General features: G+C 39.6%; 1 protein-coding gene across 1 annotated transcript; it reads right to left on the reverse strand.

Annotated features, from left to right (window-relative positions):
- Nucleotides 1-20,688: 20,688 nt before the first annotated feature.
- Nucleotides 20,689-29,563, reverse strand: amy2a (amylase alpha 2A). Its single transcript, XM_041802363.1, has 9 exons — nucleotides 29,372-29,563; nucleotides 25,655-25,801; nucleotides 25,005-25,202; nucleotides 24,623-24,853; nucleotides 22,591-22,724; nucleotides 22,182-22,404; nucleotides 21,266-21,387; nucleotides 21,036-21,161; nucleotides 20,689-20,916 (listed from the first exon to the last, which is right to left on the reverse strand). Exons 1-9 carry the CDS (start codon nucleotides 29,537-29,539, stop codon nucleotides 20,727-20,729), a joined length of 1,539 nt encoding a protein of 512 aa, XP_041658297.1. The 5' UTR covers nucleotides 29,540-29,563; the 3' UTR covers nucleotides 20,689-20,726.
- Between the last annotated feature and the right edge of the window lie 35,991 nt (nucleotides 29,564-65,554).

Genomic DNA, 65,554 nt, shown 5'->3' on the forward strand with positions numbered 1-65,554 from the left:
GGTCAACTAACCTTCCTCCCCTTGGCTGCAGAATTGGAGATAAGTAATGCATGCAACATCAACTTATAATGAGTGCGACTTTGTGCCCAGGACACAGATCCTGCTTTGGTTATGCAGGGACCTGATGGATCACCCTGGGACTCCACATTACCGCAGTACCTCCCACATGACCCCCGCCATGGGATGCAATTGTAAGCCTTCTAAGAGTTCACAAAACACATGTAGAATAAATGAGCAAACCCCAATGCTCCCTCAAGAAGCCCTGCAATGGTAAAGAGCTGATCCACTGTCCTATGACCAGGACGGAATCTGCATTTAATCCCCCTGTATCTGAGGTTTGACAATCATCCGAAGTCTCATTCCAGCACCCTAGAGTAAACTTTCCCTGGGAAGCTGAGTCGTGTGATACCCCAATATTGAAGCATACCCTCTGGTCTCCCTTTATTAAAATGGGAACCACCATACCTGTCTGCCACTCCACAGGTACTGCCAAGACTTCCATGTGACATTGAAAAGGTGTGTCAGCCACAACAGCCTTACTGTGTCCAAAGCCTTTGGCATCTTAGGGTGAATCTCATTAATGCCTTCTCCTTGGAGGGCATGTTGGTTGGGTTCAGGAGTTCCTCAAAGTGCTCCCTCCACCGGTCAACAATATCCCAAGTCTGCTTATATGCAGTACATATACATCAGGTATGAAAGTTGTGATGGTTCAAGTCCAATCTGACAGGTGCCACACCCGGTCTAAAAGAGGCAATTGCAGGAATTGTCTCCATGTCTACCAATTATTCTCCATGAGCTCTTGAGAGTTTTGTTTTCATGTTTAGGCCACTTGGCACAGCTGTAATCAGCACTGACCTTTGTCATTTTGATTGTTTTTGTCTATGCTGAAATCACCTCCTGCCCCACATCTGGAGCTCTGTAGGTGATATAGTGCTGCACAGGAACATGGCTGCCATAGGGAAATGGTCCATACTGTATTTGTAGTCAATAATTTTTTATCCTGTTTTCATCTTTTTGGTGCAGCAGCACATTTTGCATACAAGACAGAAGAACCTACCCTGACCAGTGCAATCAGTTTAATTGTCAATGACTTCTGTGGCTTAATGTTTCCTCCAAAAACAACACCCTAAATCTCTTCTATAAAAGTTGTCTCTGAGTCCTTGCCCACCAAACCCCTCTTGTTATCTCTGAAGGTCAAGCGAGCGCTCTGGAAAAAGAGTGTTGGTGCAGCGGAGGAGAACTGCTGCATGTGTTCGGTGCCGGCTCTGTCTGGGTGACCACGGAGCTGCCCATCTCCCCCCGTAGCTTTGCTCCCCTCAGCCTGGGTATGTCAGCTTTCTGGGGCACAGCGGCCTGGCTCCCCAGAGAGTGAAGACAGAGGGGTGGAGGAGGAGGGAGAGTAAGGCATAAATAAAATAACACTTGTGTTTCACCTTGGAGAGGCCTGTTGCCTGTTGTTGTTTTCCTCTATGCAGATTTAAATCCAGAAAAGCTCATGAATATCCTGGGAAATGTGACATCTTCCCTTGGGTTTTACATGTCATCAGCCCTCTGTTTGGTCATTGTTTGGCAGTGCTGCATTGTGAGTGACAACTTATCAACACCTTGCAATAACTACACTGGCAGGGAAGCTTGCTAATTAAATTTAATGACAAGCATATACAAAGTGTAATCTTATAGTAACAAGCAGTCAGAACAAATATGTACACAACATGCTGCACCTGCATACTAAAAACTGAGAAAACAAACAGTGCTTTGGGTTTATTAGATGGTGAATAATACAGAAGGTGAAATGTGGTGGGAGCCTGTGCTTATTTAAGCAGTCCTTCACAATTTTGGAAAATGCACTTTGCTGATTTTTTTGTGCCAAGAGTTATAAATAAGAGGGGAAATAGTAAATACTGAACCACAGCTAGGGAAAATTTGCCTCCCCTTTCCTGACTCTGTTTTAAAGCTCATAATAGCATGTTTTTTAATCAGTAAATAGCATTTTAATTTGTTAATTCCACACAGAAACTCAGTGTTAGCAGGGCTTTGGGTAAGCTGATGCTAGCTACTAGCAAGCATCTTTGCCACTTTGAGCTAAAATGCTAAATTCAGAATGCTAAAATGCTCATGTTTCATAGATATAAAGTACAATGTATGGACTAAAGTATTCTGCTGCCTGACCATTACACCAACAGAGACTGTGATGATATTGTATTTAAGTATATGCGCTCTATTATGGAGTTTCCTCCCCTTTAGCTGTAGCACTTTCTATGCTTATTGGAAGGCTTTCCACAAAATGTTTGAGTGTTTCTGTGGGAATTTATGCCCATTCATTCTGTAGATTATTTATGAGGTCAAACACTAACACTGGACAAGAAGGCCTGGTGTAAGAGTGTAAAAAAGTTCACCTGTAATTATTGTCAAATTCCTCTTAACTGGGACTGCAACCATAGTTTTACCGTTGTGTATCTTATTTTGAAAATCCACAGCGGAAGTTTGCCTTGCATTAAATGCTGTGCACTTTAGCCATCTCTCAGTAGCAAACGATGTTATGCTGTGGGTAAGTTGCCGCTCTGTTCGCTCAGACATAAATTCTGTTTAAAATGTAAATTCTGAGGATATAACGCATAAAATGCTGGAATGCTGGAAGAAACAGTAGTTTTATTGCCTTGTTAGCAACTTCTGATTCAGTCTGTAAGAGCTAGTAACATTAGCTAGCTACCGCTGGCTCTAAAGAGTGAATGTGGCCGATACGTATTTTAACATGGAACTTTTCTTTGTAGTCTGAGCGGGAACAGAGTTTAATGTGTTTCTAATAAATGTTTGCTGTGGCATGTTTTCACCACTAGATGGTGCTATTGATTTAATTTTAGTCCTACAATGCTAAAAGGAGCTTTGGTCTGTGAACATTGTGTTTTTATGTCTGTAAACTGGTAATGTGATACAAGATACTGGGAAAATATTGTTAGTATAACAATTGTGTATATATATTGAATGCATCCCACTCTTACGAAGCCTCCAAAATATTTTAGTTTTGTAAGATATATTTGTATTACCTTTGTGTGTTTCATTTATTTAACATTTACCTTTATCTGGACAAATTTTACCACTATATGATCACTGTACAGTAACAAACAATGTTGTGCTGTGGTCTGAGCGGGAACAGACGTCTGAACGACTTGCTGTTAATTCTTCACAACTGTGGTTGTGTGTGTGCTGTCCCATGTTTTCCAGAATAAACCGGACCAAGTACTCCATTTATCCTGCCTCTGATCCACTATATCATAGCAGCAACAGAGCAAGATAGGAAAGGTGACACTGGCATAGGACCAATCCCATTTCTACCACCTCCTCTTCCCCTCGAAACAGAGTGGTAAGGGGTAGGGGTAAAAACCTTCCCTTAAGAAATGAGACGCCACTTGATTGCTGTTTAACATCACACATTACCGATAAACAGTGCATCATCGGAGATGAAAATAAAGTTTTGACCATCTCGTTCTCACTATATGGATCTCCATGTTGAGCTTCTCCATATATTTATACAGTTAATAGCCTCCTTTACACAAGTATATACTGAAAACACAATTAACTCCCGTCCCTTGTACCTGAAGATTGAATATACTGTATAAGAAAACACAACTGTTGTATTTTCTGAAATCATTTATTAATGCTGAAAATATTTAAATTTACACATCTCCTTCATAGTCCATTGGGCCATTTCACAAGTAAACGCAGTGCATGGTGGGAAATTCATTATTCATGAAGTCTGTCACCATAGCTCATGGTTTCAAGTGTGGTCCTGAAAAGTCTTTGTTTCCAGGGTTATGTAGCCCTAGCCCTCAATTAAAAATAGAATTGGGATACCCCTTTACCTGATGTGAACACCTAAATCTAAGATCCAGTTCATCCCATAGGTGCTTGAAGGGTTGAGGTCAGGACTCTGTGCTGGCCAGTCAAGTACTTCCACACTGAACTCACCAAACCATGTCTTCATAGCCCTTGCTTTGTGCACTGGGTCACAGTCATGTTGGAATAGAAAAGGGCCTTCCCCAAATTACTACCACAAAGTTGGAGGCATAGCATTGTCCAAAATATCTTGGTTTGCAGAAGCATTAAGGTCATTTTCACACCTTATAGTCCAGGGACTTGGTTTGGTTCAGGGCTGAAATTCCAACATTGTTGCACTTTCATGTAGTTCACTTTGAATTCACATTGCACTTGGCTGAACAAACTAAACCATCTGGATAATGTCAAGCAGTTATAAGTTTGTGGTGCTGTGGTCCCAAACAGAGAGAAAAGAAAAGAAGACATAGAAGATGATGAAATCCATCTCCTGATGACGTACTACATAACCAATGAAACAAAACCAAATTTATGCTGTCTTGGGATTTGTGTTTTTTCCTTGGGGCATTATGAGCAGACAGCGAGGAAGCACGCCATCCAGCATGTTGTTCTTTACATGAGACAAATGAATCAATACCGAAGAAGAAGGTGAGGAAAAATGAGTGCAAGAGACAACATGTTGCTGTGGTTACATAGATACTGAGTAAGGTACTGACACGTTTCTTTTACGCACTGTTTCACATGGTCTTCCACTTCAGGGCTGAGTTGCTGTTGTTCCCACACTTCCACTTTCTAATAACATCACTTACAGTTGACTGTGGAATATCCAGCAGGGAGAAATTTCACATTGTTACTGTAAAGGTGGCATCAGAGCACTGTTCTCACGCTGGCCAAGGCAGATCCATTGGTAGCCAGGGCTGACTAGGGCCTCACTAAAATTGGAATATAGAAAGTCGTTTTTCCGTTGAGCATATTGAAATTGCTAAGCATTTTTAACCAACATGGGAATAGTTTGATGAACTTCAATACATGAGGCATATCAAAGTTGCTCCAGCATCCTTTCATCCTAGTGTTGAAAATTAAAGACTTTCTATGAGTTACATTGGAAACACAGTCAATAGTATGGTTCTTAGCAGTGGCTGACTTTGATATGCTCTATCTAATCCAAGCTATACAACTTTAACGTCATGTGTTGCCCTGGGCTGCCATTTATAATTCAACTGTTTCTGTGGGCTTCCCCCCTGCAAAGCCTGGCAGACAGTGAGGGAATTAGGTGTAAAAAGTGTTTCTGAGTCACCCACAGAGAAATGAGTTAAACCATAGTCATGATAAAGAGACTACACCAACAATATGTGAGGTGAGTAATAACCCTGCTTTTTCTTCTATGTGCCAGACGCTGGGGCGAATCTTATGAGATACTAGAGATTTCAGGAAGTCGACTCCTCTTCGAAAGTCTCACTTCCTTCATTACAGCTCATGAAGTCTGTCAGTGTCACAGTAATGACCTTCATGATTCTGCCACTCTGCAAAACCCAGCGATGATGGGGCCATTCCCCCACATCAATTATGAGAAGCGTTTGTTGAGGTAATGTGCAGCACGCAAGGCAATGGGCGGGGGTGGATGGGACCTGCTGCACTATTCATGTAACCATCTGCTCCCTTTCAGAAAGTCTTACTCCACAGGCCTGTGGGCTCTGGAATCAGGCTGTGTGGGCTGCGTCCCCGGTCCAGTTCCTCCAGCAGCGCTCCGAGGCACTGCACAAACATATGATTTCGACCGACCACCGCTGCTGCTCCCCCTGTTTCGGTTTCAAGCTATACCGCCACGCGCAATACAAACAGGCAGGGAGAGCGTCCGTGCAATAGAATCTGAGCTCGAAAGGGGGTTGAGAAAATGTGAGGGAGCAAACACAAGCAGCAGGGGACTTCCACAGCAATAACAGGGATCAATAAAGAAAGCACAAGGGCGACAGCTGAAAGGGGTCATCACATAAGAGCCCAAAGCCAGCACATGAAATATAAATGCTGCTGAAATAGGCAGGATTTCTTTTTCAGAACAGATTTCCACAGACTGAATGTGCCTTGTGTTTCTCTTCGATCCATGTTAAAGCCTGTATTTAGCTCCCTTTTATTGGCAGCATGACTCAGGAAGTTGTTGACCCGGTGCCCAATTTGCCTTTGAGGTGATTAAGACCTGACAGAGGCCTAATTGAAAGCCTTAGTTTGCACTTCTCTGAGTGTGTTTGTGGAGTAAATCCATGCTCTGATTAAATGTAATATCCACAGTGAATATGTGGGAGAGGGGGGCTCTGTATCCTGATGGAGGCATCTTATCAGTATGCAAATTGAACAGCTCACTTTGCTCATTATATTAAATGAGCCGCGACTGAATGAGTTTGTCTCAATTATTTCAAAGTTGCACCAGGCGCCTGTTCCACATAGCGGTATTTTAGCCTCATATTACAGTCTTGGTATAAGATTCAGGGCTAAGCAGAGCTTGTCATTCCCTACATTTAGGAATGCCTGGGGCACATACCACACATACTCTCGCACACATGCACACCATAGACTAAATGTTGGCCACCCTGTGGGGTGTCAGCTTTAAAAGATGACTTAGCCAGGCAACGATATCATTAAAGACTAAAGCAGAGAAATGTATGAGGACACAAAAGGCCAACCTTCACGTAGCTCTGTGTGCCGCTGTATAATCTGTTGGTGGGGGGTATGAATAAGCTCAGTGCAAGGACAGCAGAGGTGTAGGAAAAGGGTAACTGTGACACAGACCAATGAGCTAATGTATCAGTATAATTTCATGCTATTTTCTTTCTCTAAGGTTTAAATGCAAAAGTGTACTGCTGAGGAGAATTTTCTATTTTGACTCAGCTGATTCTATTAATTTTGTATATTACATACTGCCAAAGTTTCAGACATGATAATAAAGGTGTAAGTGGCAGAACTAGGCTCCTTATATATGTTAAATGTATGTTTATGGGCTGATAAGCTGAAATAATTCAAAGGGGACAAAAAACAGGCCAAAAAATGAGGCGCAAATTTAGCTTGGTACATTTTCTCTCAGATTTGCTTTAAGTAACAGTGAATTTCTCCCTGTTAATTGAAAAGATTGCCTTCAATATCCAGCAGTTGGGTTGACAGCCATTCTATTGTTTGGAAGGCTGTGTGCAATGAGGAAACATACTATGAGATATGATACAGGACAACAAGATACATAAAGATATGAAACAACATTGATATGATATGATATGATATGATATAATGTGATGAAAAGGTATGATATAATATGATATGAAATGATACGATATGATATAAAATGAAATTATATGATTTGATATGATTATATGGTATGATATGATATGATATGAAATGAAATTGTATGATATGAAATAATGATATGGTATGATATGATAAATGACATTATATAGTACATGATATATGATATGATATATAATGAATTTATATAATATGATATGATGACATGTTATGATATGATAAATGATAGGATATGATATGATATGAAATTATATGACATAATGAAATGGTATGATATGATAAATAACATGATATGATATATGATATGATACAATATGATATAAAATGAATTATATGATATATGATGATATGTTATGATATGATATGATATGATATGATATGATATGAAATATTACTATTACATGATATGATATGATATGATACATGTTATAATATGATGACATGGTATGAAATGATATGATCTGATATGAAATAAAATTAAATATGATAAATGATATGATATGTTATATGATATGATATAAAATGAATTTATGTGATATAATATTGTGATATGATATGATAAATGATATGATATGATTTGATATGATATGATATGATGATATAATATGGTTTTATATGATGTGATATGATATGATATAATATGATATGATATGATATAAAATGAAATTATATGATTTGATATGATATATGATAAATAAAATTACAGGACATGATATACTATTGCATGTTTAGTGATGTCTAATTCCTGTTTATATTGTAAAATTGTATCAGGCCAATGTGAAAATATCTGAATGCATGCTGAATGTGTTTACATTTGTAGTTACATTTGTAGTACATTTTTAGTTGGACCCCTTGAAAAAGAGATTATTAAACTCAAGAGATAGCCAGGGGTGGTATTAGTCATTTGGAGGCCCCAGGCAGAGAAACAATACAAGATCCTTTACTGTTGAACTAAAATGATCATAGCTCTGAAAACAAAGCAGGATCTGAAATTGAAATATCCAAAAATGTGTCTCTAAGAAAAGCATTAGAACTTAAACAGACCAAATCTAGTATTAAAAATACTTACTTAAGGTACCATATCCATCCATCCACTGCATGCCATTTTTCCATGCTATAATCCAACAATACACTGTTTTAATTTGTAAAAAGTCAAAAGTTTTAACATCAAAATGCTTGACATAAAGATTTTTTTTTTCTTTTTTTGGCTTTTTAAGGTGCTCAGACCCTGCTGTTTGGGACAGGGGTCCTCCCCAGGGACGTGGGGAAAATCAAAATCTATTTTAATCACTCAAATTACAATTCTTGTCATTGGAAGTGATTCCAGATGGATGCCTTATGTGCTGCATATCTATACTATATCTAGAGGCTCCTAAGAGCTTAAGGCCCCAGACAATTGCCAGCCTTTATTGTCTTAAAGTAAATGGAGATTGCTATCAGTATATCAGAATGTCTGTTAAAATGTAATGGATTATAGTAAATATATATTATAAACTTCATAGACTGGTACTAGAAACAATACTTTAGCTATTTTTCAGTTTATTCCCACACCTACTGCAGCAAAGTGCAGCTGTAATAAAAAACTGTGATGTCTTTGGGACATTCTTATAACACTGAGCAACACAAAGTTTTCTGTACTATGTTCCAAATATTGTTGGCTATTTTGATACAAATATGCTTCTTTTGACTCATTATTTCCTATTTTAGTATCCTATCTAATGATCAAATGTACCGTACAAACATGCAAAGTCATTGAGATAAAACCCTCCTTCAATGGAGGGAGACCTTGCCAAAAGCACAGCATGAAAACCTCCTAATGACTGTTAAAAATACAATACAAACAACTATAATAAGCTAACTCAGTACACACTCACTAAAAATACAGTGAAGATGAACACACAGGTAAAAAGTTTAAAACTTTTTGGTGAAAATAGCTCCAGACTTTATATTCAATATGGATTTTTTTAATTCAGAGAGCATGATAGTAAATAGAAGCTTGTTCTTACAATAAGCAAAACTGAATTTTGGTTGTGTTTCATTTTTTTGACGTCTGTTCACAAAACAACAACTAAACAGCATCTGGCTGCTTAATATGTTTTATCATGCGTAGACGGGAAAATCAATCCACTGGGGATATGAAGCTGTATCACACAAAAAGATACAACAAAGAGAATTCTAAATAAGATTGTCACACTGGTGTGTTTGAAGAATCTTAAAGCATTTTTCAGTGTTGAAAATACATAAAATATGAATTTCTTTTCTAGTGTTGGTGTGGACAGCCTGCTGTGGCTGACTCCAACAACTACAACCAGTAATACCAGCCTTAAATCTTTTTATTATTTTTGATGCTATAGTGAATCTGAGAACAGCTCACATTAAATTGTTTTAAGCACCTCCTATTTTCATCATCATTACTGATGCTAATGTAATACTATTATGATCAGTCTACCAAATATACTGGTAGACGGTTAATTGTTATAGCTGCGCTTGTTTGTCTGTACTCTTTCTATCTCAGCCACAGCACTGCCTCAGTCGATGGTTGTTCAGCATGTGTCTGGTTCAAATTGAGGTTTCTGCCCATTAAAGAGAGGTTTTCTTTATGCTGTAACTGTGCTAAATGTTGCTCGTTGCAGGGTCTATGGTAGATTAATGTTGCTTGGCTGATTGGTTGATTTTTTTATTGATTTACTTGCAGAATTTAGCAGCTTTTCCAATGTCAATTTGATAACAAAAAAGAATAATAATTATAGTTCCTTTGAAAATACTTTAGCTAACTATTTAACCAAGAAAAACTTGATGCACCCCCCTGCTTTGCAGCAGGAACAGAGAACATTCCTGGTGGGTGCAGACTGGGTGACTGCTCTCAATCCAATCAAAGAAATGTTTACATTTTCTGGAAATCAGAAGATTAAATAGCAACAACCATATAGCCTCATATATGTATTTTTTCACTACAAATCTAATGCCATCACCTGTGAGTCTACAGTTTTGGAGATAAAATAGACCTGCATGTGGGGGTTCATGAGGGAGACAATGAGCAGTGGAAAAGTAGTGGTAGTAAAGTCACATTTTCCTTTGTTATTTTTGGTTAAATTACTGAAAACACCATTAAGTAAAACGAAATGGTGAGGCCACCTGAAATGGTGATTATGATGCTATTACAAATGGTATTGCATTATAGGAAATACTTTATAATTTTTGTATGTCATGTACACCACAGAGCCAGGTCCAGGATCCTCTTCAAGTTTGTCAGAGAGGAGAGTGGAAGTGGAAGAAGAGATGGAAGAGGGTACAGAGGTTATTTTGTATTTAGGTTTTGTATTTTCGGGTAATTAATCTCAAGAGAATTTTATGTTCAAGTATTTGAAGAAAGTTGGGTTTTGGAATATAGAGTATCAGTCTTACAGCAAATAATTTAATCTAAATGAATTTCACTGTATTTTCAGTGCTTCCCCTACCAAGTAACTGTCATGTTGTTATTTTCACTAATATGGGAATGATAGTCAAAAATATCATTAAAATGCATAGTTTTATGTAAAACAGGAACAAAATTTTCCGCTGGCCTAATGGCCGGCTGTGGGCGGGTCCAGTAAGACTTCTTTCATGGGGCCCAAAATCCCTGGTGGCACCCCTGCACACAAGGGCAATCATACAAAGAAAACATAATACAGGATATAAAATCAAATGCAAGCAAATTTAATCCTCTGATATTTGCCAAAGTCTACCACATTTGTATCTCAGTGAGATAGAGCTTAAAAGTGTCCAACAAGACAAGGTTGTTAAGTTTCAGGTCTTTTTGCAATTCATTTCAAGCACAGGGCGCAGCAAACTAATAATCCTTTTTTCCCCAGTTTATTCTAACCTTTAGAACAGATGGTCAGAAAAGATCCTAGGATTGAAAGTTATGAGTTCCTGTGCTCTTCTGACTGATGTAGGTCAGAAGGTGGGAGGGAAGAAGCCCAAAGATAGCCTTGTTGATGAGAATACACTAGTGTGTTAGTCAACATGTGGACAAGGAAGATCATTCAGCACATTCATACAACAAACAGTGACGAGGGAGGGCTTTAGGATTAGTAATGAGCCTTAGCACTACATGATACATTGTCCAGTGAATTTAAGCCCTGATATGAGTCATGCATGTACAAAACCTCTCCATATTCCAACACTATGGATGCTATGGTCCAGGCTTGGCAGGTCTGACTTGGCATTTCAAAACAGCGTGACTTCTTTGTTTACTTTAAAACAAGTTTTAAATCAAATAAATTTTGCTGAACAGTGTTAAAAGCAAGTTCTAACTGAGTAAGGGCTTGATCCGGAGTGGATCCTGAGCAGTACATGACCGTGTCATCAGCATAAAAATGAAATTTTGCAGTATCAATACTTTGATACAGTATACAGAGCAGTGTTAAAAGCAAGTTTTAACTAGGTAAGAGTTTTGGACTGTTGTGGATCCTGAATGGTACATGACAGGGTCATCAGCATAAGAATTAAGTTTTTCAGCATTTTCATCTTTTATCTGACTTAAAAATGACTTTCCTTCCTGATACATGAAAGTGGGCTCATTTTGAATTTACTCGATTGTAGAATTGAACCATGTTTTATTGTTGATTTGATATAGCTACATTTATCAAGGTGCTAAGCAAACTTTAGCTCACTGTTGACATTTGTATTCATGACAGAATTTTGCAGCTTTCTTACTGTTGTTTGGGAATAAAATATGATTTTTTTTTTTATACAGACATTAAAAGAAAGGGACATTTTAAAGACCTTCAAAACATCTGCCGAATACCCTATATGGACAAAAGTATTTGGCCACACCCATTTACTATTTAGTTCAGTTGTTTCAATCAGACCTGTTACCACAGGTGTATAAATCAAGCACCTAGCCATGAAAAGTCCATTTTTTAAACATTTGTGATAATGAAATGGGTCACACTGAAGAGCTTAGTGACTTTAAGCATGGATGAATGCCACCATTGCCCGTTGTAATAAGATGGTTTGTGAAATTTCCTCCCTGCTGGATATTCCAGCATTCAACTGTATGTGATATTACTCGAAAGTGGAAGTGTTTAGGAACAACAGCCCAAAGAGAAAGACCATAAGGTCACAGTCAACAAGTGCTCAGGTGCATAAAAGTCACCAATACTCCCCTGATTCCATTACTGAAGAGCTCCACACTTCCACATATAGGGGTGGCATGGGCCCATGGCATAAATTACTGGGGGGGGGGTCCTGCTCCTCCCTCCAAGAATGTCTAAATAGTACAGTCCAGCATTAGCAACTCAGGGGTCCCTGAGTAAATTTCTTTCTCATGGCCAAGATCCCTGGCCACACCCCTGCTTCCACTGGCATTAATGTAAGCAGAAAACCTTTGCAGCTGGAGCTTCTTGGGCTGAGCAGCTGCATGCAAGCCTCACATCACCAACGTTGAATTGAGTGGTGTAAAGCACTAACACTGGACTGTAGAGCAGGGAGGGACTGGAGGAGGGATAATAGTATGGGTCTGTATTTCAGGGTTTGTGCTAGGCCCATTATGTCAAGTGAACGGTTATCATAAAGCTTCAGCATGCCAAGACATTCTGGATGATGCTATGCTTCCAACTGTGTGGCAGCGGTTTGGGAAAGGCCCTTTTCTATTCAGACATGACTGAGCCCAGGTGCAAAGACATGGTTTGATGAGTTCGGAGTGGAAGAACTTGACTGGCCCGCACAGAGCCCTGCCCTCAACCCAATCGAGCACCTTTGGGATGAACTGAGACATAGATTTATACCAGGTCTTCTCGTCCAACATCAGTGCTCCACCTCATATATGCCCCACAGAATGAACAGGCACAAATTCCCACAAAACACTTGTGGAAATCTTGTGGAAAGCCTTCCTCATTATCGCCCTGTTGATGTAATGGTCAGGCAGCCGAATACTTTTGTCCATATAGTGAATGTCAGCTAAAGTGCATGTGTGAAGTCTTAATTCATAATTAATCTGCACCACCTTTCAAAGTTCTTAAAGACGACCTACTTTGCAGAAGCATGTTGCCATGGCGATAGAGTCCTACAGAGATATAATGTGACAGCTATAGGGTGAGGATGCTCAAGGCTTGACAGGACTATCCAGTGACCAGAAAATTCATAAAGATTCTGTCAAGTGCTAGGGATCAATATCGCTCTGCTGTGAGGTCTTCTGCAGAGTGTAAGCAAAAAAATGTGATGTAAATTTCATGCAAAAAAACTCCTAGTGGTGCTTATATTAGTAGACACTGAAGGTATTATCTCTACCAGCTGGGAGCAAACACTGACAGCCAAACATGATGCAGTTTTGCATGAATTAAGTTTATACTAGCAGCAATACAGTCATATATCACTCACCTCTTTTATTCTGTAATTGGTGATATATATAATTCATGCTTAATTCTTGAAATTAAACATCAATCATGAATTCTTTTAAGCATCTTTAGTTTCATGCATTGAATTTCAAGCAGTCATGAAATTATTTCACAGAGAGCAGAGCGTCTCATGGACCTTTTTAACTGTGCTGTATGCTTCATTGTTCTTGCATCAACACTGCCCCCATGTGATGTGAGACAGAATGTAACACCTTGCTGGAAGGAATCATAAAATATGATTTCTGCAAGAGCTTTGAGCACAAAGTCAGCTCTCAAGCATCCTATTTTCTTTGTTCTGGCTATTTTAAACAGGGAGTTAACTTTTAAATGGCTGTGTTTGTTACCTATTTGATTCAAGTGGACAAAAAATTCAAAGAAGTGAGTGTCTTTTGATTTTCTCTGAGTGGACCAAGCCAGTAAAAAAGCTCCAAAAAACTCCTCTTCATCTTTAAGTTGATGACTGTCTCTCTTCTTGGCCGATGTGACAGGCAGGTCTGGTGCACCGTATGAAATATGAAACAGGATGGGGACGCCGTTGACAGCCATGTCACAAAGCATCAGTGAGGATGACAGGACCAAAGACCCCGGTCTGCCACACTGACATCTCTGCGGCTAATCGGAAGGTACAGGCCCCTCACAGCTGCCGGACCAAGAGATGGAGAGAGGGTCAATAATTTAGCAGTTGCAATATGTTGAGGCCAGTCCAATGTTAAGGTCTCCTTCTATCTTTCTTCCTGCACACTCCGCTGCTCTGACTTTCCATTTTTGCACATTTTTTTTCAACAAATATCACCACATTTAGGGCTTCATTTAAAATTAAATAACATTTCCCACTTTAAAAAGGCCCATAGACCTTTGATATTCAAAACTAAGGCTAACAGTATAATCTTACATATTTACAGTGTTGTGAAAAGCGTTTGCCCTCTTCCTTATTTCAAAATTTTCTGCATATTTGTCACACTTAAATGTGTCAGATCTGTATGGATCTGGACTGGGTGCTGATAAGTGAATGGAGGTGGCTGGGGTGGAGGAGGGCTGCAGCGTCCACACTGAAACAACAGGCTGACCGTGAAAGAGAGAATGACAGATTTAAAATATGACAGCATGATGAATGGTCAAACAAGGCTGTGGCAGAATCTGATTGGCTTGGTACTTAAGAGAGTGAATGCCCATGATCAGCTGATCAGCAGAGCGAGAAGTGAGATAAATGGAAGAAGGGAGTGATATGAATAAGTGGTGATGAATGAGTAGAAACAGTCTTCCTGCTTGAATTTTTGCTTAGCTCCATAAAGTAATTCCTAAGGCTTTGGGACACTACTAAACCATAATGAGAGCCATTATCAACAAGTGGAGAAAACTTTGAACAGTAAGGAAACCTCCCAGGAGTGGACGGCCTACCAAAATTTCTCCAAGAGCAAATCGATGACTCATCCAGGAGATCACAAAAGAACCCAGAACATCTAAAGACCTGCAGGCCTCACTTGATTTTAGGTGAGTATTAAAAAAGGGCATCCATTGGAGAGTTCCATGGTCAAAACCCCGTCTTACTTTCTTACTGATCTTCATTCCCAATGGGTTTGATGAAGTTTCTCCATTGTAGTTTTTCCTTTACTACACCTCTCCCAATGACAGGTTTTCCAGCTCCTGTGTAACAGTTCTGCGCCAGGTGGTTTTGGGCCTCTCAAGTTTTCTTTTGCTTGGTAGTGTCCATCTTGAGACAACTTTTATGATCTCCATTTTCAGCACATGTCCAAGCCATCTCAAATGTCTGAGTGTAAATTCCTTAGGTACCTTCTTTCTAGTGGAGTTGCTTGTTAGAGGATCGACACCTTGCCACGGTTGGAGGGGCGTCACCCAAGCTGAGATAGGTCCAAGGGTCAAGGCCTGACAAAGAGTGATCCAGCTCTTCCAGAGTTGGGGCTGGGAGTAGCACTAACAACCCCAAACTTTAAAAAAAAAAAAAAAAAAAAAAAAAAAAACTGTTACAGAAACTACAAAAACTACTGCTCATCAAAAAGAACACAAGGCTCATCTCATATTTGCCTTAAACATCTTGATGAACCCCATGACTTTTGAGAAAATATTCTGTTGACTGACAAGACAAAAGTCAAACTTTGAACTTTTGGAAGGTATGCATCCTGTTATATCATGTGAAAAAAGCAACACAGCATTTCATTAAAAGAACATCATATCAGCAGTCAAACATGGTGGTGGTAGTGTGGTTGCCTGGGGCTGCTTTGCTGCATCAGGACTCAGAGGACTAGCGACAATTGATGAAACCATGAATTCTGCTCTCTACCAGAAAATCCTGAAGGAGAATGTCCTGCTATCAGTTCATGATCTCAAGCTCAAGCGTGGCACATGGGTTTTTCAGCAGGACGATGATCCAAAACACCAGCAAGTCCACCTCTGAATGGCTTAAAAAATGTGGCCTAGTCAAGTGGTTCTTGACTGGTTGGACCCATCACCACATCATTTAGAAAAATTGTGACCTTTTTTTTTCTGTCCACTCAAATGTATCTAATGATATGCCCCAAATGGAAAAAGAACACTATTGAACAAGATACAGGACAAAACAAACATATTTTTCAAAAGCATATTATTACAGAAGGACAGTCATGCATATCTTATTTTACTCCATTTGTGGATAATGGCTCTCACCATAGTTCAGTGGAGCCCCAAAGCCTTAGAAATGGCTTTTTAACCCTTTCCAGACTGATAGATGTCAATGTCTTTGTTTCTCATCTGTTCTTGAATTTCTTATGATTAATAAGGTGGACCAGTAAGGCATATATAAGGCCAGGTAGGTTTGGATGACTTTTGTCGCTTAATAAATAGAATCATCTTTGTCTTATATTACAATTTGATTGATGATCTGAAACATTTAAGTGTGAAAATATGTAAAAGAAAAAAAAAAGATAAATCAGGAAGGGGGCGCATACTTTTTCCACAGCACTGTGCATCAACCTATACATTTGATTGACACTTTGCCCATGAGTGTAGTAAAAACAGACACATTTAGAGCTCATAATAAGACTCACTATTGATTATTACAATGACTTATTCTTTCCGTGAGTCTTTAAAGAATCTCCCAGCTTCTTTGCTCATGGCCATGTTGCTATGACAACCAAGATGAGCTGAAATGTTCTGTCAGGCATCACCTTCCCCGTCTCACCTCTAGATGCTGGCACTCCAAGTGTCACCGGTCCAGAGCTGCTGTCAAGGGCTCAGTAGGTGGGCTGGATAGGTGGACACGTGCAGGGAGAAACAAGGGTGACAGGACAGGAAGAAAGAAGAGGGAGGGGGGAGTAAGAGGGAGAGGAAGGAAGAAAGGTTGGAGGTTTGGCTCATTGGACCTCCGGGTCCCAGCGCTGCCCTAATGACGGATGCCAGCGCTGCACTCAGGTGAAACTGAAGTGGCTGCAGTGTGATGGCACAGAGTCGTCCCAGTGGAGGGGAAGAATACACAATGCAGGAAGGACATTCACAGACATCACAGGTCTCGTTCAGGACACTCTGACTATCAAAATCTGTATACAATGCTTAATAAAAAGATATCACTTAAATAAATCAGAAATTACAGTCTTATTGAATCATCTGCTGTACCAAGTGCTACATATATGAATCTGAAAAGAATGACTGTAAGTGTTTTTAACCTATACAAATGGAACACAACACAAAGTTGAAGGGAAACAGTTTATTGTGGAACTGCTCAAGTTTAAGCTGCAGTCCTTAGCATTTCTGGCCAGCTTAAACCAAACGTAGCACTGTTCACAGAAGGACAGACAAATGTCATCTGCAAAGATTACATTTTAAAGGAAAAGTTAAAAAACTCTATAACAGTTCTTACACTGCCTCTAAGTTTAGGATTTTGCATTTGTTTATGCTGGTGAGGACTAATTTACTGAGCTATCTTCTATTGCTTTTAAAGCTTAAAAAAAATCCATGGTTGAAACTTATTATTTCTATGTAACTGAAGCAAATTACAGTGCTGTGAAAAAGTATATCCCCCCTTTCTGATTCCTGATTTTATTTATTCATTTATTTATTTTTTGCATATTTATCACACTTGAATGTTTCTGATGATCAAACCAATATCAATATTTCACAAAGACAACCCAAGTAAATAGAAAATGCATTGTTTGAATCCAAACCTACCTGGCCCTATGTGAAAAAGTAAGTCACTTCCTGTGATTGATGGAACAATGAATTCTGCTGTCCACCAGAAAATCCTGAAGGTGAACATCCGGCCATCAGTTTGTGCCCTCAAGTTCAAGAGCTCTTAGGTTATGCAGCAGCACAACGACCCGGAATACACCAGCAAGTCCACCTCTGAATGGCTCAGAATAAACAAAATTAAGATTTCAGAGTGGCCAAGTCAAAGTCTGGACCTAAATCCAATTGAGATGCTGTGGTATGACCTGAAACAGGCAGTTCATGCTGGAAAACCCTCCAATATGGCTTTGTTCTACAATTCTGCAAAGAGGAGTGGGCCAAAATTCCTCCACAGTGATGCGAAAGACTCATCACCAGTTGTCGCAAACACTTGATTTCAGTTATTGCTGCCAAGGGTAGCACAACCAGTTATTAGGTTCTTTTCACCCCATTAAAATATTGGATAATAATTCAAACACTGCATGTTCTATTTACTTGGGTTGTCTTTGTAAAATATGCAAATTGGTTTGTTGATCTGAAACATTTAAGTGTGATAAATATGCAAAAAACTCAGGAATCAGAAAGGGGGCAAATACTTTTTCACGGCACTGTAAGTAGATGGCTAGTAATGATTTGAACTCTAACCCTGCTTGCATCTATTTCAAGAATGTCTCTTTGTCCATTTTCTGTCATTTCTGTTGCTAGCTTTGAAGGTTAACTGCCATATTGTACCCCACAATGCTTCAAGGGATGTAAAAGTAAACAAAACCTCATTGCTTTGTTTTCAAATGTCACAAGAAGATTATGAAAATCCATTTTTTGTGTGACATTTAAATAAGGTAGTTTTAAGGAGAAATATGTTTGCGTTCTTAGCAATACATATTTAAAACAGCTGTAAATAATCGTATTGAAACAAACAATTTAAAAAAAAACAGATCAGTAGCAGAATACGTCTGTACCACCGTAAATAAATGCCAAAGCTGACTGAATTAGTGAACAGCACTAATTCTAGGAATTTTTTTCAGATGGTGTGCTGCTTAGTCTGACTTGTCAAGACGGGCGGTCTCTGGCGAAAACCCCCACTAACCAGTGATAGCAGGCAGACTGGAGTGCACTGCCTACTGGATGTTTTAGCTTTCAGATGCACAAACCTAATCACAACCACATTCTTCTCAGCCAGAATTTTACCAACATTGATTCAAGCACATTTCTATGAGATCTCCTGTGTGATATTGTTACAACAAGCAGTAGTGTGTGTATTTATAGCAACCTGAAATCTTAAAGGTAAAGCATCAACAAACAAGACAAGGTCAGATCAGGTTTAGGAGTATATGCCAGTTTGGCACTTCGCACTTTGGTCCTGTACTGCTCCGGCCTCCTAATTGCCATCCACTAGGTCTGTGCCAGGCACATGTCCCAGCCTCCCAGCCTCTCCAAGGATCACGGTCCCCCTTGCTAGCTTGACCAGCCCACTGGGTCCTGTGGACCAAGTATGCAGTGAGCTGGATCAGGCCTGAGGAGGTGTGACATGTGCCCTTAAAAGCGCATCTGCCATTCTTGTATCAGGCAGTTGACCCTTCCCACCCTTGCTCTCCTGAGCATGTCAGGATTAGAGAAATAGTCTTGCCAACAATACCAAAGATGCACCGAAGAGCAGTTCTCACAAAGGAGTCCATTCAGCGCCTTGGCCATAAGTCAACATCCAGGCCTCAAAAAGTATAGTGAGACTGGTATGCTCAGATGTGGGGAACACCACTTTCCTCCGATATCAAGGGGGCCAGCTGACTATACCACCTGCACCCACCCTCAGTGTGGTGCCCGTTGCAGGTATGCAAGAGTCCTCCTGAGGAGAAGTCATGTTCCGGGCGGTGACCCACAAAGACTGCCTCAAGTTGAGCTGAAGCAGTTGAGAACGGGTCAGTAACACCTCAGCACCACCTGCAGCATTCAGCCTAGCTGATCAACGCTTGTGGCACAGGGCAAAGCCCTTGGGACCCTCCACATCCGCTGCCAGATAAGGAGGTCCAAAGGGCTTTGCGCTGCTGCCTTCATGTGGCGTGCAGCTCGTCTAACGGCTGCAGCATCAGGAGTACTACCCTTGAATCTTTCATTCGTGTTTACGTGTGATGTAGTTCAAGGCTGAGGGAAAACTATTTTTTAACAGTCTGTCAAACAAAACATGAGATTTATTATATTTTACCTGAAGTCTGACTCTAACACCCAGGTTTATCAGTTTAAAAGTAAATTACCGTTCTGGTTATTAGACCAGTGGAGTTCATGCAGTGACTCATTTTACCCCAGCCTCCAGTGATCAAAGTTTCTGACAGCCTATTAGCCTTTCACATACTGAGTAACCTCTCATGGTAGCAGAGCAGAAGTCATTGCAAGGACTTTAAATACTAAAGTTATTGAACAGATCAGGAGTTACTTCAGGATACAAGTCTTTGTGCCTGCTATGACCATATTTAACTGACAGATGGACAGATTTTCTGCATATGGATGGTTCATGTACTGGTGTGTTAGACTGAAATCACTGCATAAATCCACACACATGGCAGCTGCTTTGAGCTGAGGGAACACTTAATAACACAACAGTGCTTTGCAAGTTAATGAGGGTTTGTGAGGTTTATTTTTATGCTTTTTCCATGTGGATGCATTGATTGCAGATGCTAACTTTATGTATTTGTAGATCGGGGAAACATTGTTAAGTCAAGACAACCGGGAGAAAAGTATGACCCTTCTTCCCCATTGTGTTTTTTACATTTTTAAAGTGGCATCTGTTTTCTGGTTTGGTTATGGTTGTAGTAACACCCTTTTTCATGGTAAATGGACTTGAGCTTGTATAATGCTTTTCTAGTCATCTGACGCCTTATCAGTATGAGTGTAGAGATGACCCACTACCTACTGATCCACAGCTTACAGCTAGGAATAAATTATTTTTGTTTCCAGTTACTAACATGAGAAAACATCATATGAATAATATGACTCGGCATGCTCTTTTAACCTTCATCCAAAATAAGACACTCCGTCAAAGTGATTTCATTGGACTTTATTTAACTTTACAGGATGTGTTTACAGTTTGGACTCAGCGTGGATAGCAATGAAGGGGTCCTCTTCAGTATTGCTAATATAGAAGTGGGCACGGCCGTCACCGCCCACATTGATCTGCTTGCCAGTGCACCTGCCCCCCTCCTTCTGACCAGAGATGATGTCACAATAGGTGCCGCCGGGCAAGCCGGTGTTCAGGGTCATATCCAGATTCCTGAAGGAGAAGACAGAGTACATGTTGTTTTAAAAAACATTAAAACAGTGGTATTACTTGAGTTTTTTGACACAAAGCAGTACTCTGTTGTTTCCGGTAGAAGTACTTGAGGTCCTTACCAGTCATCATTATTAAAGACGATGAAACCACGGTTTCCACGTCCAAAGGCAACCTGGTTGCTCTGGTTGTCCCACCAGTTGGCATGAGGCTGTCCGCTGACGACATTACGGAAGATTACCATGTTCCTAAATGGACGATGTGACAGAGACATTTTAATAAACATAGTTTTCCCCTCTGTATGACCAAGAAAAAGCACATCATGTTCCCATCTATGGGTCAGCTTTCTTACTTGATCTGGCGCCATCTGTGCTCGCACACCCATCCGTCTCCACAAGTCTGGTCAGGGTTGATGGGAACAGGCTTGGTGGATCCATCACCATGGGAGGGAGGGCCCATCCAGTCATTCTGATCCTACAATATAAAGACAAATAAAGGTTTTTAATAGATTTAACTTCAACGAAAAGCCCAGCCCAAATTAGGTCAAGTCCTTCATACTAGCCTGCTGTTGCCGCACATTTCAACAAATAAAAGGAGGTCTAGAAGCTGATATGCCAGTACAGCAATCAATAGTAATGCTATCTGATGTTGTTCCTTTTGTACCCTCTGGTGATAGTGATAGTAGTCCTTTAGTAGTTGGAGTTGTGGTAGGGTAGGTAGAAAGGGGGATGTAGAGTATTAGACTAGTTTGACAGGGGGGAGTGCCCCAGTCTGGGTACTTGATCCTAGTTCCGCTTCCCCCACCCTTTTACAAACCTGGGTCTATCGAAGGTGTAATTATGAGTTGTGCTAGGGAAGAAGAGGGAGGTAGAGCGTCAGCCAAGTCTGACCAAAGTGCGTCGGCCCAGTGGGAGCCTCTCCATTGACAACAATCTAAAATAGGTAGGGAGACGACTCTAGGCATTGGCAGTGTGCTTGGCCAGCAAGTGGTACAGGCTATTTAAGACTCTATGAACTACAGGTGACTCAGTTCACGTCAACAGTAAAAGCAAATAACTTCAGTCTTATCTGGCTACTCTGAAAGCTGAACCTGCCATTCAAAATTCTCCGTCCTTTACCCGTTTCTGCTTGCTTGCACTGCGTCATGACGTTTACTCGTTTACAAGGTTGTGCAAACACTCAAGAGTCCTGGAAAATCCCAAACCTGGTTCAGATACACGTTACACATATGATTGTCGCATTACTCCTATTTTTGAAGCAGAATTTACCTTTCCATTGACAATGTGGCGGTTCCAACGGAAGCTAGACATCACCCTGGTGAAACCATAAGGATGGGCCAGCATGTAGCCGACGGCCATCTTGTAAAGCCTGGAGTCCCAGAAGGTAACGATGGAGGCACCACCAGCACCGTGGCCCCTCTGGTTGTCATGGTTATCAACGAAGACAAGAGCATTGCCATCGGCCATAAAGCCCCATCCCTCTCCCCAGGACCTGCACACAAAAGTAGGGTTTATTTAGAGGTAAACTTTTAAAATGGCCAAAAATAGTACAACACACCAGCTCTAGTCAATAACAGATTTTTGTCAAACCCTGTTGCACAGTAAAATCTAAGTGGAGCTCTGCAGTGGCTTAATCAAATATATCAATTTCTCACAGAGATAATAGAAAACCACATACTTGGTGTAAGACAGTTTCTCGCCGTTCCATTTTCTGAAGACAGTTCCCAGTTTGGCACCATATTTGAACTCAGTCACCCTTCCAAGATGGGTGTACTGTCCGGATGTGATGGGCTCACCTCCCAGATCAATAACCTGGAGGGGAATCAAATTCACATTACAGCTCACATCAATCATACAATCCAGAGAAATGTATGTTTCAGATTGCTGCACCAAGTCTTTGTTTTGAGGAGTGACAAATAAAACCAAGCATTTTGCACACACATCTGTTGTTTGTAATGATAAAGCATGTTTATTTTTATATTACAGGCTTTTTTGCAGCTTACAGCCATTCTTTTATTATAATAAATGGCTTTATCCTTTTACAGTATATGATAGTGTCAGTTTTACCTCTATTTATACGGCTGTTTGTGAAATAATAATGTCTTGTTGGATATTAACATCTGCTCCCAGTCTGCATGTGTTTGTGTTTGTCATCTGGATTCCTGTGCTTATTTTCCCACAGCTCTGTAGACTGCTGTTAGGCGTTATCAGTCATAAATATTTGTCATGTGGGTGTATCTTAGCCAATGAATCAGTGGCCTGCATGTAGATTTTAAGCGTTGGAAGGCCCAGTAGTATCTTTGAATGTAATAAGTATTACTTGCATCTGTGTTCACTGGCTGCATGTCTTCCTGTAAGTTTGGCCGACTAGCTAAGACAGTCTTTGTGGTGAATGGTGTAAGTTTAAGTCAATTAACATAATGACTTAAACATTTACAGCATGTGTTTTAACCCTGCAGAATCCGTATGAAGTTGGAGTTAAAGCTTTTGGGCTGATTGATATTTCTTTCTCTCAACTGTTCAACATATTTGACCCTTTCAATGATAATTTTGTAGGTATTTAACACTGGTAACACTAGGGTAACACTGGTGGACTCAGAGGGGGGCCAAGAGGGCAATCATCCCTGATGCAGAAAAGTTTGAAAAAACATGACACAAATGCCTTTTGATATTCCTTTTTGCTGCTCTAGAAATGGATAAAAAAATAAAATTTGCCATCTTTTATGCCCTCTAAATGGACTAAAGTTGATGAATGCATCCCTTGATGCCCTTAAAAAGGACAAAATTGAACAAACTGCTCTCTTAAGTGCCTTCTAAATGGACAAAGTGTGATGATTTTCCATCTAAATGGATATAATTTTCTCAACTGCCCTCTTTGGTGACTCTTAAATGGATCAAGTTTGTCCAATTGCCCTCTCAGTGGAAAAAATGTGACAAATTTCAATCTTTGGTGCCTTCTAAATGGATAAAATTTAACAAATTTCCTTTTTTAGTGCCTTCTACGTGAAAAAAAACTTAACAAATTGCCTTTGGAAAGGACCAAATATGATAAATTGTCCTCTTTGGTGCCCTCTGAATAGACAAAATTGTTGAAATTGCCCTCTTTGTTCCCTTCTAAATGGACAAAATTTGATGATTTTCCATCTAAATAGATACAATCAGCTGAATTGCCCTCTTTGATGACTTCTTGATGGACAAAATTTACCGAACTGCCCACTTTAGTTTATTTTAAATGGACAAAATATGACAATTTGTCTCTTTTGTGCTTTCTAATGGACCAACTTTGACAGACTGTCCACTTTGGTGCCCTCTTAATGGAATAAAGTCATGAACTGTGCCCTTTGATGCCCTCTGAATGGACAAAATTTAATGTTTTTCATCTAAATAGACACAGTTTGCTAAATTGCCCTCTTTCGTGATTTCTAAATGGACAAATTTTGATCAGTTGCCCTCTAAATTGACAAATTTGACAAAATACCCTCTTTGGTGCCCTCTAAAATAATTTTTAAAAAAATCCTGAATTGCTCTCTATTTGTGGAGAAAATAACTAAGTGCCATAAGTTTCCTGGTAACAAGGTAACATTAGTTAATTTTATTCCAACTGTTGCAACTTGTGTGTGCTGGTGCCACACCACATACAACAGGTAACCTTTTATCATTTTCGCCACTGCCCCTTAAACATCCTGAATCCGCCACAGGGTGTAGCTTACCTCCTGGAAGATGAAGGGTCTGGATCCACCGGGGAACCACTTGGTGTTGAGGTTGTGCAGACGGCCGTAGACGTTAGCCAAGTCGCCAGGCCACATGTGCTTGCAGGCGTCCACTCTGAATCCAGCCACACCCATGTCAATCAGCTTGTTCATGAAGTCAGCAACCTTGCCCCTGACATAATCTTTCTCCAGAGCGAGGTCCAACAGGCCAACCAAACGACAATCACGGACCTGGAACAGAAAATTTACCATGTGCACTCACAATTTATCATTGTTGTTTAAAAACTCTCTAAATGGTCGATTTGGAAGCACCAGCCCCTGTAATAGACTTCAACAATAAACTGGGAATCATTACACCCTCCTAGTAGTGTTTTATCATTACCTGGTTGGCATCGCCATAGTTCTCAATATTGCCACTTCCGGTCTTGCATTTGTAGTCATTGAAGTCCCAGTGGGTGAAGGGGATAGTGGGGAACTCCTTCTTGTTGGCACTGAACCAGCTTCCACATGAAGAGTGGGTTCCCTCTCCACCTCCAGCACCGCACATGTGGTTGATGACAGCATCCACATAGATGTTGACCTGCGGAGGGATTAAAGCAGGACTGAAGGTGCAAACACGGCTAATCAACACCTTCCTTCTATCTGTCTGCGCTTTCACAACTTTCTTTAGCACATTAGGTTCATTCAGCGGTCATCTGAATATGTCAAAGCTGCACTGGTCTACTGTGATGTTGTTCGTCTACAAATTGAAGCAGCTGTTGAACGTCCAAATCAAATTGTGGCTGATATTTCCTCAAGACACAGACCTAATAAGTTTGTTCTTTGATTAAAAAAAGTGTCTGTTATTTCAAAATGCCAGCTGCATGTTATTAGAAAGCTGTTTGAAATAATGCATAAAGCCTTATGTAATCTATCTGCCAACAATTTCTAGCCTTGTTCAAAGCAGCAGATTTATGAGCTGCTGTTACTCTTAGAGGAACATTGCTCTAAATGAATGTCCCTACATGTGTGTTGTGATGTGATGTAGTTTACCCCGACGTTGTTGCATCTGGTGATCATGTCTCTCAGCTCGTTCTCATTGCCAGATCTGGAGCAAAGGTTGTAGCCGATTGGCTGGTATCTCTGCCACCAGGGCCTCCAGGGGTTGTTGAGCACGATGTGCTCGTTAGGAGGGGAGATCTGGGAAAAACAGCGGGAATATATTTCAGTTATGATCACTTTAAACAGGAATGTTTGCAAACAGAGAATTGGAGTAGAAAAGTCAAGTGTACTATGCAAATAATAGTGGTGCTCTTAAGGAGACACTTAAAATTTGATCTAATTGTCATGAGGAGTACATGTGTTTTTAATTATTTTTGCTGATATGTGCAAATTGTATATTAACATTTTCAGAGCAGGCAGAGCCTTGCACCCTTTGATGCCCTCCTAGTGGGACCCAGACCCCAGGTTGGGAGCAAATGTGCTGGATGAGCAGTGGACAACTTGTGGCCTGGGGCAGCTCTTATTCTCACTCAATCTGGCTGGAAGTTTATTACAAATATCAAGAAATCAAAAACATGAGGAAAACAAGCTTGAATTTACCTTAAAATATGAAAACAGAAAATTCTAAAATTTTCTTTGATTACTGGTATATCTTTGGTTCTTTACAAGATATTAGCAATATAACTGGTTGCAACTGTCCCTGGAAAAATAATTTATTTGCATCTTTAATGTTTAAGTAAGAAAGACTTAGATAACCAGTAGTTTAAATTAGCTTGAGTTTTGATTGAATTAAGGATTACTATTTGTATCTGCATGATGAAAGCTATATATTTGTTTATTCTTTTTAAATACTAAGTAATTAATATTGTTAAATTCAGATTCCACCTCAGTTTTTTTTTTTTTTTTTAACAATGTGGTCCTCTTGTGGAGAGAGTAAAATAAAGTTTAGACAAATTTTAGCCATTTCAACCCTTTTTAATTTTAGTCTAATTTTAGCCGATGAAAATTCAAAACATTTCAGTCTAGTTTTAGTCCATAAAAAATCCTCACATTTTAGTCTTTACTTTTAATCCAAGCATTTATTGTCTTGCCTAAATTCGGCACCAAATCATGGTAGTGTGTTCGATGCACCATGCCAAACCTGGGGTCCCTGCTTTCTACAGCTGAGAGACAGAATAGTAGAATTGCATTGTTTTTTTACAGATTTAGCCACAGTGGAGAAATGACACAGATTTTGAATGTCAGATGAAAACTAAAGTAATTTTAGTCTAGCTTTAATCATCCTGACAAAAACTAAACTTAGTTTTTGTCAGTTTTAGTCATCACAGATCTATTTTTGTTAGTTTTAGTCTAGTTTTTGTCATGGAAAAAAAGACTGTCGGAGAATAATTTTAGCCTTGGTTTTAGTTGATTAACACTGATTTTCAGTGGTCTTCTTTGTGCTACTATTGTGCAAAATATGTATATTTGATGTATTCTAACAATAAGATTTAAAATGCAAAATATTTGGAGTACCTTTTAAAAATTCGATGATGGAAAAGCAACAGAATTCTGCAAAATATCTAAATAACATGGCAATGTCTGTGTCCTTTTTATGAATTTTATTGAATTACCACAAAAAAGCTTAGTTACGCTCTACGTTTGTAACACAAACAGACGGTGCTTTTTGTCCATTCTCTCTATCCATATTTTTCCACCTTCTCTCAGAGCTTACAGGTACGAACCCAATGGTCACGGTAATTACAGGGGCAGTGCAGCAATGTAGCCAATAGTTTAGGCAAGAGCATCAAACTTAACGAAGGAGAGGACTCAACTCACATTTTCAGAAGAAAATCTGCTGATTATTGTATGACTTTTAAGAAACTGCTAACATATGTAAGGCGTTAGCTCACCTGTGCACATAGACAGACAAGTGCATGAGAACAGCCGGGCAGAGCACGGACTGTGGCGGACCGTGTGAGACAGCAACCTCTAGCGGATGAATTTCTAACGTCCACCCAACCTTAACTACCGCGCATGAGCATGTGGGCAATGACAGTCTTAATGTTTACTAAGCTGGGCGGATCTATTTTCTTACGTAAAGAAGGCATAACTGAGTCTTTAGAGGTATTTTCTCGTTTTCATAGATTTAGTTTTATTTCTGTACGAAATTAAAAAATTTCTTTCACACATAAAACTAACGTTTTCAGTGGAATTTGAAGCAACTAACAATTTTATAGAACAAAGAAATAAGAAATCTGTCTGTTACAGGCTATACCTCTCAGATCCAAATAAGTGAACTATTTGTGACCGAAGCCAGATAAAGTTCCTGCAAGTCGGCATTCCGGTGGTTGAGAAAAATGGATACAAAGTCGTTTTCTTCAAAATGATCATTTTTCGTTTTTTTTCTCATTTTATGCAAGTCCGACATTTAAACTACTCATTCGATGAAAAAAGTAACACAAATGTGATATTTAAAAGCGCTAATTTTGTGTTTAAAAATGCCCTATTCTCACAGTTGCTGCAAGGATACTGAGGGGAGGGGAAAGCGAAACTGCGGGTTGATAATTGGCCACTCAGTTTGCCATTTTTCCCAGTTTCGCCCATTGAGATGGACAATAACAAACACCGCATGGCTCAAACGCCATCCCCTCTGTTTCGCCACCCCGGCTGTTTCTAGTTATCACCTTTATCAACAAGCCTCAAGATGAACCCTGCAGCGAAGAAAAGTAGAAGAGATGATGAGGAAGCGGCAAGCATTATCAACAGACTTCGGACAACTTCAAGATCACTCGACAGAGCAAGTTTGATGAAGGCGGATTTCCTATGGGAATATTTTGATGAGAGTCACCAGTCCGACTCAGAAGCTTGGTTTGGGTGGACTTTATGTAAGTGTGGCCCTGTTGTTCACGCCCATCACACAGCCTGCCTGAAGGTAGGAGAAGGCCTGAAACTTTAGCTGTTTTCGAATTGGCCTTCTACATACTCCTGCCAAACGCAGTATGCAGTATGTACTGCATACTACTGCGTTCGACAGTAGTATGCAGTATGAATGCCAGTCGGACGTTATTGTGTAGTATGCTTGGCCCGGTTTCCGGTACACAGAAGTACGTCATACCCTGGTCAATATTAAATGAAGCTAGTGTTTTCCATCCATTTATGTACAGAAAAAAATCTGGGAAGTGTTTTTATTTGATTTTTCGGGATTTCTATAGCTGTTGATTTTAGCTTAGCATGTAAAGTGCAGTGAAAGGACACGCTTGACAGCACCTCTCCGGTCGTTATGAGCCGTAACGGCTAAACAAAAACAACAGTGATCCTACAACATATTTTGCTATAGTACATGTTAAAAAAGGTAAAGATAAAAGGTAATGGCACTTCTTGTAACCGTCGGCCGTTCCGGTGAAAGTTACACCGCTCTCCGCTATTATGAACTCTGACCCGGCGCTTTGCATTGTGGGTAACAGTAGGCGAAGCAGACTGGTTCGATGCATACTGTGTAATTTTCCTGAATCAGTAAGTCATCCGGGTATTTTTTGGCAAACTGCAACTTTTGCATTTGTTGACATACGACGACGACTTGCAGGAGTTTTTACCAGCTTTGGTCACATTTAACTGTTTGAAGAGTATGACAGCCTCATTGATTTTGATGTCTAGTATTTTGTTTGTTTATTTTTTGTCAGTAAGACAAAATGCCCAAAGCAATTTTACATCTCGCTTGTTACCAAAATATGCAAAAACAGAGAAACGAAGGCTTATCTTTCTTTTCCTGTTTGCAGCTGTACATACCTGAACACCACCAAAGCCATTGGGACCCAAGAAGCGCTCACACTCTGCAGCGATGTCAGCCCAGCGCCACTCAAACAGGTGGACGATGGCAGTCCTGCCATGCTTGGTGTGGGGGTTGTGCTGGGCGAGGCCCAGGCCGAACAGAGCCACCAGAATGAACAGCTTCATGCTTTCCCTGAATGAGAGAGAAAACCACACTCAGCTGCTGCCCTGGCCCAGGTAGTTATACCCGAGTTCAGTCTCTTCTCCACCAATGAGAAGGCAGCTTTGTGGTTAGACAGCTGCTTCTTTCCCATGGCTTGTTACCTTGTTTCAAAACTAGCTGTGTCCTTATGAAAACACAAAGGAGGAGCTCACATATTATTCCCACACTCCTTTGCATCGTATGACAGTAACACTGATTCTTATCCTTTCGGTTGGATAAAACACATTGACACTTATGCATCACTTGGTTCTGGTTTCAAGGATTCAGCAGCAACTTTTGCCCACTAAACACAGAGATATATCCTTGTTAAGAGCTCTGTGTTGATGTTACCAATCCATAACATGTGTGGGATGTCTATTAGACAAAGTATGTCATCCTACTGTCTTTTAACGTTGAAATATGTCACTTATTAAGGCTGTCTGTGCATTATACTGTAGCTTTAATTGTCTGACATGTACTTCCAGCAGCTGTTTAAGGCTCTGTTTACATGACAGCGTTTTCAGGTGAAAACGCAAAGCTTTTGTAGCGTTTTACACGAGAACTGCATTTTGGTGCCTGAAAACGGAAGAATTTGGAAACGGGCTCAAGAGTGAAAGTTTTTTAAAGCGCCCCTGTCTCCGTGTAAACATGGAAAATGACAGTTTCTGAAAAACGGACATGCACACTTCGGCTAGGTCAGCTGTCAAGCACGAGTGTCGCAGCTTGACCCGAGCCGTCTAATGTAGTAGTTAATGGTGATTCAGCTTGTCAAGTCACAGACAGCAGGATTTAGAAAAGGGGACGCATTATTCTCGTTTGGAGGGCTATCAGTGCCACTTTCTTTAGATAAAGTCATGCTATTAATTTTAGAAATGATGACTTTTACCTTTTTAATCGATCATCATGATAATCACTGTAATCACCATTGTACATGGCAGAGAATTTCAAAGCTCATATTAACAAAAATAAAATGCTCTGCAGGTTAGTCTTGTTATGATGTAGATATAAGCAGAGAATAATTACTTTCCCACGGACAAATTCAACTCCAACAACCTTTAACTTCTCGTGGATTTTCTCATAAAGCGTGGTGCTGCTCATGAGCACAGCTTGAGCTTTTTCAGAATGATATTTCTATTTTCCTATATATCTGCTTCTCTGAATGATTACTGAAACAGGCCCCGTAGATGGAGTCTGTTTCCAGATTAAACTGTCCTGTGAGAACCAGGGGAAAGGAGTGAGACGGACAACAAGTAGTGTTTCTCTTCCCTCGCTTCTGCCAGTCTTTATTTTCTTACACAGAAATGTGGTTCTGTCAAACATAAAATGCAGCATTTGTTACTGTTTTTTTCCATTTAGCTTCCATATGCTTCTTTTCAAAGCCAAATTGCGTACAAATGTATCTAAAATTAACACATTCTCATATTTCTCTCTAATGCAAAGTTTTACAATATTACAAATAAAATCTTTAACATGTGCTAACAAATCAGATGATGGGAAACCTCATAAAAGTACTGGCAATGCTGGTAAAGCTGATCTAAACCATCTTAACACAAAATAGATACTCAATAAAGAAAACAAATGGTAAATACTGAACTTTACCAGTTTTCAAGGAATGCCAAGGGTGCCTTACAGGGTTAACAAAAACAAAAGGAGCATTAAAACAAGGCACAGCGGTCATAACGTGCTGCTCATAGCTTAAAGTAGCATGCTAGGCTAAAACTCTTCAACGTCTTGCAACATGGACATTACAGTGAACAAAATACACATACTGGCACCAAAACTAAAGTCATTACGACATTATTTAAACCATAGCATACTATGAAAGCTGTTTTGACATCATTTGTGTTTTATGATGTTAAACTAACCTGTCAGAACTAGGAGAAAGGAGTGAGACAACAAGTAGTGTTTCTCTTCCCTTGCTTCTGCCAGTCTGAAGAAGGGGGCTGCTAAGCACACTAAACCGTCTCCTAGGAGGGTTGAGCCCCCTAGTGGCATAATCTGGAACTACATCTTAAATCACCTATACAAAAATTAAGATAAAAATGCTCCCATTCACAGATTTTTGCATAAGCTTCACACATTATAAACAAAATAAATGACAAAAATGTGGTCACACATTTCTGTGTCACACACTCCCTGACAAAAACGAAAATGGCTCTTGACACCCAGTATCACCTTTCAGACAACTTTATAATATATATAATACATATAACCTTCAATACAGTAAAGGTGTGATGTATGTGTAAGGTACATGTGTGTATGAAATGTAAGGTGCAAAACTTGTGGGTGTTGGTATGTACTGAGAAGCCATCCGGGCAGAGACGTATGGTGAGGTAAGAGTGGAAACTGTGTTTTGAGGTTGAAGTGATGGTTCACCTAAAGTTTGATATGTGAACATCTGCTTTGGTTTCCTCACTCTGCCTGACCTTCTAACCTAATCGGGGGGTCTATTTCAGGTACTTGTGGAATCCTTTCATTCTCTCTGGGAACCAAAGGTTCATCACTTTCACTGTCTATTTCAGGTAGACCTGGGTCAGGTGGTAACTGGGCTCCTGGCTGGCTGGTTGACTGATTTTGGCGTTCATGTCCCTTATACCTGACAGGTACTCTAATATGTCTTTGCTCTTGTACAGGTACTTCAGCGTGACTGTTTGTTTGTATATTGACTGGATTTGTAGGATTCCTGACTGGAAGGTTCCAGGCTTCCAGGTTCTCTTTCTCTTTCAAGAACTCTCAACCAGTATCCTCCCGAGTCACTGGTGTCACTTTGTTATCTCCTCACGTTTCTGTCACAGTTACTGGTTTGTTTAGTTTGCCTCTTTGGTTAGGCAGAGCTTCGACTGGTAAGTCATCTACAAGCAGCAGTAAGTTTCGGTGGAGGACTCTTGTCTTCTGTCTGTCTCCTGTCTCATTATAAACTACATACACAGGGTTGTCTGCTACTTGTTCCTTGACTACATAAATGTTCTTTTCCCAATATGACCTAAGTTTCCCTGGGTCACCCCGCTCCCTGAAATTCCTAACAAGGACTCTGTCCCCGGGGTGTAAGGTAACCCCTTTCAGTTTCTGATCATAGTAGGATTTGCCTCGGGCACTGGACAGTTTACTGTTTTCACTTGCTATTTTGTACGCCTGTGTCATTCCTTCTGCCCACTTTTCTGCATACGTTTTATGGGATACTGTCTCTTTTTCACCTAGGAGACCAAACACCAAGTCTATCAGAGGACGGGGGTGATGTCCATAGAGCAAAAAGTAGGGAGAATACCCTGTCGATTCATGATGCATACAGTTGTAGGCATGCACAGTTTGTTGGAGGTGGTCGTTCCTTTTCTTTTTCACCGAGGGTCCTAAGCATCTGCATAAGAGTCCTGTTAAACCTTCCTGCTGGATTGCCTTGAGGATGAAAAGGTGTCGTCCTTGAGTGTCCAGTTCCAGCTTTTTCTCGCGGCATTTTGAAGAGCTCATTCTCAAACTAACGATGCTGGTTGTGATGTAACCTGCTGGGGTATCCAAAACGCTGAATGAAGTCACCAAAGATGCGCTTGGCTGCTGTCCTTCCGATTTGTTTTTGGTCATACCCTCCTCGGCTGGGCTCAAGGTGGAGGTAATCTATGCAAATAAGGTCCAATGGTGAGTTTGAGGTAATTGTGCCCATTGGGGCACGGACATGCACTGTGGGTTTCTTTTGTTTGATACAGGAACATTTTCGAGTCACATAGTCTTCAACTTCCTGTTTCATATATGGCCAGTAAAACCTCCCCCTGACCAGAGACAGCACCCTGTCAGCACCAATGTGTCCCATATCATTGTGGAGATGTTTTAACACCATAGGCTTGTACCTGGCCGGGAGGACAAGTTGTTGTCTTTCATTTGTTCGTCTGTAAAGAAGTCCACTTTCAATGTACAATTTACTCCATTCATGTAAAAGCGTCTTTGCTGCTCTACCAACTGTTTGTCGTGTGTTGCTGGTCATGACTGCATTTGTCTCTTTTAGTTTGAGAACCTCACCCACTGCTTGATTTTAGCTCTGAGCTTTGACTAACTCTTCCCTGCTGATGGTCAGAAGTGGTTCAGATGGTTCTTGGTTAGCACCTGCAGTGAGGGTGAGGGCAGCAATCCAAGCAACATCTTTTTCCGGAGCCACTTTGAATCCATTCCATGTGGCTTGCACAAATTCTTGTGACAGTTCTTCTGTGCACTCTGTCACATACTTGTCGATGTCAAGGGGCAGACGTGACAACGTGTCGGCATCTGTGTTTGGCTTCCCAGGTCTGTATTTCACCTCGAACCAAAAGTCAGACAACTCCCAGACCCAGCGGTGTCCAATGGCATTAAGCTTGGCAGTGCTCATGATGTAAGTTAAGGGGTTGTCAGTATAAATGGTAAAGTGTGGGGCATAGTAGAGATAGTCCCTGAACTTTTTGCACACTGCCCATTTAAGTGCCAAAACTCGAATTTCACACTGTGTAGACAATAGTTTTTCTCAGCTGGAGAGAGTGTTCTGGAGCCGTACCATATAACTCTCAGCTTACCACCCTGTCTTTGATAGAGTACAGCGCCCAGGCCCCGTTCTGATGCATCTGTGTGCAATACAAAAGGTAAGCTGAAGTCCAGGTATGCTAATACAGGAGGACTGGTGAGCATTGTGATGAGTTGGTCCAGTGCACACTGGTGTTCAGTTGTCCATTCAGCAGGAGTCTTAGAAGACTGCTGGGGTCCCTTTGTCTTTGCTTGATGGGTTTGGGCTGGTGACATGCCAGGTTTGACTTGGAGAAGCCCATAGACTGATTTGGCAATGCGGGCAAAGTCTTGTACATAGCTGCGGTAATAGCTGAGGAAGCCTAACAACCGCCTCACATCACCAACTGTATGGGGGGATTTTACCTTGAGAGACTGCACTGCTTCTAAATCACTTGGGTCAATGTGCACCCCTTCTGCAGATATAAGGCGACCAACATACCTCACTTGTCTGCGAAACAGCTCACATTTATAAGGTCTCAGCTCAACCCCATGCTGTTGAAGTGCTCTGAGGACTTTGCGAACACCTTCAACATGCTCTTCAAAGGTCTTTGCATAGCAAAGGATGTCATCCAAGTATGGGATGCAGCAGTCATCTCTGAGTGAGTTTAACATCTCTTCCATGCTCCTCTGGAAGGCTGCGTGTGCGTTGGAGAGGCCGAAAGGTATTCTCACCCATTCGTACAGCCCCCAGGGAGTTACAAAGGCCATGAGATGCCGGGAGCCTTCGGCCATAAACCCTTGATGGTACGTCTTTCCTTGGTTGAGGACTCTGAACCAGGAGTGGCCCCACAAGGTGTCAGTCAGAGCTTGAATCCAAGGTAGAGGGTGCCTGTCAGGAATGGTTTTCTGGTTCAGTAACCTATAATCAATACAAAGGCGTAGTGAACCATCCTTTTTATGGACACATATGACAGGAGCTGCCTAAGGAGACTTAGACTTGATGATCCATCCTTTCACCAAGAGATCTTGAATGTACTCCTTTACTTCAGCCATTAATGGTTTCAGGACAGAGGAGTAGGCTTTCTGCACAGTATGTTGTCTTTGAGGGCCAATGACATCTGCAAAGTTGGGATACAGCCAATATCGTCAGGATCTCTTGCAAAAGCTGATGACTCTTCATACAACATTTTTTCACAGCCTCTTGCTGCTCCTCTGTTAGGTGACTTACATAAACTGGAGGGTGCCACAATGAGATGGAACAGTTTGGAGCAACTGAGGAGGTGGTGGCACTCTGAGCTTTGATGTCTTTGTCAGTATGTGTGTCAGTCTCGATAATCTTTTTGATTGGTTGAATGCTACCAATTGAAGATTTTCGAGGCCGGATAATGTCATGTTTCGTGTGGTTGCCTAAGGGGATGGCTACATGAGGAATTCTGCCTGCCTGAATCTCAAGTAGACCCTCTCCTACATCTAGTTGCTGTAGCTGAACACTCTTCCTCAGGCTCAAACAGCACCAAAGGGTCAGTTGGGTCAAGTTGAGGGGGTACTCTACACTTTACCCAGGTTACACTTGCCTGCAGGAATGATTTTATCTTGCTGACCTATTCTCAGGCATCTATGAGCTGTAACAGTTTTTTTTTGGTCTGCACAAAGTGTAGGATGTTCTGTGCTGTATCTCTAGAGATGGACATGGCCCCACCCAGCAGCTGAGTTAGAGTGGGAGCTAGTCTGTCCAGTTTTCCTTGAATTACCACTTCTATTACATTAAACCCTATTAAGGGCACCTCAAGGGGGGCAGAACTCACGAGGAAGGGTGCACTGATTGATAAGCTTGGATCCTCATTCCCGGGTAGGTTCACTGTTAAGACGATCCTCCCATCAAAGGCTATGAGCTCTCCGTTCACTGCATACACTTCCAACTTTTCTTTGTCCCCTATTAGAGTGTGTAAAAATACATCTTGTACTGTGTCTGGGCTGTACTTTATCCCATTTACTGGTTGTTTAGAACCAAAAAGGATTCTTTGCTTCAGACCAATAACACACTAGAGAAACTGTTGAGGAGTTTCATGTTCATTTTGTTTCACACACATTAGCTCTTGGAGCAGTTCGGTGCTATTTCTGTCCCCTAGGTGGGACTGGAGTAACCCCTTCAACTCTGATACAGTCATGTCTTTCTTATTGACAAACATGTCTTTGAAATTCCCTGGTTTTATAATCCTTAGCACACCCCTCACTATGTCAGAATCAGTGAAATTATCCTTAACTCCTTCTTCAACCTGCCTGCACACACTTTTATAAGTAATATCTGATGAGTGATCCCAAATTTGCCCCCCCCCCCCATGAACTTTAAACTCATGGTGGTGCATGTAAGGCAGGTTTTTCAGGGACACTACTGGTTCAGGGGTGGGATGTGTGGCAGTGTCTGGGTGCATTTTTTGTTGGAGAGGAAGCGGTTGTTCAGCTGTGGGCTGTGTGGCTACTTGTGTGTTAGGAATGTTAACAAGACCACAAAGCTTTTAACCCAAAACCTCATAATCAGAGATCCTTTTCTGGACATTATCTGGTAAAACATTAGCATCGCTCAGCCCAGAATCACCAGCTGTCCTACCGACTAATAGTGGGTCAACTGAGTCAGATAGGTCTACACTGGCTGTAACAATGACACTGCATTTTCCCTTGACTCTGTTGTTACTTCAACATTACTCTGAGACTGAACAATATCATCAACAGCATCTTTCAAGGTAGTAATCCTCCCATCCCACTGTCCTCAGCTTCTAACAAGTCCTTACTTTACATGAAGGCGTTGATGTACTTGAAACATCCCTCTGCATCTCCTCTCGAAAGCTGTGCTGAGTCTTTGCCTGCCACCGGACCAATGTTAACGGCTACCTGCTGACAGAGAAAACAGGCCCTTCCTGATGTCCCACACCAGGCTCTTCCTCTCGCTGTCATCCATGGCAATGTCTTTCCCCGCCTTCCGCTACTGGTCACTCTTCGCTGCAGGTCACTCTCAGCTACAGGTCACTCTCAGCTACAGGTCGCTCTCAGCTAGAGGTCACTCTCAGCTACAGGTCGCTCTCAGCTACAGGTCTGCTCCCCATGTCACTGCTGCATGGAACCGCGTCAACAGCTCTGTCTGGTACTGGGCATAGCACCACCAGGTCTCTCGTTGCAGGTATTGTAGATTTTGGGATCAGCTCCTGACAAGGATGAAGAGCTAATCTCCATACAGGCCACCAAGAATCTGTAACAGGCCCCGTAGATGGAGTCTGTTTCCAGATTAAACTGTCCTGTGAGAACCAGGAGAAAGAAGTGAGACGGACAACAAGTAGTGTTTCTCTTCCCTCGCTTCTGCCAGTCTTTATTTTCTTACACAGAAATGTGGTTCTGTCAAACATAAAATGCAGCATTTATTACTGTTTTTTTTCCATTTAGCTTCCATATGCTTCTTTTCAAAGCCAAATTGCGTACAAATGTATCTAAAATTAACACATTCTCATATTTCTCTCTAATGCAAAGTTTTACAATATTACAAATAAAATCTTTAACATGTGCTAACAAATCAGATGATGGGAAACCCCATTAAAGGACTGGCAATGCAGGTAAAGTTGACCTAAACCATCTTGACACAAAATAGATACTCAATAAAGAAAACAAATGGTAAATACTGAACTTTACCAGTTCTCAAGGAATGTCAAGGGTGCCTTACAGGGTTAACAAAAACAAAAGGAGCATTAAAACAAGGCACAGCGGTCATAACGTGCTGCTCATAGCTTAAAGTAGCATGCTAGGCTAAAACTCTTTAGCATCTTGCAACACGGACGTTACAGTGAACAAAATACACATACTGGCACCAAAACTAAAGTCATTACGACATTATTTAAACCATAGCATACTATGAAAGCTGTTTTGACATCATTTGTGTTTTATGATGTTAAACTAACCTGTCAGAACCAGGAGAAAGGAGTGAGACAGACAACAAGTAGTGTTTCTCTTCCCTCGCTTCTGCCAGTCTGAAGACGGGGGCTGCTAAGCACACTAAGCCGTCTCCTAGGAGGGTTGAGCCCCCTAGTGGCATAATCTGGAACTACATCTTAAATCACCTATACAAAAATTAAGATAAAAATGCTCCCATTCACAGATTTTTGCATAAGCTTCACACATTATAAACAAAATAAATGACAAAAATGTGGTCACACATTTCTGTGTCACATTATGCCTTTTTTTTTCTTTCCTTTGATTCCTGTCTCCTACTCCTGCATATCAGTGCACAGCTGATGGAGAAGACATGATTGGAGCTTCTGTGTTAAGGTTAAAAGATATAGTTGCAGTCACTTCTAAGAAGCAGATAAAATTGAAAAAGGAAAAAAAGAAATATTGTTCTGAAAAGGCTCTCTTTTTTTTTGTTGTTTTTTTTTTTTTTGCCACGCTAAAAGCAGGAAGCACTGCACTTTCTGAGAAGTTCCATGAGAAAGTAAAAGCTTTAGGGGAAAATTTGTCAGAGAGGAATCAATGGTCTTGTATTGCATTTTTGTGTTTATATGTGCTGTGAAATTTGGCTGCCACGCTACGATGGTGAGGAGGATTTAGTGATGAATTACTCTCATGCACAGGTGTGTGATAAAAATGTAACATATTATCAAAAACACATGAAAACAGTGAATGTGCAGCAAGGTTGTTATAGTAAACTAAAACTAAATAAATAAAACTAAAATTCAAAAATCATTGTACTTAACTGAAATTAAATAAAAACTAAGCTTTACCAAAAAAAACTAAAACTAACCGAAACTGTATAATGCACTTACAAAACTAACTAGAATAAAATAAAAATGGAGACAAAATATCCTTCGTTTTAGTCTTTGACACAACCATATTGACTGGCATCGACATCCAAGTCTGGGGAGTGTAAAATTGCCTGATCTGATTGGTTAAGACTTCATACAGTGGTATTTTTATGTCTGGAGTTGAATTCAAACATCATCATTAAATAAATAAATGAAAAGTGAAGAGTGGCCTGTTCCAGTATGTTTTTAAAAAAGTAAGACACTCAGCCCCGACATCTATCCATAAAAAATTAAAACAAACACTAAAACTAAGGTGCTGTCCATACAGAGATGAATTCAGGAGTTTACGCAAAAGTTTTTTGTCATTTTGGAGTTTCATCCTCATGGAAACAGTGTTTTGGGTGACTGTAAACACTACTTTTTGAAAACGGGTCCCAGAGTGCACAAATCCGTAAATGACTACAGTTTCGTCTCCGTGTGGACGGCCAACCGTATCTTTCCTGAAACGATTACGTCACATATAGAGTAGCCCTCTTAAGACGCCTGTGCGGGTCCGGCCAAAACAATGATGGTTGATTATAGAGGTGGGCGATTCCAGTGTTTACAAATTCGATACGATACTGATACTTTCTGATGTAATTTTATCGATACTAATACCGATACTTTGAAGAAAGAATGAAATATTGGACTTGCACACTTTCAAAAGTCACACATTTCAGGCAGTTAAAAAGGCATATGCAGGTCATTCAGATATTTATTTAGGGAGAAACTTCAATTAAATTAAAATGTCTAAGCAGGTAAATATATATATATATATATATATATATATATATAATTATAGCACACACTTGTATATAGGATTAAAATGTCCACAACATAACCAATTCCTTTTTTTTTTTTCCTTTTTTTGATTCAGATAGAAGGGCTAGATTTGCCACCTATATTCACTAATTTTAAGCAAAAATGTAAGAAATACAAGTCATTAAAATTCAGAGAAATATTCATATTATGTTTTTTTACATCTTGGTCTTCATATATTTTATGGTATTGGCATGTGGTCTCGGTATTTTTTTATGTTTTCTTACAATTTTGAAATTTACATAGGGACCACACTGAGTGAGAAAGCCAGGTTCACATCACAGACTATAAAATGATTTAATATGCGAGCGAGTGGAGTTGCTAATGTCTGTTACTCATGATTGTTTGGTCCTCAAAGTCGCATGGTATGGCAGGATCGACATGTCTGATTGGTCCTTAAAGTCACGTGACACGGACGAGCAGTAAAGCCAAAACAGTCTGGAGGAGAGGCAGGGAGGCACTCAGCGAAGGACTGGTGGTGAGACGTATTTTATAGTACTCATTTGGTACCGATGTCTTGCTAGCGAGATCAATACCAAAAGACTACTTGATAAATATCGATATATCGATACTGTAGTATCAATACTCCCACCACTAGTTGATAACAGGACTGTGTTCGTGATGCAGAAGCTACTGAGCTTGTTATAGCTTTTGCAGCAAAATCTGATGCTCATTTACCACCACCGCAATACGCATACACCATACGAAACACATACACCGTAATGTTCTTAAATCCAATGTGGAGAACAACCAGAAGGGTAACTAGAGGAAAGGTTGTGTCAGTTTTCTGCGATCTTCTTCTCTCTTTTGGTGCATTTCCACGGCAGCAATACAGCGCCACGCACAGGCTTGGCATATGCACTACAGCATTTTCAGTCGTTTTCAGTGGTTCTGTGCTTACATGGATATTTCCTGAAACGATCCTGTCTTTACGGAAAATTTTTTTCAAAACGAAACGGCAATATATCATTTCCATCTCCGTGTGGGCGGTGCCTAATAAAAACTAAACTAAAATGAAGCATTTTTTCAAAATAAATACTAAACTTAACTAATAACCCAGACAGCAAGACGACATTGAATAAATGTTGATATTTCATCTGAACTGTCAGAATGGTTGATATCGATTTCTCAATGATAAATAAACATTGAATCATCATTGAATTGTTGATGGTACCTGATGTTGATGACTATAACATTGGAACAACATTGATTTATGATCGGCTATTGTGGTTGATTAAGCATCTATTTCTGGTTGACCTGGCGATGACACCAATGTTGATAAATAGTTGAAAAATGACTGACAGCGAAACTGCATGTTATTGAAAAGCCATCGATTTATAGTTGACCGGGAAACTGCAAGTTGCCCGGGAAATATGATCGAAAATTAGATGATGTATGGTTGACCGGGAGATCATCTTGAGGCGGACTCATCCATTTATCTCTCATCCTCAAGCGAAGCACCCAGGTAAGCACACAATCTGTTATCTATTGTTCAAAAATCTGGTATTCTTGCTTGATGATATGCAAAGGCCAAGGTGGTAACACATCCGTGAATCCTTTATTCTTTGGACGTTCCGTTTCAAAATAAAATCTGAAACCAACCAAAAAAATCTGTGTAGTTTGTAGAGGGTCCGTGCCGGTTAGCTAACCCTGCTCTAGTAGCCTATTGCAAATGAGCAGCGCTAACTCTCGCATTCACACAAATCAAATAATGATGAACAGATAACAACAGTTATAACAAGCGCTGCCTTGAGAAAAAGAAAAATCTCCGTTACTCACCGCTCATCTGTTTTTGGAAAGTAAAAATCTCCTTTTGCCCAGCATTATGCGGTCTTGTCTAGGCGTTCCAGCTAACCACTCTACGTTCTGCCTTTTTGAATGCAGTAGCAAAACCGCTGGCACAGCGGCGTAATGGCAAGTGTTTCTACAGTTAACGTCCACCGGCCCGTATTCGGGCCGTTGACGACATAATTTGCATAACACCATCTTTACAGAGAAGCAGTGACAGCAGTAGCATATCACAAGTGTGATCCTCTGTTTGAAAGCTAAGAATCTCATGTTTTCAGCCATATAACCCAATCTCAAATACAACCATAACAGCAAACACAGTCCGTCAGACCTGCAGCAAAAAAGACGGAGTAAAATAAATGGAATTACTCACCTTTGAAGCCCTGTCCTGTTCCACTGCATCAGAATATTCCCACAAAAATAGTCTCAAAATCTTCCTAAGATATCCATAAATCCAATGACACTCAGCATCTTGTCCAAAACTCATAAGAAAAGGCCATAAATCATGACTAAGTATAGTTGCATTTACAAAAAGACATCCACTCTGTAAATTTCCTCCTCCTTTTTCGTTATATCTGCATATTCCTCCCCCCGATTGTTTACATCTCTCCTCAAAATGGCCGCTGGGGTCTGACCGTTTGATTGACACCTCATTTGAGCCAATCGGAATTTGTATATCCAAACCACAGGCTCTAATGTCCAACCAGCGACCGCAGTTCAGAAAAGACCAGCCCGGACTCCTGCCCTCCAAACTTTCAGCCAATGTGAACCAGCTCCTTTTTGACTGACTAGTCGTTTAGCCAATAGACTGACCTTTCCTACGATGTATCACATGTAGGGGTTTGGATTAGATTACATGACGTAAATGCGCCATATACATCCCACTGTGTTTTGTGGCCTAAAAGGATTGTTACAATGACTGGCACAATACACACGGACTGTAGATTGCATGCAGATGTAAAATCAGTTGTAAATAGTGTAATCTAATTAGTTTGTTGTGTTATATATATATATATATATATATATATATTATTTTTACAACCAAAGCACTTGTACTGACCTCTTATTTTCTACAATTTTAGCAGCAAAAAGGGAAAAATGCACAAAATGTCCCTTTTTTCCTGCAACAAGTCACATTTTCACTCTAGGTTTCCTGCTCCTGCCCCCTCCTTTTTTTAAAAAAATTTGATTCACGGAAGTATAAACTAAGCGTAACTTTGCACTTTGTTTGTATTTTCTATTTAGATGCTCTTGTACTGCAAGGAGGGCCCGCGATGGTGACCCAATTCATGTTTTCCCAGGCAGTTCAGAAGTGGCTCCGCTACGCACCGGACAGGGCAGGGGGAGCTGGACGCCTGCACTGGTAAATGTGTTATTAGATGTAAATGTAAATGTGTTATTAAATGTAAATGGAAATGTGTTATTAAATGTAAATGTGTTATTAAATGTAAATGTAAATGTAAATGTGTTATCAAATGCTGTTATATTCTAATAAAAATTTGTTTATATGTACTTTAAAGTCATCAGGTGTGGTCATTTTTTTTGCCAACCCTAAAAGGTTTTCATCACTTTTTCACACCATGGCTTTAGATAAAGCAGGGTTTTTAGGCCTGGATATTCAGCTTATTACAGTTGAAATTGAATTGAAAACACCTTGATTTATAGTTGAGTAGAAATGTCCACGTTGTTTCAATATTCCTGATAATTGAAATACCATTGAAATTCTGTTGTTCTATGTTCAGAATTTCAATGTTGTTTCAATATTAAAAAATGGTGCAACATGATGTAGAATCAACATCATATTTCAATGTTGATTCAATGACTTAATGTTGAAAAAATAACGTTGGTTCAATAGAGTTTCAATAACTGCTTGCTGTCTGGGAAACCAGCAGTCAAAACTTATAAAAACTAAACTGAAATTGAACACAGAGGATGACAACAAAATAAAAATAGAAACTAATGAAAAATCCAAAACTATTATAACCTTGATGTGCAGCACTATCCTTGTTGTAGAGACAATTTTATTATGCAGTAAATCACCTTACTACAACATTTTTGTGTTTCCTGCATTCTCATGTAGACGGAGATTGTTTTCTCAATGTTGCCGTGTAATCATGGAACATTTTGGAAACCAAAATGGAAAATGAAGCAAAACGTCGTGTAAACAAGGCCTAAGGCATTACAAAAACACACTGCAGTAGTCAGTCTTTACCCTGATGGTCTTGTTCACTTTTGTAGGTCATAAAGAGTCATCACTTTGGATTTTAACTTGTTTGATAACCAGTTAAAAACTTCTCACCGGAGCTTTTAAACCTCACATAATAATTATAATAGCAATTAAATACATAGTAAGACATCAAAGATGAGATTCATTGCTCTTACCACTCTCAACAAGACAGCTTTGGTCTGTCCACCGCTAGTATTTGTTCACTCGGTTCAATAACCACATTAGGTCATCACAGCAGGTTTAATCTAATCCAAAACTCAGCTCTATTTTGGGCAATGCAAATACTAAAACTGAAGCTGGAAAATCCACTGTGGTGTGTGTTCGTTGATGGATTATGGAGGCACGGCTGATGCATGTGGGAAAGTTGATACAGTCAGCATTTGGTTTATTTTTTAAATGCATACCTAATCGAACACCTGAGCATTTATGTAATAAAGGGGCTGTCCATGACACAAGTTTCACAACAAGCTCTCACAAGGAGTGGATTTAGACATTGATTTTTTTCCATGCGGTCGACTTCAATGTGTGAATTCATCAAAGAGATATTCAGATGAGGACACAATTATTTGTCTCCCTATGAAAATGTCTTTTTTTTTTTAAGTATTTCCCCAGTTTTAGCACAGCTCTTCTGAACATCCTGGTTTTAATTTGGATGCTTTCACTGTATTTTACTTTGGACACTGAAACCAAATTATTTCACCACTCTGCCAGAGTCAAAATTAATACTCCCCCTGCCCTGATGCTAACAGTCAGTTTTGTCTCCTTTTTGATGAATAACAGCCTGTAGTTTTCCACAAGTCTCAAACATGTCTCCTGAGGAATCCCAGCCCATTCTTCTTTGGCCAATCACCCAAGCTCCTCCAAATTTGAAGGTCTTCTGGCATGGCCTTGGTCTTCTGGAGGGAGTTCCTCACCAGGAGCCACATATGTTTTGAGTCATTGTCTTGGAAAACAAAGCAATGACCCAGACCCAATTTCACTGCTGTCTGCTTGAGGTTTTCTTTCAAAATGGTCACATATCCATCTTTCTTAATGATTCCTTTCACCTTTACAAGATTCCGCCACTACTGTGTTTCACTGTGGGTTATACGCCTCTCCTTTCTTTCTCCAAACATAAGCAACATCTCCAAGGCCAAAGAGCTCTGGTTTGGTCTCATCTGACCAAAGGACACGCTTCCAGTAGGCATAATCTTCCTCCAGGTGTCCTTAGCATTCTTTAGTCTGGCTTGAAGGTGTCTCTTCTGCAAACTCCACTTCTGCAGAAGAGACACCTTTAAATTCGACATGCCCGAAAGACCTCCATAGGGAGGTGACCGGGAGGCATCCTGATCAGAAGCCCAAACCACCTCAACTGGCTCCTTTGATTTAAAGAGCAGTGGCTCTACTTGGAGATCCATCTTCACCCTAATCTCTAAAGCTGAGCCCAGACATCCTCCTGAGGGATCTCATTTTGGCCGCTTAAACCTGCAATCTCATTCTTTTGGTCATTACCCAGAGTTCATGACCATAGGTGAGGGTTTGAATGAAGATCAACCAGTAAATCAAAAGCTTTGCCTCAGCTCCCTCTTCACCATGATGGCCCAGTACAACGTTTGCCATACTGCTGATGCTGCACCGATCTGTCTGTCAAGCTCACAGTCCATTTTGTGAACAAAACCCTGCGATGCTTGAACTCCTTCACTTGGGGCAAAGACTCACTCCCCACTTGGAGGGAGAAATCCAGCAGAGAATCAAGGCCTCAGATTTGGAGGTGCTTTTTCTCATACCAGCTGAATTGCACTCAGCACCAAACTGTCCCAGTGTCTGCTAGGGCTGAGCAATGAATTGCAAATTAGATTAAATCGCAATATGGCCTGCTGCAATTTTCAGATTGCAGAAGTTGCAATATTTCTTTAACTTAAAATGTGTCAAAAGACCAGTTTAATAAATAAATTTTTTGCAGTGGCAGAGATTTTATGCACATAATGCAAACATTCAAGTGTCGTTTTTTCATAATGTTCACAAGAATCCTCCTTTTTGTGTTTTATGTATGTTTTTCTTAATAAAATGAGTGACATAAAAATAATAATGCCCAATAAAGCAAATGAAACCACATTTGCAATACGAGCCAAAATAGTTAGCTCATTCCATCTAAAACTGATGAAACCTAGCATCATTTCACGAAGGTCGTACCCCAGCTGCGATCAGCTGGTAGCCAGCTTCAACTCCCCCACTCCAGCGTCCTTTATAGCTTAAAGCTTGCAGATTCATGCTACTACGGAAATAATTTCATTGTTTTCAATACACATGGTCTTATTTATGGAATTATTTATTGCTTGAATTTTTTGAAAAATACACAAGATTAACCCAAGAATAATCGCATATTGAGTTGCAATATTTGGAGAAAAAAATAGCAATTAGATTACTTTTGCAAATTGTTTAGCCGTAGTGTCTGCTGTAGGTCCCCAGCCAAGGAAGTCAACAAAACCACATCGTCTGCAAACAGCAGAGATGAAATTCTTCCCTGAGAAACCGGAAACCCTCCTCCCCCCGACTTTGCCTTGATATTCTGTCCGTGATTGAAGTGAAAATACCTTTGGCCAAATATGAAGCCAATATACTATATGAAAGTTGCTCAGCCAAAAAGTAATAATAATAATAATGTTTATTGATACAGTACCTTGTGAAACAGATGTTTTCAAAGAGCTTTAACATACTGTGCCTATAAAAATTTACCACTCCGATGGATGTTTTACCTTTAATTGATTTTTATTACTCAAACATGGTCAAAACAATTGTGAATTTTTTCGAGATGTCCTCAGGTTCTAAAAAAAAAAAAAAACTGTTCAATACTGTTTCACAAATTAATTTTTGCAACGTACAAACTCATCCAAAATGTAATCACTATTCCTGAGACACACAATAAAGCATGTGTCAGTCAGTCAGGATGCTTTCAATTTTATACAATTATAATGTAAATTTAGTCTTTTTTTTTTTTTAAACCATCCTATTTCTATTTTGGTTTCACTTTATTTAAATGATTTTTCACTGATTCTTGGGAATTTGGATAAAACGTGTCCCACTAAGAAAAGTGCTAGTTCTGTTGGAAATTAAGAACATTTTCATGAATAAAAAGAATCTGTAATAAGAATATGTAAGGTTCTTTTACAGGTTTATTTTTATTTTTTATTAATTTGATGATTATATGCTGGCCCATTACCTACAAAACCTGTTGTCCTCGGAGAGGAGTATTTATTGTGTCTGACGGTGTTGACAAAAACAAAGTAATAACCAGAAAAATGCCTATTTTAAAACAAAAGTACAAAATGGGGAGGGTGCACCGGTACATTGCTGAACAGCCAAGACCTTTGTCTATAATGATATATCTTCAGATTTTGTCATTTAACTTACTTTTTATTTTTAAAATTAAAACCTGTTTTATCCAAATTCTCAAGAATCAGTCTTTTACATAGTACATTTAAGTTAATTCTGTAGTTTTAGTTAACTATAATAACACTGACTCACATTAGGTCAAAACTGTACCTAAGTACATTGAGTAAATCTATTTTTTTAGTCCACTTCTGTTCATAAGTTCTACATCATTCATTTATCACAAACTACCCCAAAAAATAATGTCAATGGAGCAGATGAGGTTACAAAACATGTGAAGTCCTTGCATAACTTGACCATGCTGCTATCCACTCTTCATCAGAGAAAACCAACACAGAGATAAGCATTCGAGTGAGGAGGGCAAGAGGTCAAACACGTCGTGTTAAATAAGTTAACTAAAGCAGTCCTGACAAAACACAAGCTTTTTCCCATGAGGGGCTTCAAATATGACCCTCTGATTAGTTAGTTAATGTAGGGGAAGGTTCAAGCTTTCATCCTTTTAAGTGTAGAGATACAACACTCTGTTATGTCCTTAACATGGCTTTAAATACCCTCTTTTTGATTCAACCAGCAACTTAAGCAGAGACATTTTAATCTGAAAGATGACTTGCTTGACTGCTTTGTGTGTGGTCTTAAACAGGGGTTCTCAACCTTTTCAGCCCGCGACCCCGCAAAATAAAGTTGCCAGAGACCGGGGACCCCCACTGTACCTGAAGGTGGTTGAACACAGCCATGCACAATCAATGACAGTCATGTGCAGACAAGGCCACCCATAAGGGGGAATAAAGGGGAAAGCTTTCTGGGGCCCAGCCAAACTGGGGGACCATGGAGGTCACCAAAATCATGCTCAGTTGTAAAGTTATGCTGTGATATCCTTCTTTTATATTTCACCTGAAAAAATAACCACTATGTCAATGAAACAAATCTCTTTTTGAAATCATTTGTGTAATATACAGCATTCTTAAAAATCTATTTTATGAAAAGAAAAGAATTAAAATGAGTTAAAAATGGAAAAAATGGTTAATAATGGCAAAAAATGATGGAAAAGGTGGCGAAGTTGGATCTTAAAAGTAGCAAAAAATTGGTTAGAAGTGGCAAATATTTTTTTGGATAGCAAAAAAAATAACCAAAAAAAAAGGCAAAAATGGGTTAGAGTGGCAAAAAAGGGCATAAAAAGTGGTAAAAAGGAATTAAAAATTGGCTGAAAAAGCTTTAAATTGGCAAAAATGGGTGGAAATCTGGTGAAATGGAAAGAAAATCATTATAAACTTGCAAAATAGTGCTAACTGAGAACAAATAAATGGGCAGATATTGGCAGAAATAGGTCAAACTGGCACAAAAGGGCATATCCATGAAATATGGTTAAAATGGGAAAAATTGGTATTAAAAGTGGTAAAATGGGGTTAATAGTGGCAATAATGGGTCAACAGAGGCAACATTTGGCTTGTGTGGCAAGAATTGGTTGAGAAGTGGCAAAAACAGGCAGAAAAAAGTAGTGGAAAGGGTTTACAAATGTGTTAAATTTTGTGGGGGAGTAAAATGATGAAAACTGGTTAAAATTTGGCAAAGTTTTTTTTAAGGTATCTGGAGACCCCCTTTTGGTGTCTCGTGACCTCCAAGGGGGTCCTGACCCCAAGGTTGAGAACCACTGTTCTAAAAGACTGTACATTTTCAGTGTTTTTTACTCAAAAATATTTTTTTTAAACATAATTTGAACAGCTGTACCCAGACTAAACCACAATGTTGTTCAGTATTCCTGTGCTTTATTTACTTCTAAATACTTAATAAATCCTTCTACATAAAATTGTCAATTGCATTTATTTAACACATCTGCCTGCTCTGCACTGTATTCTTTCAATCATCTTCATTTACTTCTGTGCACAGAAAGCCCCAAAACACATTTTTAATTTTTGTCTTAGATTTACATGTCTGTTTTATTAGTGTGGTGTGTTTGATTCCAAAAACAGCAACATTTTTGGCAAAACCTAAGAGTTAAAAATGAGATTAGGTCAGAGTCATACCTGTCCCTAAATACACATATCATCCCTCGACACTAACAGTACACCTGCCCCTCTTATATGAGGTATCTGACTGTGCAGCCTGTCACAGTGGTTATGAAGGGTCATGCTTTTATAAAACAACAGCTCCCCCAATGGTTCTAAAGAGAAACTGCTCCTTTTAAAGCACAGTACATAGTCCCTATCATGCTGCTTTCCCTCAGTTCCCCTTACAAAAGCTCTACCTCAAATAAAATATTATGTTACCATCAATCCTCCCCTTTATTGACTGCTAAACTGTTTTCAAAGGAGACCTGACCAAGACTGGCAGCAATACACTATTATAACAACAAATACCCAAACTCATACTCTACATTTACAACCACACTTCCAAAAAAAAGCTGGACGCTGTGTAAAATGCAAAAAATTTCAGAAAGCAATCATTTGCCAATTTCATAAACCCATATTTTATTCACAGTAGAACATAAACAACATATCAGATGTTCTTATTGAGACATTTTACCATTTAATGACAAAATAATTGCTCATATTGAATTTGATGACAGCGGTGCATCTCAAAAAAGTAAGGACAGGGCAACAAAAGGCTGGAAAAGTAAGTGCTACTAATGAAAAACAGCTGCAGTAGCATTCTGCAACTAATAAGGTTTGTTGGCAAAAGTTCAGTAACATGACTGGGTACAATAAGAGCATTTAAGAGGAGCAGAGTCTCTCAGAGGTAAAGCTGGGTGGAGGTTCACTAAACTGCTGAGTGGATGTGCCATAATTTTCTTCAGTTAAACTGAGAAAAAAACTGAGCTAGTTGTTTTTGGACCCAAGGATGAATTTCTAAAAATCAGCATGAAGCTCCAGTCACTTCAGTTTAAAACCTCAGACCAGGCCAGAAATCTGGGTGTTGTCATGGACTCAGACCTGAATTTTAAAGACCACATAAAAACAATTACAAAGTCAGCTTATTATCACTCAAGAATATTTCTAGGATTAAAGGACTAATGTCGCAGCAGGACCTTGAAAAACGTGTCCATGCATTTATCTTTAGTGGAGTTGACTACTCTAACAGTATCTTTACTGGTCTGCCTGAAAATTCAATCAGACTGCTGCAGCTGATTCAAAATGCTGCTGCTCGAGTCCTCACTAAGACCAACAGAGTGGACCACATCACTCCTGTTCTGAGGTCTTTACACTGGCCCCCTGTCTCTCAGAGAATAGACTTTAAGATACTCCTGTTAGCTTATAAAGCACTGAATGGTTTAGGCCCAAAATACATCAGAGACCTTCTAGTCCAGTATGAACCATCCAGACCACTCAGGTCGTCCGGTGCAGGTCAGCTCTCTGTCCCTAGAGTCAGAACCAAACATGGAGAATCAGCATTCAGTTTCTATGCTCCATATATCTGGAACAAACTCTCAGAAAACATCAGGTTTGCTGAAAGTCTGAGCTCTTTTAAATCAAGGTTGAAGACACAGCTGTTCACTGCTGCCTTTGACTAAAAAACTTTATCACTTCAAATTTTCTATTTTCTCCCCCCTCCTGCACTGTAACTTTTGCTTTAATATCTTTGTTTTTATGGGTTTTATCTGCCATTTTTTTACTTTTCTTTTAAAATGTTTCTGTTTTTATTTTTTCCTTTGTCATTGTATTTTAATGTCCTGTGTGAAGCACTTTGAATTGCCTTGTTGCTGAAATGTGCTATACAATTAAACTTGCTTTGCCTTGCCTTACCTTGGTTCTAGAGAGTGAGGAACAATTTCAGAAAAATATTCCTCAATGTGAAGTTGTGAAAGCTTTGAATATCCAACCATCACATATCCTCAAAAGATTCACATAATCTGGAGAACTCTCTGTATACAAGGGCCAGCATCAGATGCTTTTGATCCTGGCCCTGCATGTAAAACAGGCTTGATTCTGTACTGAAATTTAACGCATGGGCTTAGGGACACTTCCAGAAATCATTTTTTGTCAACACAGTTCACCGTGCCATCCACAAATGAAAGTTAGAGTTGCATTATGCAAAGAACTATGCTACATACGTGAACACAATCCATAAAAGCCACTGTCTTCTCTGGGCCAAAGCTCATTAAAAATGGACTGAACCAAAATGGAAAACTGTTCTGTGGTCACATGAATCAAAATGTTAAATTATTTTACAGAAAATAGAAAAGCATCTACAAATAAATCCTCTCACACTGCCATAACCACCTTTATCAGTATAATATAGACACCATTAAACACTTTTCTTATCATTTGTTGCTTTTAACAGCACCCCGCATGCTGTTTAATGCTTGTATGAGTTTTAAAATGTTTTAAACTTTGTGTTTATTGTTTGAGCATCATCAAAGGTGAATTTCCATCCCTTCTGGGATAGGCTTTATCCATCCATTTTCTTTAAAACATAGTCTTGCATTCAGAAATTTCTCCTTAATTTGTAAAGTTTTATCAATTAATGTGATATAACTACTATAGCAGTGGTTCTTAACTGGTGGGTCGGGACACCAAAGTGGGTCGCAAAGCTATTTCCATTGGGCCGTGAATGTGTTTCAAGAAAAACAAATCTGGCAAATAGTCTATGTATGGAAGCCCTAAGTGGACAAACAGTAAATCCTTAGATGTACTTTTATGTTTTCCTATAATGATGAGTTGATATCAGTATTTGTCTCAAGATTTTGTCTGATTTTGTCTTTGCATAATAAGGCTGTTTTGTTCATGATAACAAAAACATTTCTTGAAAAATTTCTGAATTTTCATGCTGTTTCTTGAAAATGGAGGAAAATAAGCTGTATGCGTGCATGCTCTTGTGCAATTACATGCTTTTTAACAAATTTGGATTGTCCTTTTTAATTATGTTGTGTTCCATTTTTCATTAAATAAATTTGAGTGTTAAAAATTTGGGTCACAATTTCTCCTGACCAGGTGGTGGGGGGTCCTGTTGTCCAACTAGCTGAGAACCATTTTACTATGGGATGATATTCAAAGGAGGAATCACCCCCAAAGATTTCTAAAAGAACATCTCCTCTGTTATTTTTATTGGATAGGATCCGGCATTGTTGCTGAACTGGTACAACAGCAGAACAACTCTGAGACAGTACACTGCGTACAGCTTCCTCCACTAAATTGTATGTTCCAGTGAAAGTGCCTGAGAGTTGTGCTGAAAAAAAATAGGGCAGCGAAAGCCACACAGACTGTAGGTTTGTATAAATAAAGCCTGGTGTGCTTCATCCCACCTGCTCACTATCTGACCCAGCTCCTGGCCCCCTCAGCCCCCCCATAGAGAGTGTGTCAAACGGACATCTGACCTGCCTTACTGGGTTTCGTTCCGGGTCACTCCCCTCAGTGAGTGTGTGGGTCGCAGGCTTGTAGGAGTGAAGGGGCCCCGACACGTCTGTGCTGGAAACACTGGCTGATACTCATCTCACAGCAGACTGTGAGCGCTGACACATAAGGACTTAAGGGATAAAGATCTGATTTTACAGAGCTGGTTTTGTTCTTTTAGGTTGGGATGACCTTTTCACAGCAGCAGCTCTGTTCTCCAGGGGAGAAGTAGTCTAGAGTATAAATGGGAAAAAACTGTATACCAAGTCAAACACAAGTTATCAGATGTTTGTGTATGTGGAGAGGTACAGTTTTACTATGTCCAATCAGAACCACACCTAAACATGCTTGTTTTGCATTGTTCTCTATCAGGTAGGTCAATGCAATTGAAGTTCATTTGGCTGCAAGCCCTTTCTTGGCCACATGGGGGCAGCAGAAACAAACAGCAGCACTAAATTGCAAGTTAAAGCTCCTATGAGGAGTTTTTAGCTGGTCGTGAAAAAGCTGAAATTAATATTCAAGTCTCTATATGACCTGTAAAAGCAAAAAATACTGTCAGCAGATGAATACATTATTTCATACAGTTGTTCCTAGTGGGTGTAACCACTGCTGTGGGGTAGTTGTCAAACAAAGTGAGTTTCTTCATGTTTTAGAGAGAAAAGATTTAAAGTGAGTGATGTTATTTAACAGCCTTTTCTACAAGGTACCAAAATCAGTGCAAACTAAAAGTTCCTCTCTGGAGCTTTAATGTTGTTTTATATTCATACACATACATTTATTTATTTATTCTATAAAATGTTTTTAACAGTCAGAATGAAATAAGATATTTTTTTCCGTTAAACAGAGCAGGAAGTGATGACTTAAAATTGCTTTTTTGATTAAATGTCAATCCTGAAAGGGCCATTCATCGATGATTCAAATAATAAAATCTAGAATACAAGTCAAACTGGTATGTAAGACTTGGTCTGTTTTTAGGGGGTGTCAGAGAGGAAAAAATGTTAACTGAGATTATTTCCATTGCATTCAGCAAAGTCCACAAAATGCAGTTTCTGTGCAGATGTGTAGCTTTTTACCACCGATCGTCACCATGTGGCGTTTGCTCTCCATCTTGCTACTGTTATAATCAGTATTGAGTGTCATTACTTTTAAAAGTAACTCATTTAATACTGTTATATAAGACTACTTTTGCCTTGCCAAAAATATGAACCCTTTAAATATTCTAAAAGACATTGTAACATTGTATTGTGTCCACATATCCGTTGTAAGAGCAGCACGTAGCTGACTGTACGTCTGCTTCTGAATGTGTTACTTCATTTCACAGCCAAGTTTACGCTCATAATCTGTAACTTTGTAGCCTAACAAGAAACGTGGTGATTTTTTATATTATGTTCACAGGCTGACAATGAAGTTGGAACAGTCATACAGGATTATACACAGACTGTGCGTAGTACTGTATGACTAAGCTGTGTAAGTGAAAACAATACAAGCCAGTAAACATTCAAGCAGAATGCACTCCGTTTAGCTGCTGTAATGGTCAGTGTTGTGTTGCATTACTTTTAAACTCATTCAAACTTTTTTTTTCCCAATACTGTGTTGACAAGTAACATATTGGACTAATTTTGTGTTGTGAAAAATATAAACCTTTGAACTATTCTTTCCAAGTCAGCATAATGTTGAGTGTTCATCTGCATTTGAATGTGTTGATTCCACTGTCATTTCACCACCAAGTTTAGGCTCATAATCTGTGACACTATAGAGTAATAACAGATGTGATTATCTTTTTTTATGTGATCACAGTCTGACAATGAACTGGGCAGAGGCAGATAGGATTACACACAGACTGTGCGTAGTACTGTTTGCTTAACCTGTTTTATTGTAAATATTACAGAGCAGTTAAACTTACATTTTGCTATTATATTGTTTTTGGTTATTTTGTCTAAAAGTGTGATATTAAGTGAATAATTCCACAAAGGTATGCTTTCTTCTCTGCCATCTCAGTAGCTCAGTAAACTAGCTCTCTGGTGCACAGACACAGCTTTCCTGGAGAGAAAGAAAAGTGCAGATGCTTCTGGGATTTTTAAAAAATATTTTTTACTTATTAATTTATTGTGGTGACAAAAGGTAAAGAAAGATGAAGCAGGTTTTTTCAGTAATAGATTACTTATATTTAAAAAAGAGTGATTTAATTGAATTGAAACAAGTTGTGTTGACCGTCACAACAAAATGTAATTGAGTGCTCTAATAGAGTTTATCTCACAGTCTGCAGTGATAGTTGTGAAGTACAGACCTGAAACCCACGAGTCGCCCTCCCCACCTCTGCTGGTCACTTGTAGTCTTCAACTGTAAAGTCCTTTCAGTCAAACTAAGGCCATCCACACACTTGATGATTTTTAAATCGTTAATTTTGAAAACAAAAGAGACCACAGACATTGGGGAAAACTTCAAACAATTTTTCATCTTTAATTCTCTAAACGCACACACTCAACAGCTCAGCCAGACCATCAGATTACTGCCGACCAGCAAACTACCCTGTGCAATTACATGACTTCAGAAGAAAAACAAACATGGGTGTCTATCGATACAGCTGTTTTATATTTGCAGTTCAGGGTCTGCAGGCTACAACATAATTTGAAGCAGTAAAATAGTTGTGTTGACATCACACACAAAGATTATTCAGTATTCAGACGAGGCTCCATTCAGGATACGCCCCCACAGTTGTCAGGGGAGGCAAATCTTACCTCAAATCCTGTAGTGTGTGGCCAGCCTAACACTCCATGAGTTTTATTTATCCATATAGCAGTATACCTATGTTCCATTTAAATGCATGATTATGACCCAAGGGAGAAAAGCTGTTAAAAAGGGGCACTGCCAGCCTGTTCCACAGTCATTTTGAGCTGTGAAGCAGCTGTTTATTTTCTCTTGAATGCTAAATCAATTAATCATCGGGGTTCTAAACTAAACCTGTCCAGACATGAGCCAAAGTCATTACTAAAGTCTGTTTATCAAAGGGAAATTGCAGATTTGCGTGATAATTCTCTGTGAACTAAGACACAATAACTTAACACAAATTTTAATTATTTCTTTATATTCTTAATTTTTTGACTACTATTTGAAATATTGATGAAACAATATTAAGGCTTCCTTTGAAACAGTGCCATGAGGTTTCCATCCTGATGACGCAGCACTCTCTCCATGAGATGTCAGACAGAGAGTTAGGGCCCTTACTCGCTCACAGTTTCCCATGGGCCCCAAAAATTCCAGTCAGACCAAAGTCCTTTCCTGTACGGACAGAGCAGGACATACCTCCAGAGGCGATGAAGGGTTCGGGGGACAAAGCTTTCTTTCACAGCTCCAGCTCTGAGACCAGGTGAAAGTAGACCCGCTGGTCATTTGATTCCCGCCTCTGCTTCTGTCATGGGAAAGTGGAAGAGTCATAGCAGAGAAAGGGGGGGATTTACTGGAGACAGGAGGGGGAGAGAACGTGAGGAAGGATGAGAGGGAGATAAAAAGACAAGGGGAGGAAGGGGGTCAGCAGGTTAAGAGCGAGTAAGAAGATGAGCAGACGAAGACAAATGAGGGAAATAAACGAGGAGAGAGACTGTATGAGATGGTGAAAGGGGGGCTGCTGTGGTTTAGGCTAAATGAGGGGAAACACAGAGGGAGTGAGTGGAAAAAGAGAGGGGGGAGTAAAACCATAAAGGAAGAAAAAATGGTAGCTGGGGGAAGGATGAGAAGCTGTTTGTACCTCGTCTTCTTGCACCTCAGGACGCTCTTTCAGGGAGACAGCTCAAGTTTAAGAGCTGTTGGAGAACAGATAACACATGGCATGATGGATTTGGGAATAACACCACGTGTAAAGTTCAAATCTTGTCTTTCTTGTGTAAATGTTTTTACAGACACAAAGCAAGCAGGGTAATATTTTACCATAGACTGCTTATGAAAGACAGTGTAGCATCTGGTTTCAAGTGAGTTAAATGTGCCTGCATTCCTTCCAGCAGCCTACAGGGGGCAACTCAGCGGGATACTAAATGGCATCCAATCGTCTAATACTGATGGTCCTTCTTCTCAGCTGAAATTTTCCTATCCCCTTTATACATTTTCCTTGAGTCTTTGGTCTCAGTGGCCAGTTCTAAGTATCTCGATAAAGCAAGCTGTTAATTTGCAGCAGCAGCAGCTCACAGATGTGATATTCAAGACTAGCACCCGTCCTAATATCACCTGATTTCTGGAACCTTCTTGACTGCCACTATTTTGGCTGTTCTGTTTTGTGCCAAATGCACAATATGATGTGGCAACATGATACAACAAGACAGAATGCCATAGGTTACAGAACAGTATTGTATGATATAGGGGTGAGAAGATATCCAATATCACAATATTTTGCTGCATGATACTGTATCGATATTTCAAAATGCTTTATTGATGTTAAAAGAAATTTTACTTTGTGCTGTAGTTTTGTGATGTAACTTTAACCTCTGACCACTAGTTGGCATCAGGCTTTTGACTCTTCCCTCTTGCGCTCTGTTTCAGATCAGATCACGTGAGCCGTCCAGTCTGTGTGAGCCATTCGGTCATGCCTACCAAGCAGAGCAGCTTCTGCCGCATTCATAGCGGATGTGTGGACTTATTTTGGCTTCTTAAACATTGGAGACAGTGCCAACTTAAACAGGAGTCAAGTCATTTGCAAGATATGCCATGCCAGACGGAAATACTCTGACAACATGACGAATCTCCAGGCTAGACATCATAGCAATATTACAGCTAACCTGTTGAAGCTAGCCCTGGTCTATACTCGTACAACCAAAATCACACTGTTAATATTTTGTTTTGTTCGGACCTGTGCTGTCTTGTTGTTAAGAATGAAGCCTTCCATAATGCGATAAAACCTCTTTCCTGTCCATAGACAGTAGAAAGAACTGGACAAAGCCTGAGTGATGTCAGTCGTCTGCATACAATAGGCCGATTCAAACTGCTTTTGAGTGGCCGCTTTCATATTGAAATTGCGTTCTCAACCGAACTTTGGACCAACCTAACGGCCCGCCCACTAAATTGACTTCCTGTCAGCTAGCTAGCTAACATTCTGGTTGACAGAAACGTAGCTTCTGCCTGTTGAGCTGTCGGTCTGTCAAATGAGACGCACCAAGCAGTGCACAGTGAGGTTTTTCCTAAACGACTGTGGTACAAAAAATTCACCCCCCTACAGTGAGAGGACATAAGCTAATGAGACACTTTTTAAAATGTATTATTTTATTTTTTTAGCAGGCTGTAAACCAGTTTATTTCTAGTGTAAAGATGTGTTCAGATGGGCCTCAAGTGGACATCTGTTGCTGTATTGCAATTTTTTGCACTTCCACATTGGCTTTAGCTGTAGTATAGCGGCAGTTTAATCAGAACTGGACCACATTTCTCGACTAAAACAAGAGCACAGAGCCACACTGGCAGAGGAGGATGTTTTTCTATTCCTCCTGAGTGGCCTCGTCATGAGTTTTATGCACCAACAAGCTCCACTGTTCATAAACTACAGAAGCACCTGTCTGACGAGTTCATGTTACTACCAGATCTGCACCTGCATGTTACCTCATTTTGTCTTGTCTCTGTGATTGGCCCATAATGAGTGTGCCAGAGATAACATTGGGCCAATCCCTTTCTGAGAATTTTTTAACAAGTCCTCCCCTCTCCATACAAGTTGTATTGGAGGTTTCTCAGATGAATGTGAAATATATCCTCAGCGAATGTATGCAACGGTCCACCAGGCGAGTCAGGTTACTTTAAGTGTTCCCTCTTGGAAATTTGTCTTAGACTCCAAATGCTGTATGAATGAAGTTGCCCCAGAGTAGTGTGAATGAATTACAAAACTGCAAAAGCAAACAATCAGCATGTTAAAAAAAAGAACAAAATAAAATCACTTATTTCTCATTAATGTACACTCAGCACCCCACCACGACAGCAGAACATTAAAAAGAAAAGCAAATTATCAAATAAAAAAAACCCTATAATTTCACATTGACATAAGTATTTGGACCATTTGCAAAAAAAAAAAAAAAAAAAAAAAAAAACTTGAACTTTAGCTCAGGTTCCCCCCATTTCTCTTGATCCTTGACAGGAGTCCACCTGTACAAAATTTAACTGATTGGGTTGATTTGGAAAGGCCTCGGTGTAAAACACATGAAAGCTTATTTGGAGTTTGCAAAAAGCTCCAAATGAAAGCCAAGTGGACTTTAATGTGTTTGGCACTGAAGAGATGCTTCTGTCCAGCCACTCTGCTATAAGCCCAGCTTGGTCATGGGATACAGTGATGTTCATCTTTCTGGAACTTTGTCCCAGCTTCACACAGGATCTCTGGAGCTCAGTCAGAGTGACCATCAGGTTCTTGGTCACCTCTGTTACCTCTTCCATTTGAGAATTATGGAAGCCACCGTTTTTTGGGGGTTTTTTTTGTAGCCTTCCCCAGATCTGTGCCTTGCAACAATCCTGTCTCTGAGCTCTGCAGGCTCATGGCTTGGCTTTTGCTCCAGTAATGCCCAAATGTGAGGCCTTCTATAGAGAGGTGTGTGCCTTTCCAAATCATGTTCAATCTATTTGATTTAGCACAGGTGGACTCCAATGAAGATGTAGAAACATGTCAGCAAAGATCAAGAAAAATGGGAGGACCTTGAAGTAAAAAAGGAAGTGTTTTAGAAAATAACAGTGATTTTTTTTAACCAGGCAGCAATATAAGAAAAGTGACAACATAAAGGGTGTCTGAAAGCTGAATGCTCTGTATAACAGTGAAAAACAAATATAGCATATTGCAGGTTATCAAGGTTAAATGGTGTGTACCTAGTAACATTTGTCTTGTATCATTTGTAGTGCTAGATAACTTTACTTTTGACCAAAAAGAGCTTGTGGAATACACCAACTTCCCTGCTGGCATGATTGGAGCTCTGGATGGAGGTCTGGTTGGAGCGTGGTGCAGCAGATAAACAGCATAAACCTGGTAATTGAACAAAAATGTCTCCATTACATAATTTGGCATTTAGTTGAGAATTTCAATAAGGTTCATAGAGTTCTTTCAGAATGAGCCTCAAGTGGTCTCAGTTTTTGGCGCATCTGTGTTGGTTTCACTTCTTATCCTAGAAAGAAGCCAGTTGAAGATCTGGAAATGCTGAAAAAGATGTATCCGTTTGTAATGAACCTGTCATCTCAGTCTGCTTCCAGAAAATCAGTGATGGTGATGGCCAAATGCAGAAGTCAAGGATACAGACCAGTAAATGATGTCATGGTGGCTATGTTTTCAGTGGGCAAATCTGCATCACTCACAGCTTTTGGAATCATAAAAATCAACACTTTATTGGATGAAGAGGTGTCAAATGAAATCCGTAACCACATTTACAGTGCGTTAATAGTCTGATGTAAAGCATGTGTCGCTTCACCGGGCACTGCAAAGGTTTACTACCTCTGACTCTGCATGGCTTTTTAATGATGACATCAAGTTCACTAACAAGTGTTTCTCCTTTTGACTCAAAGTGAGTCACTACATTTTTCTCTTTATAGTTTCAAATTATCAACAAATGAATCGCAATTTGGTCACTTTTCAGGTTTCCGCAGTATCCCAGAGAGGAAAAAAAGGCCTATAAAGTGAAATCCACGGCTTCTTCCAAAGGAAAGTTTCAGCCCTTGTCCTCTCTCTCTCTCTCTCTCTCTCTCTCTCTCTCTCTCTCTCTCTCTCTCTCTCTCTCTTTGCCATGATGATATGTTGTGCAGATGTTGGGAAAAGCTTTCCATCTCACTGCAAAGAATAACAGCAGCAGCGGAAGTCCCCCAGGAGAGGTTCAGGCTCTGAAACAGGAGGACACACACGCACACTCAAATTTTAGCCCAGACGCACACCAAACCCTCAGACATGAACTCAAACGCCTTTACATCCTTTCATGGACAACATCTCATCCTCTTTTACTCTCAGAGACACGCACACTCTCCACCTCCATCCAGTCAGACAGGACACGTCATGTAACGACACATGCTTCTCACATTGAGACATAAAAAACACATGTAGACACTAATCTCAACTGTAAACAATCACAAATTCATCTTGTCGCTCTGTCATTGGACGACGGTAGTCTAGTCTTGATAAAATAAATAATACAGCTAATATTTTATATGTTTATTATTTCATTCATTCTAAAAGGTGGAAAACCATGCACAAAAGTTCAAAAAGTCCAGGCAAATGTCCAATCCTGTTTTATTTTTGTCTGAAGGAAAGTTTAAGGTATGATAGCGATTAAAGCTGCAGGACTCCTCAGTGGAGAGACCGGGATAAAAAATGTGTGGAATTTTATCTGATAAATTACTTACACCTGCAAGAAGTGAACCTTTTTACCTAGAGGAGACAGCAGAAGAAATCTACACTTACAGACATACTGTACACTCACTTTAAGGTCTCTAAACTAATGAGGGTTTATATGTAGTTCTGCAAGTTTTACTTTGATAACTTTGATCAATAGTTGTAGGTAGTGAAATTAAAATCAAAGCAGGGGGCTAAAAGACAGCAAAAATGCCCATGTTTATATTCACAAAGCAATGAGATATCCTTCAGTGCTACTGTGAGGACTTTTAGCTGGATAGAAAAACAGATTTGAAGTTCATTTTACTACCATCATAGGATATTTTTATACTAATGAAATGCTTGTCATAAAGTTAGTCCAAGTAAAGAATATGCCATCCAGGTGTCTCTTCCAACTGGTAATGTGTGGGAGGGTTCACCTTGCACTTGTAGATGAATTCCTGTTCTCTGTTTCACAGTGCTAACACTCTCAAAAACTTTGAATTATTGTATTGAGTTGGCACTACGCTCATAAATTATAAAGCACTGACTGAAATAGTTATCGTTATGAATTAAGACAAAAACAGTTATCTGAGGTAATTTTGTTTGATTGATTTTTAAAATAATCATGGTCAATATAATTTGGCTTTTTTGACAAAAAACGACTTTAATGTCAAAGGGAAAACAGATTTCTACAAAGATATGTCAATGAAATAAAAAATATATAAGGTAGAATAAGTGACTGCGTAAATATTTAACCTCTTTAAAGTGACTGATCTGAATTCAACAAAGGTCCAGCCAGTTGGTGCTGATAGTCTCACATTTAGTGAAATGGGGATCACCTGAATGCAGCGAATCTGTCTTGAGTAATTGTGGTATAAAGACACTTGTGTCTGGAGGGTCCAGTCACTGGTTAATTAATAATCCTGGCTACCATTTCACCATGAAGACAAAAGAACACTCCAAGCAACTCAGAGAAAAGGTTACTGAAAATTATTTATCCAATAGAGAATTTGTGGCTGAAATTTAAAAAAGGGCTGTTTACACCCAATCCCAGTGCAACATCGCAGAGCTTGAGCAGTTTTGTAAAGAAGAATAGAGTTAAACTGCAGTGTCCAGAAATGCAAGCCTGATTGAGACCAGTCAATGGTGCATCTACTGAATATTTATTCATATTACATTTTTTGAATTGACATTAGTTTGTAGAAGTGTTTGACATTAAAGGGGTTTTGTGTCAAGAAAGCTAATTATATTGGCTGATATATATATAAAAGCATTAAAGTTTAAAACATCAAACGGATGAACACTTATTATAGGCACTGTATACTAAATAGTTACTGAGCTGTGATCACAAAAATCATATGATTCTACGTAGGTTGATGCTGGTTGGTTCTGAGACAGTTGTTATTTCAGTATGACATAATAGGTTAGAAATAATTAAAATGCTTTTAAAAATGGCTGTTGGGGAGCAGGTGGCCTAGTGGTTAAAGGCACTCATGTACGCAGGCGGTTCGGGTTCGAATCCGGCCTGAGGCCCTTTACTGCATGTCTCTCCCCCACTCTTGACCCTGTTTCCAACTCTAATAACCTCCTCTATCTAATAAAGGCACAAAAATGCCCAAAAATAAAAAATCTTAAAAATGGCTGTTTGGTCATTTAAGTTTATTTAGACTACAGGGAGGGTGCAGTGAGGAGCCTGTCACTGATTAATTGATTTAGTAATGATGTAGCCTACTGCAATTTTCATTTGGCAGAAGATGAAATACACACAGTTTAATACAACTCTCTTTTTGCAGCAGCATAAATATTGAATTTAAAGTATGAGTGAAAATAATCATAATTAGATTTTTGTTTTCATTCAGCCCCAGTTTAATCCATCTAATACTGTGTTGGTGAAAACAGAGATTTTTTTTATTTCTTGTGTTTGCTGACATAAATTAAAATCAGGACTTAAAAAATAATTCATATTAAATCACAATCACAATATCACAAAAAAAGATTATTCTCCTAAATCTTTCAGCCCTGCTCTTGGCCTGGAAACAGCACATCGTCTCTTCCAGTTGCAGTGGTGGGAACTTACAGGCTTTCAGATTGTTGTTGAGAGGCCAGCTGCCAGCAGTTTCATTTTTGCAAATGTTTGATCTGAATTGGACCCCATCTCTCCAAAGCAAAGGCAAGAAATGTGTAACTTGAAGTTACACCTGAGAAAAATCCCAATGATGTCCACCAACCTTTCTTCTGATATTGGTTTAATAGTTTTAATAAAATCCATAGAGTCTTTTTCTTAATTTATTCATTTATTTATTTCTTGTTGTTTTTATTTTTTTTCCTCTCCTCCTCAATTTATTTCATGAAGGTCAACTCTTCTCCCACTTCTTCCTATTACAACTGCAGCTGATATTATATGTATTATCACTATTAATGTTATTATTAATATTGATATTATTATTATTATTTTGTTGGTTGGTTTATTCATCCTTTCATGTAAGATATTTTTTCTTTGTGTATTTCCTTGTTTAATTTAGTCTGACTTGTCCACCTTTTTTAAATCCCCATCCTTCATGTACCACTTGAATATCACTCCTCTGTCTTGTTATTTCTCACAAATAAAATATTAAAAAAAACAAACATTGAACAAACCATTCTCAAGATCTCATCATACTTTTTTGTGTCATCTCAGGAAAAAACTTCCATTGCAAATTAATGAATTTCACAAGAAAAAAAGATAAAACTCTGGCAATCGAGAAAGCAACGTTTCTTAATGTGATGGACTAGACTGCAGCATGTCACTTACAAATTCCCCCCCAACAGCTTATTTGTTAACAATTTAGTCGCTTAGAATAAAATAAAAAGAAGGAACAGGATGTTGAATTACCTATAAATCATCTGAAAGATTGTAACCATCACTGTTGTAAAAAATAATCTCTCTGAGAAAATAAAAGTCAAGGCAAATAATCACAACAGATGTTAAAATCCGTCTTGCTTACATTGCCCTTCTTAGTCAAATATATGACAAACCTAACAACAAAAATCCCTGGTAAGCAAGCCTGAAGATGAATCTTAATAGAGCTTAATAGGAGGAATAGTGTTGTGCTGCTGGTGACTGGAAAGTTGACCGTAAAATTACAGATGGAGTCAATTTTATGATCATCTTTCACAGTAGTCAGCGGGAAATGAGAGCTTTGCTTTCATGGTCAAAATCTGAGCAACAGTTTTGCTGTGAGGAAAAATCCTGAGCTCCCTCGTACACACTGCTTCTGAAATGTTGGCACTTTTCTCCTCAGATATTTGTTACTTTCATACCACAGTCATAAAAGAAGTGAAGATACGAAACACTGAAGTCCACCTTTTCTTCATTTCCTGTAATCTTTCACATTTCTAAGAAAGCACAATGAATCCTCTCAGCAAAATCACTGATTGAAGGGTCTATTTATAGGACACAGAAGATGAGGGAGAACAGACTGAATTCCAACCTGAAGAGAAATAACTTTTCCTCAAAATCTGCAAATATGAAGAGAACAGCGGGAAACCCTTTGACTCTCGCCCACACCTGCCTGACTGTCAGCCCTTTCCATGAGATCACCGCTGGCTTTGAGAGATGCAGAGACTTTCCTTTGTTTTGCAGCTTTCTGCTCCTCCAGAGCGAGAGGAGAGGAAGATGAGAGGCAGTGTAGTGAGGGGGCAGAGGAGGCAGACATCTTTCAAATAACACAATATGAGCCTCACTTTTATTAAACACGTGACGGAGAGCTGCGTGTGTCAAGGCACGGACGCATCTAAACACCACTAAAAAGCTTTAGAAGTTTATGAATCCACAAAAATATGTGAGGAAGTGAATGATCTTAACTGTTAGAAAACTAAGTAGACTTTTTTTTTTCTTTTTTTTTTTTGCTGTTGGAAATACTTTCATGGCTGTGTCCCAATTCAGGTACTGCATCCTTTGGAGAGGACATATTAAGTCAAAAAGCTAACAGGGCTTATTTTGAAGCTTCTTTAAAATGCAACCAATCACAGCATATCCCATGATCCATTGCATGCTATTTAAATGAGCTGGTAGACTCTTAAGCAGCTGGGTAATTCACATTTAAATGTTTGTATCTGTTTTAACTTAGTGGAACAGCCACTAATACTACTGTTAGAAAAGAATTAAAGGGCCCTTAAAACTTCAAATTACATTTAAAATAACACAAAATGTTACTTAGCAGACACTTTTGACATTTGTTCATGGCGTTTAGGACCTTAAGGGCCACACTGGGAACTTATTTGAACCCCAACATCCTATATTGAAGTCAGCAATGAAAACCACTGACCTATCCTGCCTTTATTAAGTCAATCGATATGATGACTGTTGTCTTTGTCTGATCCGTTATGGATGTTAAAGAGACACTGTGTAGAATTTTTGCCCTGAAATATCCACATTAATTTAAAAATTGACCATTCCCATGTTATATATTTTTAAATGGTCTTATAGATTTTAAAATATTTTCTAAAATTTCAAAGTCACTGCATTTCCATTGAGTTAAGAAAGGCACTGCTCAGCTCCGCCCACCTCGGCCTCCTTCTCAATGCTACTTGTTTTGAACTGTGGGCTTTGTTCAATAAAAACAGCACATCATCAAGTTGTGTTATCAAAACAGAAAACCAATGTTTGTTTTCATTCATAAATTTAATCTAACCTGACACGCCATCTGGAAAACCTTCAATACTAAGCGTTTGGGAAAGGGCAGAGGAGTTGAAAAAAACTAGGAGTGTGATTGGATGAACATTCTGTCTGTCACATCTTTATGGGCCAATCAGAGCAACAAAACACGTGATGTAGCCGCGACCAAGGTCCATGTGCGCAGCTACCAAGGAATAACGCAAACCATGGCAACTATAAATGTGCC

The sequence above is a fragment of the Cheilinus undulatus genome, linkage group 13 (genome assembly GCF_018320785.1).
Source record: "Cheilinus undulatus linkage group 13, ASM1832078v1, whole genome shotgun sequence".
Taxonomy (NCBI): domain Eukaryota; kingdom Metazoa; phylum Chordata; class Actinopteri; order Labriformes; family Labridae; genus Cheilinus; species Cheilinus undulatus.

Coding starts and splice junctions, on each gene's coding strand:
- amy2a (XM_041802363.1), bottom strand. CDS start 29,539: ATGAAGCTGTTCATTCTGGTGGCTCTGTTCGGCCTGGGCCTCGCCCAG. Junction 25,203..25,654: donor CCAGATGCAACAACGTCGGG/GTAAACTACATC, acceptor ATCCCTCCGCAG/GTCAACATCTATGTGGATGC. Junction 20,917..21,035: donor GTCTTTAATAATGATGACTG/GTAAGGACCTCA, acceptor CTTCTCCTTCAG/GAATCTGGATATGACCCTGA.